Below are 72,089 nucleotides of genomic sequence, written 5' to 3' on the forward strand. Positions count from 1 at the left end.
TATGTGCATCGGAACTTTGCAGTAAAGCTAGGATAGAAATATGTGCCGGTGTTTTGTTCAGCTGATCAATGATTGAGTATTCCTTGGCTTGTATCTTTCTCCAGAGATCATTGGGCCCGGTTTCAGTGATGGTCGGCCGACCAGAGGCCTGCTTACTCGACTCAGCTAAATGCTCTGGAGTATAAACCCTACTGGTTCTTATCATACCCTGTGCCGCAACAGTTTCCTCGAACTTGGATTTCCTTTTCCTTCTCGCTTCGGCTGTGTAATCCCAAGGTATGGCACTTGTATGGAATGGTGTTACAACCGACATTGCTACCGGAATTGGCACGGGCACCTTTACTCCGAACGGAGCATGTACTTTGGAAGGTAACACAACAACTTCAAATGGTACAGGTGCATTTGCTGGAGACCTAAACTCGACCTCAATCGGTGCCGACGTATTTGCCGAGGATGGTGCTTCAAACTCAAGTGGCATGGACATGTTTACCTTAGTATCCCTAGAAGGCTGAGTCTGGACTATAATCGGATTAAGGGTGACTATTGGCTTTTTTGGTTCGTCACCTTTTGTGATTAAACCGATCGATCCTTTGGGATCCCAATCATCCTCTATTTCAATAATGTGAACACCTTCACCCTTATGGTCCGGCAGAGGGTTGTTGCGGACATTCAGAGTAGGATCCTTTGCTACAATGATCTTGTTATCGATCAGAGTCTGGATCTTATCTTTCAGAGAGCGGCATTCATCAATGGTATGTCCCTTAATGTCGGAATGGTATGTACAAGATTTATTTGGATTGACCCACTGAGAAGGGTTTTCAGGGGTTATAACAGGGATAGGGGTGGCATAACCAGCAGCTTTGAGCCTTTCGTACAGTTGGTCAATCGATTCAGCAATGGCGGTATACTGTTTGGGGGGTCTACGGTCAAAATTTGGTCGAGGTCTAGGAAAGTTGTGATGTGTAGGAGGTGATTGGTAGTGGGATGGCTGAGCATTGTAGGTTTGGTAGACATGTACGGGTTGGGAATATCTGAGTGAAGTAGGTTGATATGTAGGAGGTGGGGGTGATTGGTAAGTAGGTGGTGGAGTTTGGTAAGAGGGTGAGGGTGCTTAGTAATTCGGGGTAGGCTGATATGTGAGTGGAGGTATCAGATAGGCTTGGTATTTGATAGGGGATTTGGCTCTTTGTGCAACCATTACGGCACCTATGTCCCTTTTCTTGGATGCACCACCAGACTATAAACCCTTATTTGTAGCTTGCAAGGCCTCAAAGTTCGTAACCATACCACTATTGATAACTTCTTCAATCCTTTCACCCAACTTGATAATGTCGGAAAATTTGTGGCTCTCAATCATCATCCGCCTCTCATAATACTGCGGGTCCTGAGCCCGGATGAAAAACTTGTTCATTTGTTCTTCTTCTAAAGCAGGTTTGACCTTAGCAGCTTCTGATCTCCAGTGAGTGGCATACTCGCAGAATGTTTCCGTGGGCTTCTTCTTTAAGTTCTAAATGTAGAACACATTTGGTGCATTTTCTGTGTTGAACTTGAACCTGTCCATAAAGTTGGACTCCATACTCACCCAGTTCGACCATTTCATCGAGTCTTGGCTAATGTACCAAGACAGAACATCTCCCTTCAGACTCCTCATGAAAAGTTTCATGTTGATCTTTCATCTTTCCCTACTTCGACCAGCTTGTCGCAGTATGTTCTCAAGTGGACTCTTGGATCCCCTGTACCATCAAACATTTCGAACTTAGGAGGTTTGAACCCCTCGGGCAGTCCGACATCCGGTTGTATGCAAAGATCTTCGTAGTTCAACCCTTCAATCCCGTTACTTCCTTCGACACCCTGAATTTGACTAGTCAATTTCTTGAGTTCCGCAGCCAAGTTACTGATGAGTAAGTCTTTATCATCAGACTCGGGTGTGCTTGAGATAGGTTGGGTGGAGTGTGGCATAGTTTCCATATAGATGGGGCTGTTATGGTGGGCGTGGAAATGGTCATTTATGGAATTTAGAGGTTCTGGGATGAGTAGTGGAGTATGGCAAGTATTGCAGTGGTGGTGAGGAATGGGATGGTTTTATGGTTTTGGGATGTTTTATGGAGGCATGGGGTTCTGAGCGTTTGGAAAAATGATATCTGGTGTGGTGAGGGAAAATGACAAGTTTGCCAGATTCTGAACCTGATCAAGTTCCTCTTGAAATTTCAATAGTTTCTGCTCGAGTTGGGATGCACTTTCTTTAGAGACCTGAGCACCATGAGCGACTCTACCCGTTCAGTTGAGTTTTCCTTTCTGATGTTGTTCAAATCTTCCATCTTTCCTTTGTTCCTGCTTTTGATAGGACTAGGAGGAGGAGTGGGTGGAGGGCCCTTTGATCTTGTGGAATATGATGACGATTCTAGAGTGCATGAACTAACCTTCGGGGAGGGGAGTAAATAAACAAAAAGTAAAAACAAAAAGGTAACAAGTCAGTGAGAATTATAAGAAAGTGTTGCGATATTTAAACACATAGTGCAAGAATGTAAATCGTGTCCTAATTTGGGAGCCTCGTTGTGCCCGAGGTAGGCCTAGCAACAAATTGATTTGGAGAACTTAGAATGCTAAATGCCTCATTTTATTGATAAAAGTAGACGAATCCCAAAACGACACTAAATAACAAGGAAAAAAATGTCATTAGTGGCCATTGGCCTTACTACATTTCATAAAGCAAAAGAAAACTCCTATCAATTTGGTCCCAAAAGGACCTTCCCCAGACTCGGCATCTTTGGCCCCATCGAATAGCTTCACCAGCTCGCGAAGTCCCAGCAGCAGGTAGGCTCTGGCCAGGTGTCCAACCTCGTTTCCTTCAGCATTCTAGCAGTCCTCGATCCTCTTGAGAAACTTCCTTTCCAGCTCCACTAAACCTCATTCCAGGTATCCTAGTCACTTGTTGGCATTGACAACCATGTCTTTCCACTTTTCAATCAGCTTTTGGTGGGCTTCTTGAATCTCGCGGTGCTCGGTTTCACATTCCCAAATCCTCTTGTATAGTTGGTTGTATTTGACCTGTGCTTCAGCCTTTTCATCGATGATTTTGTGACCTCGAACAAACCCGGGTTGGCCCAGACCATTGTGATTATCCTCCAGCCAGCATGAATAGTATGGGGTGCAACTAGCATGGTATCTTTCTGGTTTGATAGTATCTCTTCCCATGATGATCTTGTAATGCCACATATGCTGAGCTTAGCACTTATAAGGACTGTCATCAGCTTGGAAGTCAGTCCGGAAGTGACTCATCTTGTCGACCCTTGGTATAACCTGCTTCCTACCAGCCTGTCTCATAACTCGGAGAGGGACATAAGGGTAGGTTCCTCTCAAACCGATCAGTATCAGAAATGGTGCGTCCCTGGATCGGGCGATGAACTCTTTAGTAGGGAACCACTCGAACATCCATTGTATTTGATCCTCAGTTAGATTTTCAAACAGCTCCACCCATCCCTTGGCATCTTCTGGCTGAGCAAACATGTTGGGCATGTAGTTCATTCGCCATGGTTGATGGAAGGTTATATGATCGTCCCAGTCTCTACGCTGAATCTCTTTCTGATATTCACCCCTTTGAAGAAGCTCCATGAGCCAAAGCTGGAGTAGCAAGTTGCAGCCCTCGAAGTGTGGGGCTCTTTGTTGACACTTTTCCAAGGCTCGGTATATCTCTGCGATGATCATGGGAACTATGCTAAATGATTTTCCACCAATTCCCTCCATCAAAGTTTTGGTGACCATGGCTAGCCTTGTGTGGATCCTTGCTTTCTTCAATGGAAACACTATCATCCCCAAGAAGCAGAACATGAACACAAAGACCCTTCGGTGAATATGCCCCAACGATGTAAGGGCGAAATCATCCGGATATGTACGGTAGGATTTGCTGTGACCGTACCTCTCATACAAATAATCAAAGGGAATGTAGGACTCCTTCAAACATGCCAAGTCTGGATTCTTCTTTAGGCCCATCATTTTGAGAAAACCTCTACCCTTGCGATTTTCCCGCATTAACAAACCCGGGGTCTCCTATGGTATACCAGCCAATCCTCTATTTCCTCTAGCAGGGGTGTCATCTCAATCTCTCCGAAGAGAAACACAGACCTATCACAATCCCAGAACAGAGTAGCAGCTTCTGCGATTTTGTTGTTGGGTTGGACCTATAGGAGGGAATGTAGGTTTCCTAGGTATTTCCGGACAAGAGTCTGATCACTGGAATGAAGATCCTCCCACCAGCTTAGCAACCTTGGGTGGATGTTTGTGACCATGCCGAATCTGGGGACTTCGTGCCTCATGTTTCTACAAGACAAAAGGGTTAGGCCCTTACCCTCACCAGACTCGACTATTAAATACCAATAATTGGCATAAAAGCATTTAGTTATCCAAAAAAATGCACAGAATGTGATAGTGTCAGTTTGGGTTTTTGGGAAACCCCATGGACTTTGGACAAGGCTATCTTAAAGAGTCATTATGCGGACAACATAACTGACTCGGCTAAGTTTGACCATGATGCATGCACAGTTTAAACAGAGTAAGGTTTCTATGGGATTTTAGACTGGTACCCTTGAGCGGACAACTCAAGAGGGAAAGGCACAGAACCGTCGACTACACCATTGATCGACTGGTTTTACCGCAAATACGCCTTTGCCGGATTTAAAAGGTGATAATATTGGCAGCGCGTAACCACTCATTATAAGCGTTGCTATGATATTTGTTTGGCACAAGTGGAATATGATGTTGAAAACATGCCTATGCAATAATTAAAACAAGTTGTCACGTATTTACACGTTCATAAAGTAATAATTACAATAATTTAAAATAGTAATAAAGGAGTGCAGTAAAGGAAAGCAGTGAAAGAAACAAGAGACAAGTTAGTTTTTGTAGTAGAAGAGGGAATTAAATGCTTAAGAGTATTAAACAAATAAGGCACATAAGAAATGTAAAGTCACAGTAATAGCTTGAAATGGTAGAAGCCTAAAAGATATCCCCAGCAGAGTCGCCACACTGTCGCACCCCTTTTTTTCTAAAGCAAAAATCGAGTTTGTGACATTTGGGAGACAACTCGTTCTCTCTCGGGAATTGGGTTTGAATTGAAGAGTCACCACCTAATGATTTAAGTGCATTAGGACACTAAGGAAGGTTTAATTTGAACAACTAGAGATTGGGTAAGGGCTCGAAATTATCTCAACGGGAAGGTGTTAGGCACCCCTCAAGATCCACTAGTGTGGTTCCCGGCCAAGCTATTGTTGTGACTTAAGTGTAAATAACACATTGGCAAATAAAAGCTTCAAATACGAGGGAATTTTTCACGTAATAAACAAAAGTAAGAAAAAGGAACTAAAGAGTTGATTTTCTTAAAAGAAATGGTTTAAAAGGTTTAAAAGAAAAAAAGAAAACAGAAGGGAAGGGGTGTGGTCACGCCCATCTATGTCTTCTAAAAGACAAAGCGGTCGCTGCAAATATAATCCGGTTTTAATTCCGGAGTCGAATCCTCATGGAACTAACCTATCTATTACACTCTTCGGCAATGTTATTATCAACTCAACCAATTTCTAGATGCAAGATTTTTGATCAATAAAGATTGGGTTTTTGTTTAACTACTTCAAATACTATTAAAAACAACAATAAGCTAAAGCAAAGACAATTCAATGGTAAAAAGGTCTAGGGCAGTGATTTCCTCAATTGCTAGTTTAGGCCTTGACTCTTCCGCTATAATCTCGCCGTTATGCTCTATGATGATTAAGAGTTATGGGTTATTGTAATTATCTCTCGATCAACTATAATAATTTACTAGAGCATTCTCTCGAACTACTCTAGCTGACAATATTTGTGCAACTCTAAATTATCCCACCAAAGTTTTGTTATCTCTAAACCACTTTTAAGTTCAAGTAATGAATCTCTTCAATTACCCAAAAGTGGTGTTGTTCAACATCTATCTAACCTAATATTCTTTCTCAAGCAATATGAGGTAATTAGACACGATTAATCAAAAGCCCATTCAATTAATCACCATACAAAACATAGTTGAACAATCATATAATAATTTCGGCTCGATTATAACAAATTAAGTCAAAACTTCAACCAACAATTGGTTCCATCAACCCTAGATAATTGTTTAGCTACTCATAACAAAATAAGAGAAAACTACTAGATTGTTCATAATGTAAAATTGCAAGATTAAAAGGAGATAGAAAAAACTCTAATGTTTGGTTGATCTTCTCACACTTGTTCTTCCTCCAAAAGTAGTCTAAAACTAGCTTAAAAACAATCTTGGGCGAGTTTCTAAAACTTATAAGGGTTTTACAAAGGTTTTCCCGAAATTACACTTTGGTCCCCAAACTTCCAGCAGCGTGAACAGTGTACCGCGGTAGCGGCAGATCGCGGTCGACCGCGGTGAGAGCTGACCTTTCTGCCTCACTTTTTTTTTTAATCTTCCGCGGTTCCACCGCGGTCGCGGTGGACTTCTTGCCCAGGCCATTTTCTTCTTCTTCGTGCTCGGGTACTTCTCGAGTGGGCGTTTTATTCACATTATCGCCTCCAAAACACTCCATGTTTCTTCCTCACATATAATATTCCCTGTGAAATAAAAGAACACTATTTAGAGCATTTTGTTTGCAATTTACCTATAAAACAACAACAAAACATGGTAATATTAAGGTGTAAATATCAACTATATAGCCTACTATCAACACCCCACACTTAAATTATTGCTAGTCCTCGAGAAATCCACCACACTCCATCAAAATTCCTTCCCTAAGCTTTTCCCTTAACGACTCACACCATGAACATTTTACAAAAGTTGCACCTAGTAGTGAACAACCTTTACCTCAAGAGTCAAACCTTTCGTGCCATGCAACAATCACACTTACTCAAACCACTCTATACAAGAGTCAAGACTTACCTTTCCTTTGTGAATCACATGCCCTCACATCACACAAGAGAGTAGTTCCACATATAATGATAATTAGAACAAGTAGGAACTAAGATAGACAAAATTCGCTCACTCTCAAAAAGAACATTCACATGCCACAAAGATGCACCATAGGCTTGCCCGTAGTGTAATACTCTACTAAGTGAGCCCACTCAGTCTAAGATCAATAGGACTTACTTGGTTGTAATGTAGGCTAAGGGACGGGTAAGATATATTTAGATATAGTGACTAACCTCCCTAAGCACTTTTAATACAATTACATTAAACTTAAAGATCATAGTTGTGCCAATCAAACACTCCACCACATTTATTTAAAACATCCCCATCCATTAGGTGCAATTTGTACAAGATACCACTTATCAACCACTATAATTATTTATAACTTCTTTTTTTTCCGTGGTGCTTCTTCTTTTATGCTTCAAAATTCAGCACCTTTTCTCTATCTCAATGGTTACACTCAAAAAACAAACCACCACCCCACACTTTTGCTTTTGCATATTTTCAATACAATTCAAGTGCTTATTGGGAGGTAATAGGGTTCAAACAGCAGGCTATTCAAACAATCGGGTAAGGTTCTCAATGTGGTTGCCAAAGAAACAGGCTTATAGGCTCAACGGGGTTAACTAAGATGTATTGCATTCAGGTGGGTTTACTTTATATGTCTGTCTCAATAAAGAAATGCCTATATCACTTCTAAAACTGAATGAAACTACAATTTCGCTTTGCAAACACACAGGGCAAGTTCTAAGCGTTAAATGTGAATCATGGAATACAATAAAACACATATGGCACATGACTCACTCCGGATTGGTTTATCAAGACATTGTCTTTTGAGTGTTCAAGTTAGATACAAACATACAATTTTAAGGGTTCAAGTGTATCAACGCTAAGGTTTTTTTTTTGAATTTAGCTCGTAGCCCATTAGTTCTAATCTAAAAACTAAAAAGAACAAAAATAAACAAAAACTACCTATACCCCATTCAAGCTAAACCCTTGGAAAAGAACCGTGGCCCAAAGAAAAACCAAGGGGGAGTTATTACACTACCTAAAAAAAATCTTTTTTTGGTCTTTTCTCTAGACTAACTTCCCTAAAAAAAATTGTCTAAAGGATCCGTCATCAGGAAGAGTCTCCATATTCCAATTTTTTTTGGCCCTCAAAAACCCCGTCGAAAAAGATCCGTCGTCGGGACACGTCACTTACTATTTTAACTTTCCTAATGAACTATTACTCTAACATCAAAACAATCAAAGCAAGACAAAACAAACAAAATCAAACAGTCAATTGTTACAATTACAAACATACAATGAAGTATCCCCCACCCCACACTTAAAATGAAGACATGTCCCCATGGCTTAAAAATATAAAGAACAGTGAGATTGAGGAACTTCCATGAAGCTCACTCCTGATCGGAGGTGGTGTCTGGGTTCATGTTGCAAGCACGTACAGAGCTCTCAACCAGCCCAAGAATTTCTTCTCCGACTTCACCTACCTTTCAATCACCGCATCAACATGGGCACCCAAATTAGTGACTGAGGTACGCAACCCGGCCATCTCCTGTTCCAAAGCTGTCATACGGGTGCTCCAGCGTGGCTGTGATAGGCCTGCCACATCAACTCTCGAAGGAGGAGGAACCTCAGCTATCTCCACATCATCATCATCATCGGAGTCATCAATATTCACCACCGACTTTCGTCCAATTCCAATTTTTTTCGCCCGGAATGGAGCTTTTAGTGGCAATCACCCATCAACCCGAGGGTTTTCAGGGACTCTAGCAATATGGCACAGCCTGTTGATTGATCGCTTCAAACTCCACACTACTAAAAAGTAGGAAGAGAGGGTCACAATAGCTTTTACCCGATATGAGGGTTGGGATCGATTTCCACAGGGAGCTAGGAATGGAGTCGAGTATCTATCTAGACTAGAAGTGTGTATTTGTTCTAAATGTCACTTCCATACATTTTTGGGTTTTTAGATTATAAACTACTATTACCAAGCTATTAATTGAAACTAGATTATGCTATGAGATAATTGTTAAGTTGTATCTAATGGGAAGAAACTAGGGTCGTGACATTACCTAGGTGGATAATTGACGGGTAGAAGTTACTAAAGTTCGATTGATATAATTGGGGCTTATGCTATAACCGTTGCACAATTTTACCCACTCTCACACCTCTCGGTAGAGAGAGTGATTTTTCCCAATTAACTCTCTCGAGACCAAACGGGTAGGCAAATTAGCTCAAGCAACTAGGGTTCAAGTGGGGTAATTACTCTCTCGAGGTTTAACCCTTTAATTGGGACTATCAATTCTCTTGAGTCCATCCCAATTCCTTGTTGGGTCAATTTTGGAGACTTGAGCTCTCTTTCTCAAGAAGAGCCAAGTCAACTTAGTATAAACTAGTGTTTGCAACTACCAATTCATAGATTAAACCATAAAATTGACCCAAATAACAAACACCCACAGTCAATCTAACAATAGATGGCAACACCCATCAATTACCCACACTAGGATTGAGCCACAACCCTAGCTAATGGGTTTAGCTACTCATGCTTGAAGAAGAAAATAGAGAAATAGATGAAGAACAAGGCATATTAATTAAATGCTAAATGAAAATACAAGAATCTATCGTTAACTTGAAGCTAAGATGCCAAAAATGGCTACAAATGAAGTTCCCACGAGCGCAGCTCAGTTCTAGATATATCTGATGACCTAAAAATGATAAATTGTTCTATTTATACTAGGCTGGAAAAACTGGACAAAAATACCCCTGCGGGGTCAACGCGGGCCGCGTAAAATGGACCGCGGCTGCGCTAGGCTCTTGGACTTTAATTCTTGGTTCTATGACTTGGGCTCCGTGGATCGCGTAAAATGGACCACGACCCCGGAGGCAGCTGTCGCGGTCCGCACAACAATGACCGCAGACCGCGTTAGCATTTTCCATCTCTCTGAATATCTCTTCCGCGGACCGCACAAGAAGGCATTGCGGCCGCGGACCGTGCACTGTGGACTATGGCCGCATTGCCTGAGGCCTTGTTTTGTCATCTCTCTGAATACCTCTACCGCAGACCGCACAAAAAGGCAGTGCAGCTGCGGAACTCTCACCGCAGGACGCGCAGTGTGGACTGCGGCCGTGTTTCTTGAAGCCTGATCTTGCCATCTCTCTGAATCACCTAGTGCGGCTGCATTCCATTTTGTGCGGCCCGCACTAGGCTTGTTTTCCCTCAGTTTACTTTGTCTTTGATACTTGAGTAGGTTTTACTCCGTTTGAGCCGATCTTTGACATTTTGTCACTTTGTCGATCAAACCTGCAATCAAGCACAACTTATGAACTTTTTAGGACTATTTTGTAATGATTTATAATCAAAGCATAAGCAAGAAGGAGCATAAAACTCGTTAAAATCTCTACTTATCAACTCCCCCAAACTTAAGCCTTTGCTTGTCCTCAAGCAAACAAAATAAGACCTACCCCCTAAAGGAAAATCCAAGTATTTTCAACTATCCTAAAATAACCTCAACAAGCATCAATTGGGACTAACAACTGCCCTCAATACGAATGAATCATTAACAACATTCAAACTTTGAAAAACTATGGATCAAGTGTGACACAAGAGCATCAAGAGTTGACTCATTACATCAAAGAACTCTCTCCATTTACTTTGGCCATTGTGGAGCCCAAATTCACACATCCTCAACTCTCCCTAAGCAAACCTCACACAAACCGAGGTTAATGGGAATTCACTAATCACTCTCAAGGAAAAGTCACAAGTCCGGCTCTAAGTACCATATGCTTGCCCCTCATTTAAGTATCCACTAATGTAAGCGTCTTTCAACTCAAGATCATATAGGGCTTTTGAGGAGTCAATGTGAAGGCTTTTGGTTCAGGGTAGGAAAAGTTTGGGCTAAATGGGTTCCATCTTCCCTTAAGCACTTCTTTTGATTCATTTGGCACAATTCTCTTGACTCTTTGAGTATCTCACTTCTTTTTAAGGGGTTAGAGAGACGTAATGTCACTCTTTTTATTGCACTTCAAAGTGTTTCTCCCTTTTCAAATTTTTTCCACACCTTTTTCTCTTTTGTTTTTTATTCTTGAATCCCTTTTTATTCTTTTTCACATTGGGCTTTCTTTTTGTCATTTTCTTTTCTTTTCTTTTCTTTTTCATTGCCTTCCTTTTCTTCGCTTTAGTACCTTTTACCACTTGTTCCTTCTCTCGTCTCTCCCCCAAACTTAGACTTTTGCCATTGCTCAAGGGAAGATCGGGTGCCGAAAGAGGGTATATTTTAGAATGGATATAGGCTGATAGTATTGGTTCTTGAAAGAAAAAGGTTTTAGGCTCAAAAGGGTTAACTAGGGAGTATATCATTGGTGGGCTATGGAATTTTTCATCTATCATTTGGATCAAGGAGAGCCTATAATCACTTCTCAAGCCAAATTTCACTTAAGATTTCGCCTCAACAGACATTCAGGGCAAGTTCTAGACCATTGGCTCGGAACTTGGACTCACAATTCAATTTCTCACCACACAAGCTCAAGGATTGTTAAAGACATAGAGTTAGGGACCCACAACAACCTTGGACACGATTTGAGCACACAATGGTCCCGAAAGACCACATGATGATTGTTTGGTCAACACAAAAGTCTCAAGGTCACGACTTTCACCATCCTAAACACAACGACTTGTCTTTGACCACGGGATCAAAGGCAACTGTGTTAAGCCCAAGTGAAGCTTTTCTTGAGGAAACTTTAACTACAAGCTACCAAAAATAGAAACAAAAACGGACTCAAACCCTTAAGAAGGTTGTCACTCCATCTATCATCGGGAAGAGCCACCCGGTTCACACAATACTCCACCTTTGGAAAGAACCGTGGCATTAAGAAAACCAAAGGCTTATTGAAAACGCCAAAAACAAAAAAAAAAGCTACGAGCCTATCTAAGGAACTAAAAACGATTTTTTTTACGAAAATAGAAAACAAAATGAATGTGTACAATAGGGGATTTGAATATACAATGGGATGAATATATACAATAATGTAACTTTATATACAGACCAAATTAAAGATAAAAAGTGCGATAAAAGTAACTAAACGTAAAATTATATACAGACCAAAGATGAAAATCAAAAAGACATAAAATGTAACAATATATACAGTCATCCAAAAATGTAGGGCGCACCCCCTCAAATAAAAGCTGGCATTGTCCCCAATGCCAACTAAACAAATAAGCACCAAAAAGTATAAGGAAAGGATATGGGAACTCCTTAAGCTGTGTCCGTCTTCATGGGATCATCGGTGGTCCTTAGGTCCTCTGTATGCACGGGAACCTCCAACTGGTTCCCGGTCTCCTGCTGCTCAGCTGCCGGAACTGGGGCCTGGACCTGGATGGGCTGAATATCAGGAATATCCTGTGGTTAACTGGAGGGAGCCTTCGGTGGGTCTGCAACTAGATGATCGCCTCATCTACACTAGGGAGCTTCCTCTTCTTCTTTGGAAGCCTCTATGTATGCTCCTGCTCTGCTGCTGGAGCTGGATCCTCAAATAGCAAGTCTAAAGGCAGCTAGTCTGCCTTCAATTTGTCTAAATCCGCTCTAAGCTCCTTCACAGACTCTTTGGAAGCCCGTGTTTTGTGCAGCTTCTTGTTCTCCCTAGCAAGCTCCTTCAGGGCCTTGCCATGTGAATCTACTGCCTTAGCCAAGGCACCCTAAGTACTGATGATCTATTCCTGGTTCTCTAGGATCTTCTTCAATGTATCCTCAATGGACTGTGGAAGTTGTGCCGGCTGCGGTGCCGACTGAGCCGCAATGGTAGAAGGCAAGATGGACAACTTGGATGACATAGCTGACATCCAATTGTTCAAGCTATGAAGTGTCTGGCTCAACTGGTGGGCAGTATTAGGATGGGCCTGGGAAGATGGAATCCCCGGGCCAACTGAAGTAGAGGGACCAGCAGTAGTGGAAGGTCCGGGAGGCATGTCAGCAACTGTGGAAGCATGCTCAGTGGAGGGCTCTACCGCAACCGGCTCTTCAGACTGGCCGATTGGGGCAGAAGCAGACAGCTTGTAATTTTTGTCCTTGGGGTTGTCTGACCCCTTCAGACTGACATGAAAACGGAGCCACAGGTTTGACCTTGATGTCAAAAGGTCTCTTCTCCACCTCCAGGTCCCTGAAATACATCGTGAGGGTGCTGGGAAAAGGGTAGTTCCGGTCATGCTCAAACCCCACTGCAGAAATGACGCGGGACATCTATTGCCTACGTTGATAGGTTATCTCGCCATAATAGATGCAACAAGAACAACCCGGGCAAGCAGAATATTCTGATCATGGATAGTGGGGTCGAGCCGACTGCACACAAAAGTCAACCACCCCCTAGCCTCAAAGTTAAAAGTCCTCCGAAGTATTTTGACCCCTGTTTGCAACCACTCTAGAACCGTAACTGGACTGCCAGGTATGAGGCTAACCACGGACGAACCTTCTCGCTCATTGCCAACTTTTCATTGTAAAGGGACTTATCTTCTTCGTTGAACCCCAGGTATTCATTTACTTCCTTCCCGGTAAATATCACATTTTTGTTTCGCACTTTGGTCACTTTAGTGCCCTTCAAGATGTGGGCCACATTGCTATAAAACTCCTTGACCATGTGCTCATTTGCTTTCACACAATTATCTTTGAAGTGCTCACAACCCACTCGAGCTCGAAACTGTCTATATACATTGGGTTGTAGGGGTAGGAGGTCTCTGTCAATGAAGCTCCTCTCAAGAATCAACTTTCGAGCCGGTCACCATTCCCTAAACTTGTGGAATGCCACCTGGCTGACGAATCTATCTTCCCAGATAACGGGATTTCTAGTCTGGTCAACACCCCCAACCTGAGGCACACCACCCCTAGGTAACTCCCCATCTCCCTTATCACCTCTAGAACCCTCTCTAGATATTGACGCTGTGGGAGAGGTAGAGTATTAATCCCCACTACCTACCGTTGAGCCTCAGACGACCTAGAAGAAATGATGATTGAAGCTCGAGCATCGGGGGAAGAGGGGGGAGTGTCTCTATGTATGGCGTTCTCTGGATACGGGATGTATAGTGGGACTGAATCTGAAGAGATCTCCCGGGAGGGCTCGTACTCACTCCCCGAGTTGTCAATGGCTCTATCAGCCGCTTTGATTGCTTTCCTCATGTCCTTTATGTTTTTTCTAGCCTGGGGAGTGAGCTTTACCATCCTTTGCTTCCCTCCCCGAGAGGAATTACCTCGGCTGGGGTGTTTCGAGCCTTTGCCTCTTTGTTTGACCATTGCCTGCAAACATAAACACCTAGCTTTATTAGTATCAACACAGACAGTGAAAGAGATGTAGAAAATGAATTGCAAAACAGAAGCCACAAGCTGTAGAACATGTTGCAGAAACAGTGCACCGCGGCCCGCACAAAAAGGAGTGCGGCCGCACTGGGGGCACCGCGGACCGCATAAAGGCGACCGTGGTCGGCACTGAGGCAAGGTCTACAACACCACCTCTCTGAATCCCACCACTGCGGCTCGCACAAAGTAGCACCGCGGCCGCGGTGGGCCAGCGAGGACCGCACAGAATGCAATATGGCCGCGGTGGGCGAGAGCTCAATTCCTGAAATATCCTCACCGCGGTCCGCATAAAATAGTACCACGGACCGCATAAAAATGACCTTGGTCCTTGGTGGGTGCTTGGTCAAGGCACTGAGTTAGGGTTCTTGGTCTTGCATTTTTGTTCAAATTTTCACCTAACTTTGTCCCTACTCAATTTACCCAGTTATTAATACTCCCTAGGCACACAAAACTTAACAGTTTAACTAAACTAACATCAAAATTGAAGAATTACAGGGGGAAAAAAGCCGACACAGTTAATAGAAAATGACATAAAATGAAATTAACTAATTAAAATAACAAGAAGTGGTTGAATTGTTACCAGATATTGAGAAGAAGTGAAGAAACACAATGCAAACAAGCTAGTATAAAGAAGAGGGAGGATGAACAATTATTTTTAAGTCTCTGAGAATCAATTTTTCGAAAAGGGTAATCGGTGACCTCAAAGGTCTATTTATAGAAAAGCATGTGGGACCCAGCCTCACCTACCAGCGCGGCCGCACAAAACGGACCGCGTACCACGCTGGGTTTGTTTAGACGAAGCTTGAGAAGGCAACCTCCGCGGTACGCACAAAACCGACCGCGACCGCGGAGGTCCTTCGCGGTCCGCACTAAATGGAATGCGGCGCGGTGGAAATCATTAGAGAGCACCTCACTTGTCCTTCACCAGTGCGGACCACACAAAGTGCAATGCACCCGCACTGGCAACTTTAGAGACTGTTCAATTTCACCCAAAATATTTTGCACTGTATCAACACAGTCCCTGCAACATCTCACAACCAATTAGCTCAAAAATCAATCCTACACTACAAAGAAAATGAAAGAAAACAAGAAGAAAAAGACACGGGTTGCCTCCCAAGAAGCTCCTGATTTAACGTCGTGGCACGACGCATGTTACCATCACATCACTTTAGATGAAGAAGTGCCACCACGTTGCTATCATCAAATTTTCCAAGATAATGCTTGACCCGGTGCCCATTAACTCTGAAAATTTCACCATTTTTATTCCTTAGATCAAGAGCACCAAATGAGGTCACAAACACAACTTCAAATGGCCCACTCCACTTTGACTTGAGCTTACGGAAACAGACGTAACCGGGAATTGAACAAGAGAACCATATCTCCAACCTTTAACTCCTTTCCCTGAGCATATTTGTCGTGAAAGTACTTCATTTTGTCCTTATACAAGGATGAACTTGAGTAGGCATGGAATCTAAACTCATCGAGCTCATTGAGTTGTTCAACACTAAGATTTGTCGCAACATCCCATTCCAAATTCAACTTCCTCAAATCCCACATGGCCTTGGGCTCTAACTCAACCGGAAGATGACAAGCTTTTCCAAACACCAACCGATACAGAGACATACCAATCGAAGTTTTGTAAGCCGTCCGATAAGCCCATAGAGCGTCATCTAACTTTTTTGACCAATCAGTCCTATTAGTGTTGACAATTTTTGACAAGATGCTCTTAATTTCTCTGTTGGAGACTTCCACTTGACCACTAGCTTGAGGATGATAGGGGGTAGAAACCTTATGATTGACACCGTACTTGGAAAGCAACGTGTCGAAAGCCTTGTTGCAAAAGTGAGACCCCCCCATCACTAATAATCGCACGAGGAGTGCCAAACCTTGTGAAGATGCTCTTTTTAAGAAACGCAACAACACTCCGGGCTTCATTATTAGGCAAAGCCACGGCTTCAACCCATTTTGAGATAACCACCATGAGAATGTAAGTATTCCCATAAGAGCTAACAAATGGACCCATGAAATCGATGCACCAGACATCAAAGATATCCACTTCAAGAATCGTATTGAGAGGCATCTCATCCCTTTTTGAAATTCCGCCCGCTCATTGGCACTCATCACATCTTTTCACCAAATCACCCGCATCTTTGAACAAGGTGGGCCAATAGAATCCACAACTAAGAACTTTCGAGGCGGTCCTCACCCCATCATAAGGTGAAGAATGGCAAGCCTCTAAGATACTCAATTGTTCTTCCTCTGGGACACATCTACGAATCACACCATCCGTGCAAATCTTGAACAAGTATGGCTCATCCCAATAGAAATCCAAACTATCCCTCTTGAGCTTCTTCCTTTTGTTAGAAGAGAGCTCACACGTGATTATTCCGATCACAAGGTAATTGGCAACATCGGCAAACCATGGCATATCCTTCATTGACACCACAAGGAGTTGTTCTTCAGGAAATGAATCATTGATCTCAAGGCCGTCACAAGGCCTCACCTCCTCCTCCAATAGGGGCAAGTGGTCCGCCACTTGATTCTCACTATCCTTCCGGTCAATAATTTCTAGATCAAACTCTTGAAGAAGTAACACCCATCTCATCAATATCGCCTTGGAGTCTTTCTTGGTCATCAAATACCTAAGGGCGGCATGGTCGGTGTGCACTATAACTTTGGCCCCCATAAGGTAATGTCGAAACTTTTCCATAGCAAACACAATAGCCAACAACTCTTTCTCGGTGACTGTATAGTTCCTTTGAGCCTCATTCATGGTTTTGCTTGCGTAGTAAACCGGATGAAACATCTTGTTGATTCTTTGGCCCAAAACAGCCCCAACCGCATTGTCACTAGCATCACATATGAGCTCGAAAGGCAAGCTCTAATTTTGTGCGGTAATGATGGGGTTAGAAGTCAACTTGATCTTGAGAAGCTCGAATGCTTGCATACAACTCTCATCAAACAAGAACTTTGCATATTTCTCTAGTAACTTGAACAAAAGGTGTACCACTTTAGAAAAATCCTTTATGAACCTCCGGTAAAAACCCGCGTGTCCAAGAAAACTCCTCGCCTCTTTGACAGAAATAGGGGGAGGAAGCCTTTAAATCACCTCTATTTTGGCTTTGTCAACCTCAATTCCTCGCTTCGAGATTTTGTGACCCAACACTATACCCTCTTCAACCATGAAATGGCATTTTTTCCAATTGAGTACGAGGTTTGTGTCTTCACATCTGGCCAATACTCTATCCAAATTTTTCAGACACTCATCAAAATAATCCCCAACCACGCTGAAATCATTCATGAAAACCTCCAAGATATCCTCCACCATGTCGGTGAAAATAGCCATCATGCAACGTTGGAAGGTTGTCGGAGCATTACACAATCCGAATGGCATTCGAGAGAAGGCGAATGTGCCATAGGGACATGTAAAAGTTGTCTTCTCTTGGTCTTCCGGGGCAATTAAAATTTGATTGTACCCCGAGTAACCATCCAAGAAGAAATAGAAAGCACGCCCCACAAGACGATCTAGCATTTGGTCAAGGAATGGAAGTGGGAAATGATCTTTTCGGGTCACCTTGTTTAGCTTCCGGTAGTCCATACATACTCTCCACCCCATGATCGTGCGAGTATGAATGAGTTCATTGTTGTCATTGGCCACCATAGTCATACCACCCTTTTTTGGCACATATTGCACCGGAGAAGTCCAAGAACTATCAGAAATAGGATAAACCACACCGATGTCCAACCACTTGATAACCTCTTTCTTCACCACTTCTTGCATTGCCTCATTTAATATTCTTTGATGCTCCAAGGAAGGCTTTGAATCCTCCTCCAAGATGGTTTTGTGCATGCAAAATGCAAGGGCTTATTCCCCGAATGTCAGCTAGAGTCTATCCAATTGCCCTTTTTCGCTTTTGAAGCACCGCCAAAGTGGCCTCAACCTGTATGTTAGTAAGGCAAAAAGAAAGAATAACTGGTAAAGTAGAATTTGAACCCAAGAATTCATACCTAAGGTGTGGAGGAAGTGGCTTCAACTCCAACACCGGTGGCTCCTCAATGGATAGCTTTGTTGGTGGAGTTTTCCGGTTTTCAAGATCCAAAGATAGCTTCCTCGGCTCATAAGAATAAGAGCCCATCCCATGTAGGGCATTGACACTTTCCACTCTACTAGCATCATCATTGACATCCATGTTCATGAGCTTTGCTTCAAGCGGATCTTCCACGTTGATCATAGCACTGGTATCATCCACAATCACTGCTGTGACAAGGTCTACAAATGAGCATACCTTGGTGCTATTGGGTTGCTTCATAGATTTGCAAACGTGGAAACCGACCTTTTTGTTTCCCATTCGGAAAGTGAGCTCACCCGCTTCAACATCAACCAATGCCTTCTCCATTGCAAGGAAAGGTCTGCCCAAGATAATAGGAACCTCATAGTCCACCTCACAATCCAAAATCACAAAGTCGGCCGGCAATGTGAATTTGTCCACCCGGATAAGCACATTATCAATAATGCCCAAAGGTCGCTTCATCGATCGATCCGCCATTTGAAGTCTCATTGAAGTTGGCCTAGGTTGCCCAACACCCAAAGTTTTGAAAACCGAGTAGGGCATCAAATTGATACTAACTCCCAAGTCACAAAGAGCTTTAGCAAAATTCGCACTCCCAATGGTGCAAGGAATGGTGAAAGCACCGGGATCTTCAAGCTTCGGGGCCATTGAATGCACTATAGCACTAACCTGGTGAGTCATCTTTATAGTTTCACAATCCATAAAATGCTTCTTTGTAACCAATTCTTTCATGAATTTTGCATAGCCAGACATTTGTTCAAGTGCCTCCACCAGAGGAACATTAATAGATCAGCTCTTCATCATGTCAATGAACTTTTTAAACTGATTATCAATCTTCTGCTTTGCAAGCCTTTGAGGATAAGGTGGAGGTGGCCTTGGCAGAGGAACCTTGGCTTTGGCACCACCGGCTCATGCATGTCAATCACGTGTTCCCTAGACGGGTTCACACATCATGGGTTTCTACCTCGGCCTCACCAATATCAATCCTTACATCATTGTTCACATTCTTTTCAACCACATCTTCAACAATCGAAGGTACATCAACATCCCGCAACTCAACATCTTCATCCACAACTTGCTTTTGCTTTGCGACATTCACATCACCGCCTCTCCCACTTCTTGTTATAACCGCCATCACATGATTGTTATTTACACCCTTCGGGTTCACTACCGTATCACTTGGTAGAGCACCCTTCAGGCGAGTATTCAATGACTGAGAGATTTGGCCTAATTGCACCTCCAAGTTTCGAATAGAGGTGTTGTGAGAAGCTAATTGTGCATCCAAATCTACATTCCTCTTCATCATCTGCTCGAACATCATTTCAATTCTACCCATATCATTACTAGAAGAACTAGGACCCTGAGAAGAAAAAGGAGGTGGATTGTTCGGTTGTTGGTACATTGGGGGCCTTTGAAAGCCTTGCCCCCTGTTTCCTTGGTTTCCATTGTTGTTCCACCCGCCTCAATTGTTGTTGTTACCCCAGTTGTTGTTATTTCCATTCCAGTTGCCTTGGTTGTTGTTATGATTACCCCAATTGTTGTTCTAGTTTTTGTACCAATTGCCACCCCTTTGTTGTTGATTGCCCCAATTTTCTTGGGGTTGCCATTGTTGGTTTGAAGAGTTGCCCCTATTGCCTTGATAGTTGTTGACATATTGTACCTATTCACTTTGGTCATCATAACCATCATTTTGACACCCATCATATTCATCAACAAATTGCTCAGAATTTCTTTGACTTTGTTGCCTCTTTTGCCTTCTCTTGTTGACAAGCATACTAACACCCTCTATGGAATTCACTTGGCAAGGATTCTGAACTTGTTGCAACTGTGCCTTAGCCAATTGATTCATCGTGGTGGTAATCTCAGCTATCGCTTGCCCGTGATCATGTAATTTCTTGTGCAAATGGATAACCGTAGGGTCACCTTGAGGCACATTTGCTCTACTCTGCCATGCTGAAGATGGGTCCGCCATTTCATCAAGTACATCACATGCCTTATCATAAGAAAGTTTCATAAAATTGCCCCCGGCCAATTGGTTAACAATTCATTGATTTGTAGTATGTATGCCTCGGTAGAAAGTATGTTGGATCATGGCCTCGGTCATATCATTATTTGGGCACTCCTTCACCATCGTTCTATATCGCTCCCAAATCTCATGCAAAGGTTCCGTTGGCTCTTGCTTGAATGCTAATATTTCATCTCGAAGTGCCGCCATATGACTAGGAGAGAAGAATTTGTCAATAAACGTATTCGCCAACTCATCCCAAGTTGTGATGGAATGGTTGGGGAGTCTCTCGAGCCACTCCAATGCCTTTCCCCGAAGTGAGAATGGGAAAAGTCTCAATCTCAACGCATCCTCGGACACGTTCGTCTGTTTGCTCCCCCAACATGTATCTACGAACCCTTTGAGATATTTGTAGGCATTTTGATTTGCAGCGCCTGTAAAGTACCCACGCTGCTCAAGTAAGGTCAACATCACATTGGTTATTTGAAAGTTGCCCACCCGGATTCGGGGTGGGACAATAGGACTTTCATAGTCCTGGTTCGGTAATACTCTAGGAGCCACTCTTGGGGGAACCGGGGGAGGGTCTGGAATATTGTCATTTGGAATAGCATTTGCATTCCGACCTCTTCGTTGACCTTGAGGCGCAAGAGGCACCTCATCTTGTTCAAGATCATCTACCTCCTCCCCCGCTATCACATTTCCAAGAGGATCATTAACATTGTTTAAAGCCATGTTGGTACCTGAGTAATGACACAAACAAGTAAGTAACAAGGAAGGAAAGAAGAACAATACACAAAACTAACTAAATAGATAGCCAAAACCATTAGCTTCCTGGAAAAAAGTGATCGCTTCAAACTCCACACTACTAAAAAATAGGAAGAGAGGATCGCAATAGCTTTTACCCGATATAAAGGTCGGGCTCGATTTCCACAGGGAGCTAGGAATGGAGTCAAGTATCTATCTAGACTAGAAGTGTGTATTTGTTCCAAATGTCACTTCCATACATTTTTGGGTTTTTAGATTATAAACTACTATTACTAAGCTATTAACTGAAACTAGATTATGCTACGAGATAATTGTTAAGTTGTATCTAATGGGAAGAAGGGCACTAGGGTCGTGACATTACCTAGGTGGCTAATTGACGGGTAAAAGTTACTAAAGTTCGATTGACATAATTGGGGCTTATGCTATAACCGTTGCACAATTTTACCCACTCTCACACCTCTCGGTAGAGAGAGTGATTTTGCTCAATTGACTCTCTCGAGACCAAATGGGTAGGCAAATTAGCTCAAGCAACTAGGGTTCAAGTGGGGTAATTACTCTCTCGAGGTTTAACCCTTTAATTGGGACTATCAATTCTCTTGAGTCCATCCCAATTCCTTATTGGGTCAATTTTGGAGACTTGGGCTCTCTTTCTCAAGAAGAGCCAAGTCAACTTAGCACAAACCAGTGTTTGCAACCACCAATTCATAGATTAAACAATAAAATTGACCCAAATAACAAACACCCATAGTCAATCTAACAATAGCTGGCAACACCCATCAATTACCCACACTAAGGTTGAGCCACAACCCTAGCTAATGGGTTTAGCTACTCATGCTTGAAGAAGAAAATAGAGAAATAGATGAAAAACAAGGCATATTAATTAAATGCTAAATAAAAATACAAGAATCTATCGTTAACTTGAAGCTAAGATGCCAAAAATGGCTATAGATGAAGTTCCCATGAGTGCAGCTCAGTTTTGGATATATCTGATGACCTAAAAATGATAAATTGTTCTATTTATACTTGGCTGGAAAAACTGGACAAAAATACCCCCGTGGGGTCAGTGCGGATAGCGTAAAATGGACCGCGGCCGCGGAGGCAGCTGTCACGGTCCGCACAACAATGACCGCACACCACGTTAGCATTTTCCATCTCTCTGAATATCTCTTCTGCGGACCGCACAAGAAGGCATTGCGACCGCGGAACCTTCACCGCGAACCGCGCACTGTGGACTGCGGCCGCATTGCTCGAGGCCTTGTTTTTTTCATCTCTCTGAATACCTCTACCGCGGGCCGCACAAAAAGGCAGTGCGGCCGTGGAACATTCACTACAGGCCGCGCAGTGTGGACTGCGGCTGCGTTGCTTGAAGCCTGATCTTGCCATCTCTCTAAATCACCTAGTGCGGCCGCATTCAATTTTGTGCGGTCCGCACTAGGCTTGTTTGCCCTCAGTTTACTTTGTCTTTGATACTTGAGTAGGTTTCACTCTGTTTGAGCCGATCTTTGATATTTCGTCACTTTGTCAATCAAACCTGCAATAAAGCATAACTTATGAGCGTTTTGGGACTATTTTGTAACGATTTATAATCAAAGCATAAGCAAGAAAGAGCATAAAACTCGTTAAAATCTCTACTTATCAGTGATCAGTGAAGGGAAGTAGTGGCCCTTGATTAGCTTAGGTGATCTAATGAACATCTCTTCATGGATGAGTCGGGCCACATCAAAATCACTATGGGACATGAAACAGTGGATTGCGGACGCCCTTGGTAGATTGACATCTGTCGTGTTGCTGGATGGCAACAATCGACTGTTGATAATGGTGAGCCAACACTTAGCCTCCCAATTCAGACAGTGGGAGTTAAGTGTAATTCTGGGCATGATCCATATGCGTTCTCCGTCCCGCACACGGATAATATCAAGAAGAGTTCCCCATAAGGCCCGTGTACCGCTGAAAGTACGATAAGGATCAACTTCTCCCCTGAACACTGACAGCCTGTATACCCTGCGGATGGTGTCGAGGGATGCATATACCGGGGTATTGCACACCGTCACAACCCCATTCTCATGTTCTGGCAAGTTCGCATAGAAGTCCCTTACTAGCTGAACATTAGCCTCCTCCGGTAACTCGAAGAAGATGTCCAAGCTCATTAAAAATATTGGGGCATTCCACTTCCAAAGCCGTTCGATCAATGTGCACCTCATGTTGTAACTTCTTAGCTGCTTTCTGGTTGTACCTATCCTCCGCTGATTTGGATACAAACCGAGTGCTATCGAACTGAGGTGCACTGGTTTGGCTCCTAGCTCGTGAGGAGCCTCCCGGTCCACTAGCGGAGGGTCCGGTGTTTTGTCTTTTCCTGGAAGAACTCATTTTACCTGTCATATAATGAAACGCCTATTAGTGAGTGCGTGAAGTGTGTGACTATGGGTGGTTACTCAGACTTCACCACAACCATGTCACATTAGCTCCTTATAACTCCATTGGGGTAGTTCCCCAAACACCTTGTGGGCAAGACAAATATCTTCCTATACACAGCCCATGTGACTCTAGCAAAACTTCCCCAAATCAAATATGCTACTACACCCACACACCCCACACTTTCTTCATTCAATCAACCACCAACAACACCGTTCCACCACATTAAATAAACAGCCCCTTTACCAATCATGGTCAAAAATAAAATTTAAATAGAAAACAAGGAGAAACTACAAAAATCTACCAACAATTACAACACCATATCAACATAAAACTACATAAGCTACAACACAATATAACACAAAACCAGAGAAAAGAGAGAGGAGAGGTAAGTACATACCTTAGTTGAAGAATGGGTGAGAGGAATGGAGGTGGGGGATATTAGTATGAGTGAAGAATAAGGATAAGAAGAAGGGATTTAGGGGTTAGGGTTGTGAAGAGAGGGAGATGAAGAATTAAAATGAGGGGGAGGGGGTGTCAGTTGTTTTGATATTTGGGGGAGGGTTTTTTTGTTATAATAGGGGGTTATTAAATTAAAAGAAGAGGAAAAGAATAAGAAAAATCAAAAGAAAAAAAAATACCTGGTACCCCCACGGTCGACCGCGGTACACCACGGCCGCGGTGGGTTTAAAAATTTGAGGCAGAATGTTTATGCCTCACCACGGTTTACCGCAGGCCACCGCGATTGCGGTGGGATGTAAAATCTGAGGCAGAATGTTTGCCTTCCACCGCGGTTTACCGCGGTCGCAGTGCTGGCGATGTTTTTTTATGAAGTTACATGAACACAGTAACAACAACACTCATGGGTTGCCTCCCACACAACGCCTGATTTAGCGTCGCGGCACGACGCACGCATTTGATCATCACTCCTCATTCGCGTACTGCGGCTCTTCCAAAGTGATTACCACTCTATCCCCTTTTCTTAAGCCATTCCAAGGTAATGTTTCAACCTTTGCCCATTTACTGTGAACTTATTTTTCCCATCTTCTGATTCAATCTCGACAGCTCCACTTAAGAACATTTGCACCACTCTGAAGGGTCCTGACCATCGGGACTTTAACTTACCCGGAAACAATCTCAATCTCAAGTTGTATAACAACACAAGATCTCCGGGTTTTAAGTTTCGATCCAAGATGTGCTTATCATGCATTAATTTCATCCTTTTCTTATAATCTAGCACTCTCAAAAGCCTGGAACCTGTATTCCTCGAGCTCATGTAATCTAGTGACTCTGTTAGTACATGCTGTCTCCATGTCTAAGTTAAACTACCACAATGCCCAAAGTGTTTTATGCTCTAGCTCAACTGGGAGGTGGCATGCCTTGCCAAACACCAACTTGTACGGTGAAATACCAATTGGGGTTTTGAAGGCTATGCGCTATGCCCACAATGCATCATCCAGCTTCTTTGCCCAGTCAGTCCTTGTTGCATTCACTATTTTTGTGAGGACACTTTAATCTCCCTGTTGGACACTTCAACTTGCCTGTTTGATTGTGGGTGGTATGGGCTGGTCACTTTATGACGAACTCCATATTTTTCCAACAGCTGTGCGAATGCTCTATTGTAGAAATGGGTTCCGCCATCACTGAGTATAGCTCTTGGGGGTACTAAAACGTGTGAAAATGTTCTTCTTTAGAAAGCCTATTACCCCTTTAGCATCATTGGTCGGGAGAGCCACTGCTTCAACCCACTTGGAGATGTAGTCAACTGCTACCAATATGTACTTATTACCATACGAGCTGACAAATGGCCCCATAAAATCAATCCCCCACATGTCAAAAATCTCCACCTCTTGAATTGTGGTCATTGGCATCTCGTATCTACAAGATATGTTGCCAGTCCTTTGGCATTTATCGCAGTTTTTAACCCAAGCATGGGCATCCTTGAACAGAGTAGGCCAGTACAAGCCCGACTCTAACATCTTAGCTGCCGTCTGAATTCCTCCAAAATGTCCACCATATGGTGAAGCATGGCAAGCCTGCAAAATAGAATATTGATCTTTCTCGGGGATACACCACCGGATCATGTTATCTACACATATTTTAAACAATAGAGGTTCATCCCAATAATAATACCGACAATCACGAAAGAACTTTTTCTTTTGAATTGAGGAGAGTTCATAAGGTACAATACCACTTGCTAAATAATTAGCAATATCAACATACCATGGTGCCTACTCCATTGCCATTGCTAGTAACTGTTCATCCGGGAATGTCTTTGTTATATCCTCAACCTCTACCTTCTTTTCATCTACTTCCAACCTTGAGAGGTGGTCAACTACTTGGTTCTCTGTCCTTTTCTGTCACGTATCTCCAGATCAAATTCTTGTAACAGAAGAACCCAGTGAATCAAGCTTGGGTTTGACTCCTTCTTTTCAATCAGGTACCTAATTGCTGCATGGTCAGTGTAAACAATAACTTTTGAGCCAATCAAGTATGACCTGAATTTGTCGAATGCAAAAACAACAGCCAACATATCCTTTTTTCGTCACGGTGTAATTAAGTTGTTCACCGCTTAGCGTTCTGCTTGCATAGTAAATCGGGTGCATCAGCTTATCCTTTCGTTGCCCCAAGACTGCTCCTATGGCATAGTCACTTGAGTTGCACATGAGCTCAAATGGTTGCTCCCAGTTGGGAGCAACAATGATGGATGCAGTCACCAATCTCTTCTTCAACTCCTCAAATGCCAACCTGCAATCATTAGAAAACACAAAGGGTTGATCCTTTTCAAGGAGATTGCATAATGGGTTAGCAATTTTGGAGAAATCTTTTATGAATCGCCTGTAGAACCCGGCGTGCCCAAGGAAACTTCTCACCGACTTGACTGAAGTAGGTGGTGGTAGCTTTTCAATCACGTCAACCTTAGCATGATCAACCTCAATTCCCTTACTGGACACTCGATGCCCCGGGACTATCCCTTCCTATACCATAAAATGGCACTTCTCCCAGTTCAGCACTAAATTTGTCTCCACACATCTTTTGAGCACTCTTCTTAAGTTGTGAAGACGGTCCTCGAATGAATCTCCCACCATGGAGAAATCATCCATAAAGACCTCCATAATATCCTCCACCATGTCTGTGAAAATGGCTAACATGCACCGTTGAAATGCCTCCGGTGCATTGCAAAGCCCAAAAGGCATTCTCCGAAAGGCGAATATGCCATATGGACAAGTGAAGGTTGTTTTCTCTCTATCTTCGAGGGCTATTGATATCTGATTGTACCCCGAATATCCATCCAAGAAACAAAAGTGCGATCGCCCGGCCAACCTGTCCAACATTTGGTCAATGAATGGTAGGGGGAAGTGGTCATTCCGGGTGGTTGTGTTCAATTTTCGGTAATCCATGCATATCCGCCATCCCGTGAATGTATGAGTTGAGATCAACTCATTGTTCTCATTTTGTACAACAGTCATTCCCCCTTTTCCGGCACACATTGGACAGGGCTGACCCAATTGCTATCAGAGATGGGGAAGATGATTCCCGCATCTAAGCATTTGATCACTTCCTTTTTCACTACCTTTTTCATGTTCGGGTTCAGCCTTCGTTGATGTTCTCTAGAAGGTTTGTGCCCTTCTTCCAAGAGAATCTTGTGTATACAGAAGGCTGGGCTGATACCCTTTATGTCTGCCATGGTCCAGCCAATGGCAGTCTTACTTTCCTGCAGTACATGTAAGAGCAGTTCTACCTGCACATCTAGCAAACCGCATGATATAATGACAAGCAAAGTAGAATCAGAGCCTAAGAAAACGTACCTGAGGTGAGCTGGGAGTGGTTTCAGCTCCAGCTTGGGTGGTTTCTCTATTGATGGCTTTGCTAGAGGTGAAGCTCTTTTTTCTAACTCAAGGGACTCCAACTGAGGTTCCCTTTTCTAGAATCCTTGGCCTTCAAGTGCCATGACCCACTCAGCTAACCATTCACCATCCATCTCTTCTAAATTTGTCAGGCATGCCTCCAATGGATCTTTAGCAGTCAGGGTCACATCATCTTCTTGCAGGATCACATCCACTGCCTCCACTAGGGAGCAATTAGCATATTCACTAGGTCTCCTTATGGATTGCTGAACGTTGAATTTGACTTCTTCATCGTTCAGTCTCATAATCAATCAGTGCTCTCCCAGTGACCAAAAATGGCCTACCAAAAATGATAGGTATCTCCTCATCTGCCTAACAGTCCAAAATAACAAAGTCTGCAGGGAACACGAACTTCCCCACTTGCACCAACACATCATCAAGAATCCCAGTTGGCCTTTTAACCATGCAGTCAGCTAGCTGCAGCAGCCTCGAAGTTGGTCTAGCTCTGCCAATGCCCAGTTTGGTGTATACAGCCAGAGGCATCAAATTTATGCTGGATCCCAAATCACATAATGCCTTTGCAAAGGCATAACTCCCAATCGTGCATGGAATAGTGAAGCTACCTAGGTCAGACATCTTTTGGGCCATCAGTCTTGTCACTACCGTGTTGTAGGTCTGCGCTAGAGTCACTGTGGATAAGTCCTGAAAATCAAACTTCCGTGACATGAGGTCCTTCATCATCTTCGCATAACCTGGCATCTCCCTCAAGGCATCCATCAAAGGAATATTCAATTGAATTTGACGCAGTATCTCCATGAGTTTCTTGTATTGATCTTCCTTCTTTTGTTTTACCAATATCTGAGGGAATGGTGCCGGTATCACCCTTTGTGCACTGCTTGCTGGCTTCTCTCTGTTGGGGTTTTGTGGCACAAGAGGCACCACCTGTTCTGCATCTTGTTCATTTACCTTAGCCTTACCCTTTTCATCTTGACCCTGTTCAACAACCACTTTAGTAAGTTCTGCTGGTTCATCTACCTCTAGTGGAATTGGAGTGGCTGGCGTAGTCTCTTTGCTGGCTTGTGCAACTTCCTGCTCTTTGTCTAAATCTCTCCCATTCCAGAGACTTACTGCCATCAGGTGATTTGGGTTTTGCTCTTTGGGGTAAATATTTGTGTCCGCTGGCAATGTTGCCTGGGGGCGGTTCTTTAAAGCCATAGACAGCTTCCCCAGCTGAGTTTGCTGCCAACTTTTCCTGCGTTTTACCATTTATCCCAATGAGTTGCTGAAGCATACCCCTGATCTCCACCATGTTGTTGTCTTGCTGCTGAAGAGGTGGTTGATATGTTAATTGTTGCTAATTTGCTGTGGATAGCCCTGTTGTCTCTGATATGGTACTGATACCATTTGGCCTTGAGGTTGCATACCCCCAGGCTGTGGCATGTTTGGTTTGTATTGCTGATTTTGTGCCCGTATCCACTGTTGTCCTCCTTGTCTCTGACCCCTAAAGTTGTTGACATAATTCATATCTTCTCTTGCCCCTTGAATTTCACCTTCTCCACTCCATGAACACATATAATACTGATTAACACAAGGTGTACACAGTCCTCCATTTGTTGTATCAACAATGTGCATCTGTTTTGTACCCATCTCATAAATCTTCTTTGTCAATATACTCATCTGAGTCATGAGTGTGGCCATGTTCTCTGCATGTGAATTATTTGGGTCAAGAGGAACTGAATGCACTATGGGTGCCAGTGTTGTACCTCTAGTCATCCACCCTGAATTCTGTGACATCTTGTCAAGAAGGACTTTGCACTTGGTGAATGTCTTACTCAAAAATGCACCTCCAGCTGAAGCATCCACATTTGCTTTTAGATTGTCAGCTAACCCCATGTAGAACCTCTGGCCGAGCATCTGGTCTGGAATGCCATGGTGAGGACACTTCACTAGCATCCCTTTAAATCTTTCCCAAGTTTCCTGCAAGGTCTCAGTCGGCTGCTGCTTGTACTGCAATATTTCATCAATCTGTCTTACAGTCTTGTTGGGCGGGTAGAACTTATTCAGGAACTGCTTGACTAATTCCCCCCAGGTGACAATGGAATTGATAGGGAGCGAATTTAGCCAAGTCTGAGCTTCCTCAGTCACAGAGAACGGGAACAGTAATAGCTTGATAGCTTTCGGGTTCACATTCGGCTGCCTTTGGGTCATACAAATCGACAGAAAATTTTTCAAGTGTTGCTGAGGGTCTTCAATGTGTGCTTCGGAAAACAATCCTTTATTCTGCAGAAGATGCAGCATATTATTGGTTATCTGGATGGTCTCCGCTTGAATTGCTGGCACAACTATGGTAGTAGCCAGGTTGTCAGTTGTGGGTTGTGCCCAATCATAAGGTGTAGCTTCTGGCACAAGAGGTGCCACTACTCTGACGTTTGGGATAGCTGGCGGATCCCTAACATTTCTGTTGACGTTTTCTGCATCACCCATGCCAAATTCGAACTAGTGTGGTTGTTGTGATTGTTGGATTCTCTTGTTTGCACGGTTAAATGCCCTAGATGTTTTCTCGGGGTTTGAGAGTCCTTCTATCAGTTCTCCAGTCCTCGAAGAATTTCTAGGCATACACCTAAATTCCACAAGAGTTCAAACGTGAGAATTTCAATGAAAAGTTTGTTTAACACCTTTGAAAATTGATTTACACTAATAATTCTAACACTACTTCTAAGTTGTAATAAATAACACCGTTAGGTCCCCGACAGCGGCGCCAAAATTTGGTCACGCCCAACTATGTCTTCTAAAAGACAAAGCGGTCACTGCAAATATAATCCGATTTTAAGTCCGGAGTTGAATCCTCAGGGAACTAACCTATCTATTACACTCTTCGACAATGTTATTATCAACTCAACCAATTTCTAGATGCAAGATTTTTGATCAATAAAGATTGGGTTTTTGTTTAACTACTTCAAATACTATTAAAAACAACAATAAGCTAAAGCAAAGATAATTCAATAGTAAAAAGGTCTAGGGCAGTGATTTCCCCAATTGCTAGTTTAGGTCTTGACTCTTTCGCTATAATCTCGCCGTAATACTCTATGAGGATTAAGAGTTATGGGTTATTGTAATTATCTCTTGATCAACTATAATAATTTACTAGAGCATTCTCTCGAACTACTCTAGCTGACAATATGTGTGCAACTCAAAATTATCCCACCAAAGCTTTTGTTATCTCTAAACCACTTTTAAGTTCAAGTAATTAATCTCTTCAATTACCCAAAAGTGGTGTTGTTCAACAGCTGTCTAACCTAATATTCTTTCTCAAACAATATAAGGTAATTAGACATGATTAATCAAGGGCCCATTCAATTAATCACCATACAAAACGTAGTTGCACAATCATATAATAATTCCGGCTCGATTATAATAAATTGAGTCAAAACTTCAACCAACAATTGGTTCCACCAACCCTAGATAATTGTTTAGCTACTCATAACAAAATAAGAGAAAACTACTAGATTGTTCATAATGTAAAATTGAATGAAATTAAAAGGAGATAGAAAAAACTCTAATGTTTGGTTGATCTTCTCACACTTGTTCTTCCTCCAAAAGTAGTCTAAAACCAGCTTAAAAACAATTTTGGGCGAGTTTCTAAAGCTTATAAGGGTTTTACAAAAGTTTCCCCGAAATTACACTTTGGTCCCCAAACTTCCAGCAGCATGAACAATGCACCGCGGTCGCGGCAGACCGCGGTCGACCGCAGTGAGAGCTGACCTTTCTGCCTCACTTTTTTTTAATCTACCGCAGTTCCACCGCGGTCACGGTGGACTTCTTGCCCAGGCCATTTTCTACTTCTTCGTGCTCGGGTACTTCTCGAGTGGGCGTTTTCTTCACATTATCGCCTCCAAAATACTCCATGTTGCTTCCTCACATATAATATTCCCTGCGAAACAAAAGGACACTATTTATCTCTGCGATGGTCATGGGCACTATGCTAAATGGTTTTCCACCAATTCACTCCATCAAAGTTTTGGTGACCATGGCTAGCCTTGTGTGGATCCTTGCTTTCTTCATTGGAAACACTATCATCCCCAAGAAGCAGAACATGAAGACAAAGACCCTTCGGTGAATATGCCCCAACGATGTAAGGGCGAACTCATCCGGATATGTACGGTAGGATTTGCTGTGACCATACCTCTCATACAAACAATCAAAGGGAATGTAGGACTCCTTCAAACATGTCAAGTCTGGATTCTTCTTTAGGCCCATCATTTTTAGAAAACCTCTACCCTTGCAATTTTCCCGCTTTATCAAACTCGGGGTCTCCCATGGTATACCAGCCAATCCTCCTATTTCCTCTAGCAGGGGTGTCATCTCAATCTCTCCGAAGAGAAACACAGACCTATCACAATCCCAGAACAGAGTAGCAGCTTCTGCGATTTTGTTGTTGGGTTGGACCTATAGGAGGGAAGGTAGATTTCCTAGGTATTTCCGGACAAGAGTCTGATCACTAGAATAAAGATCCTCCTACCAGCTTAGCAACCTTGGGTGGATATTTGTGACCATGCCGAATCTGGGGACTTCATGCCTCATGTTTCTGCAAGACAAAAGGTTTAGGCCCTTACCCCCACCAGACTCGACTATTAAATACCAATAATTGGCATAACAGCATTTAGTTATCCAAATAAATGCACAGAACGTGATAGTGTCGGTTTGGGTTTTTGGGAAACCCCGTGGACTTTGGACAAGGCTATCTTAAAGAGTCATTATGCGGACAACATAACTGACTCGGCTAAGTTTGACCATGATGCATGCACAGTTTAAATAGAGTAAGGTTTCTATGGGGTTTTAGACTGGTACCCTTGAGCGGACAACTCAAGAGGAAAAGGCACGGAACCGTCGACTACACCGTTGATCGACTGGTTTTACCGCAAATACGCCTTCGCCGGATTTAAAAGGTGATAATATTGGCAGAGCGTAACTACTCATTATAAGCGTTGCTATGGTATTTGTTTGGCACGAGTGGAATATGATGTTGAAAACATGCTTATGCAATAATTAAAACAAGTTGTCACGTATTTGCACGTTCATAAAGTAATAATTACAATAATTTAAAATAGTAATAAAGGAGTGCAGTAAAGGAAAGCAGTGAAAGAAACAAGAGACAAGTTAGTTTTTGTAGTAGAAGAGGGAATTAAATGCTTAAGGGTATTAAACAAATAAGGCACATAAGAAATGTAAAGTCACAGTAATAGCTTGAAATGGTAGAAGCCTAAAAGATATCCCCAGCAGAGTTGCCACGTTGTCGCACCCCTCTTTTTCTAAAGCAAAAATCGAGTTTGTGACATTTGGGAGACAACTCGTTCCCTCTCGGGAATTGGGTTTGAATTGAAGAGTCACCACCTAATTATTTAAGTGCATTAGGACACTAAGGAAGGTTTAATTTGAATAACCAGAGATTGGGTAAGGGCTCAAAATTATCTCAAGGGGAAGGTGTTAGGCACCCCTCAAGATCCACTAGTGTGGTTCCCGGCCAAGCTATTGTTGTGACTTAAGTGTAAATAACACATTGGCAAATAAAAGCTTCAAATAAGAGGGAATTTTTCACGTAATAAACCAAAGTAAGAAAAAGGAACTAAAGAGTTGATTTTCTTAGAAGAAATGGTTTAAAAAGATTTAAAAGAAAAAAAGAAAACAAAAGGGAAGGGGGGGTGGTCACGCCCATCTATGTCTTCTAAAAGATAAAGCGGTCACTGCAAATATAATCCGGTTTTAAGTCCGGAGTCGAATCCTCAGGGAACTAACCTATCTATTACACTCTTCGGCAATGTTATTATCAACTCAGCCAATTTCTAGATGCAAGATTTTTGATCAATAAAGATTGGATTTTTGTTTAACTACTTCAAATACTATTAAAAACAACAATAAGTTAAAGCAAAGATAATTCAATGGTAAAAAGGTCTAGGGCAATGATTTCCCCAATTGCTAGTTTAGGTCTTGACTCTTTCGCTATAATCTCGCCGTAATACTCTATGAGGATTAAGAGTTATGGGTTATTGTAATTATCTCTCGATCAACTATAATAATTTACTAGAGCATTCTCTCGAACTACTCTAGCTGACAATATGTGTGCAACTCTAAATTATCCCATCAAAGTTTTGTTATCTCTAAACCCACTTTTAAGTTCAAGTAATGAATCTCTTCAATTACCCAAATGTTGTGTTGTTCAACAGCTGTCTAACCTAATATTCTTTCTCAAACAATATGAGGTAATTAGACACGATTAATCAAGGTCCCATTCAATTAATCACCATATAAAACGTAGTTGCACAATCATATAATAATTCCAGCTCGATTATAATAAATTGAGTCAAAACTTCAATCAACAATTGGTTCCATCAACCCTAGATAATTGTTTAGCTACTCATAACAAAATAATAGAAAAGTACTAGATTGTTCATAATGTAAAATTGCAAGAATTAAAAGGAGATAGAAAAAACTCTAATGTTTGGTTGATCTTCTCACACTTGTTCTTCCCCCAAAAGTAGTCTAAAAACAGCTTAAAAACAATTTTGGCGAGTTTCTAAAGCTTATAAGGGTTTTACAAAAGTTTCCCCGAAATTACACTTTCGTCCCCAAACTTCCAGCAGCATTAACAGTGCACCGCGGTCGCAGCAGACCGTGGTCGACCACAGTGAGAGCTGACCTTTCTGCCTCACTTTTTTTTAATCTACCGCGGTTCACTGCGGTTCCACCGCGGTCGCGGTGGACTTCTTGCCCAGGCCATTTTCTGCTTCTTCGTGCTTGGGTACTTCTTGAGTGGGCGTTTTCTTCACATTATCGCCTCCAAAACACTCCATGTTGCTTCCTCATATATAATATTCCCTGCAAAACAAAAGAACACTATTTAGAGCATTTTGTTGGCAATTTACCTATAACACAACAACAAAGCATGGTCATATTAAGGTGTAAATATCAACTATATAGCTTACTATTAGGGGGTCCTAGGTTTATTAATAATATGGATCACCCCACACAACACCCGGTAATCACTACTCAATGAGGGGCTACACGAGATGTTATCGCGTGGTCATCATATCCATATCTACCCTCCCACCCTGTTGAGGTATTAAAGCACGAAATAGTCTCGTTTACTTATTGCATGCCATTACCCGCCCCAATCCTATTAGTACCGGAGGCATTTGGGACTACTAATCCTAAAGGGGAGGGATGTTGGGCTTATTTGTAGTTTCAAAAGGTAAAAATACTAAGGCAACAAACAAAACATATATGGCAAGTATGGGGAAGCATATAAACAAATGAAAAGGCTCAAACAGACCTCCTTTACTCAGAGAAAAGCAAGTAGTTAGCATGACTTGCACATACTGTTTAGGGTCTGATTAAACTTAAAGGATCGAGGCAGTCTGTTTTATTACATAGTTCAGATAATAAGCCCGAGTCAGGCCTGCCTACTGGTTGTAGCATATAAAATCTGATAAACTTTCACCCTATGGCTTGTCTAAGTGTTAGACGAAGACCCCTATAGGCATGATATCTACTAATTCCAGAAACAATGAAACAAACATGAATACATACTGATTTGAGAAAATCGTTTGTTATTAAAGAAATGTGAGTTTTAGCAAAAGAGCATGCGTTATTGTTACTGGTTTTAGACCTATAAGCGATTGAAACGATTCAGATTCAATTAAGGCTCCTATAGGCATGCTTTCTATGTGTTGTCAATTTTGGACACTCTTATAAACATAGTAAAAAAAATGCAAAATCCTATAGGCATGACATCTAGATGCTGAATTTCGTTTAAAGCCTATGAACATGATATCTAACTGCAATTGATTATTTAAGAACTACAAACATGTTTTCCTGATGAAGAATGCATATGCAAGATTTAGAAAGAACCTATAGGCAGGATATCTACGTGAGGTGCAAAAATTCAGAAATTCCTATAGGCAGGATATCTATATGCTATGCAGAAGTTCAGAAATAAACTATAGGCATGGTACCTACATGAGAATGCAAGATTCCTATAGACATGGTATCTATGCATGAGAATGCAGAAATTCTTATAGATATGGTACCTATATGAGAATGCAAGATTCCTATAGACATGGTATCTATATAAGAATGTAGAAATTCATAAACTCCTATAGGCAGGTTCTCTACCCCTTTTGCATACATAGTTACCCTCCCTCTTCACTGACCATCCCCGAGAGTTTTATTACAAAATTATTACAACCCAGAAAAGTAAAGTAAAGGAAAAATACATCAGAAATTAAAAAGTACAACCAATGGAGAGCCTGATTCAGACTTCCTGTCTGAAGTATGAAGTAAATCAATTCATAGAGATCATATTTCAAAGCCTTTCTCATATTTGGGTGTGTTAGAGTTCCTTAAGAGTCTCATATGAACTTCGGGCAGTGCTTACACCCAAATGTATCACGGATTAAGCCATAGTGCAGAAGGGCCAGCCCTCAGGTGTCCAAGTTTAGAGGGAACTCAAGGTCCCAAGACAAGGCTCATAAGAGGGGGGTAGAACTTAGAGACTAGGAGAGAGTGCAAGTGCATAATTCTGAAAGGGAAAAAGGGAAAGGGAAACAATACACATAGGGATATAGGGAATGAGGGGTTGCAAGAGCACAAGAAGAGCAGGATGATGGGCATACCCAGTAATGGAATATGCTGGAACACCCTCCAGCCTATTTAGAGGTTAAGACCCTTTTGGTTCAAACTCAGTTCATTGGCAACAACTCATATTGCCATTCCCTAAGCTACCATTTACAAACACATAGGGGTAATGGGATAGGAAGCAAAGATTCACAACAGAAACAGGCAGTAGAACATAGGCATACTAAGCTAAATGTCGAACTCTATAGAAAACAATAAAGTAGACATGGATATAAAGACTGTAAGTAAACACATTGGGGTGATGGTGAAACTTAAATCAGGACATACCAGTTTCAAAGAAATAAGTAGAAAAAGTAGTAGTCTTGTAAAAGCCAAAGTGCAAACAGGAAGACAAAATACTATAAGTGTGAGTTCAGAAGAGATTGTGAAATTGTGAAGTCTGAAGTGTGTGTTTGTGAAGAAAGGTCATGCCTTTTATAGTGTAGAAACCAAGTAGAAATAAGGTAAGAAAATAATTGAAGAGTTTATTGTCAATATTGTCAAAGTCTACACATTATCGATGTATATAACATAAATAATATTTGCATAAATATCAAGTATAGTTTCTTGCCTTTGGAACCAAGAAGCTCCGTAGATCATGATTGTGAATACTATTGACTTCTTCTAGTACTACAATTTTCTTATTCTAGTTCCAAGATTTATAATATGCTTGGTCGTGTGGTGTATTAAGATAAGAACAGTATGGGTCCGAATTTGATCGACCACAACCTACAGTGAGCATGACAAATGACCGATTACCTGCAAGTCGACGCCCAGAGAGATACGACCTTGTAGTAAAAGAAGAGACAATATGACCTCGGCAGTAGAATCAACCCATTAGGAGACCTAGAGAATATTACTTAGATAATTCTTCACTTATCGTTCCCGCGTTTGGAAGAAATTCCTCAGTATATAAGAGGGATGAAAGCCTTGTAAGAGGGGGGCACTTGACAAAACATACTAGCTTTGAATAAAAAGAAAATTGACAACTCTCTTCTCTCTATTATTATCATCCTAGAGTTTATTATCTTCAGCTACAATTTACCCCTTCATCTTTGATTGATTTGTCCAAAAAGAATTTAGCATCTTTTGAGTCAAACAATTTGGCGACGTTTGTGGGGATTTCCATAGCTGAAATCATAGTTCTCATCTAGGTTCTGGAAAGTGACGATTATTGTTCTTCAAACCTCATAAAAACCAACAATGGCAGAAAAAGAAGCGAGGTTGAAGATGATAGCAGATCTCTCAAACAATCTCCTGGACTCCCTCAACGAAGCCACAATCTCCTGAACTCCCTCAATGAAGCCGGTAGGGAAGACACTAAGAACACAACCCCAAGAGTTACACCGGAGGGGGAGATCTCAACTTCTCCACACGGGGATCTAACGGTCTTACACGAAAGGGGAGCTTCAACTTCCACGGTGGGGGAAGCACCACCAGCAGTCAAAAAGCTGCTAGAAGAATGGTTGACAAGTGCTCTGAGCAACATGCTCGAAAAACCCCCTCAAGGAGATGTCGAAAATTTACCGCCTACAGAAATCGCAACTACCACCAATGAGCCGAGCGCTACACGAACAGGTAACACCCGCACTATCGAGGATGCAGGTGATGATGCACTCATGGCTATCTTAAAGAAAATGGAAGAGATGGAAAACGAGAACAAAACACTCCGTGATCAAATGAAGGAGCATTAGGAAAGGGTTGACAAAATACCAGGCGCCCCCAAGCTATTACCAAAATGCGATGTGGGTCGATTCGTCGAACAACCATACAACGAAGGGGCTGCTCTTCACCCTATACCAAAAACCTTCAAGATGCCGCCATACTTTAAAATATATGATGGGACCACGGACCCGGAGGATCATCTAATTCATTATGTTACTGCGGTAAAGGGCAACGATCTATCGAAAGAATAGGTACCATTTGTGCTGCTAAAAAAGTTCGGAGAAACCTTGACAGGGGGAGCATTGACATGGTACTCCCAGCTACCTGTGCGACCGATATCGACGTTCGAGGAGATGGCGGACAAATTCGCCACCGCTCATGCAGGGGCAAAGAAGGCTGAATCTAGGGTCAATGATATCTTCACCGTCAGACAAACGATGGGCGAGGGACTTCGGGATTCCTAGCCCGATTCAACAGAGTAAGGATGAGCCTACCAAATGTGTCAGAAGGGATGGCAGTAGTAGCCTTTCAAAATGGGTTAAACAGGAGCGGATCAAAAGCGACCAAAAAACTGCTCAGCAGACTCATGAAGTATCCCCCTACCACATGGGAAGAAATTCACAACGCCTACTGCGCCGAGGTAAGGGCAGATAAGGACGACTTGAACGGGCCGCTTCAGCGATTAACATCAGTCCAAACTGAGATAAGGAGAGATCGACGTAATGACAGGCGAAGAGATCAACCACCATGCTTCAACCGAGAAAGGCATCAGCCCTACATCCGAACATCCAACGTGCCCCCTCCCCAACACATGGAAGCCTTGCCACGGCACACTGTGCCACTCGAAATGAAAGAGGTATGCCTCTACTACTATCTACTCATAATTTTTGTGTTTCCCCTTCAGTGATAGAGTACGCACTGGAAAAGCTGGGCACAAAGGTACAATGGCCGCAAAAAATGAAATCGGACCCAAGCACCAGGAGGTCCAACGTCCTCTGCGAATTCCACCAAGAAAGAGGACATAAGACCGAGGATTGCATAGGTCTACAACAAGAAGTAGTCAGGATGCTGAACTAGGGGTATCTGAAAGAACTGCTGAGCGACAAGGGAATAGACAACTTCGCTCGAGGACGTGACCCATCTCAAGGACCTCCAAAGCCACCGTCGCTAGTACGTACCATACAGATGATCATTGGCGGTGTCGAGGACACGGTAATCAACCATGTGAAGTTCACCACCATGCACAAACTCAAACAGACGGTCGGCCATGAACAGTATAATGACCTCGAAGACAGTATCATCTTCGATAAGTCGGATGCCGACGGTTTGTCTTTCCCTCACTATAATTCTTTGGTTATAACTTTATGCATCACTGATACAGATGTGAAAAGAATCATGGTAGATGACGGAAGCGGCATGTGTATTGTTCACCCGAGAGTCCTCATGCAAATGAGGCTCGAGGATAAAATAATACTGCATTGCATAACACTAAAAGACTTTAACAATGTAGTAGAACGGACTTCCGGAGAAATAGTGCTACTTCTACTAGCGGGAGGGGTCACCCTGGAGACAACATTCCACGTCATGAACCAGGAAACAGCCTACAACGCCATCATAGGGCGACTATGGATACATGCCATGCGGGCCGTTCCCTCAAGCTTTTATCAAGTGATCAAATTTCCTACCCCCTAGGGAATATTCAGCATCTGAGGCGAGCCACGCACCACGCAAGAATGCTATCGGATCTCCCAAGATTGCACGTACACCAAACAACTAAAAGGAGCAAGTGTAGAGGCATAGCAATTAGCTATGTAGGGAACCAAACCCGATCCACAAATAGAGGCCATCAAAGACTCGAATATCGTATAAGCCTACAAGGCAACTATAGAAGATCTTGACCTCGTCCAATTGGACGACGTCAATAACACAAAAAAGGCTTACATAGGGCATAACCTCTCGGAGCCAGGTAAGTATCATGAATTTTTAACTAACAACACCGACTTATTTGCCTTCTCCCACTCAGATATGCCAGGAATCCCAAGGGACATCGCCACTAATAGACTGAATGTCGACCACTCTATCCGCCGGTACGAAAAATGAGGAGAAAGTTCAATGTCGCAATCAATGAGGCGGTCAGCGAGGAGGTGGATAAATTACTTGCCAACGGTTCCATATGTCACCAATGTGGTCATGGTCAAAAAGAAGAACGGGAAATGGCAAATGTGTGTGGACTTCACCGATCTAAACAAAGCATTCCTGAAAGACTCCTTCCCAATTCCCTCATATCGACCAACTGATCAATGCGACAGCTGGGCACAAATTGCTGAGTTTCTTGGATGCCTACTCCGGTTACAACCAAATTCTAATGGCTGAAGAGGATCAAGAAAAGATGACTTTCATCACTCATCAAGGAACTTACTACTATAAAGTGATGTCGTTCAGACTCAAGAACGCAGGAGCCACGTACCAGAGGTTAGTCACCAAAATGTTCAAAGAGTAGCTCGACAAGAGCATGCAGGTCTATATCAATGATATGCTGGTAAAGTCGACAAAGAAGGAAGATCACATTAGCTATTTGAAAGAAGCATTCGAGATATTATGGCAGTACGGGATGAAATAAAATCCGGAGAAGTGCGCCTTCGGCGTGGCCTCAGGAAAATTCCTAGGTTTCCTCGTGTCGCAAAGAGGAATCGAAGTCAACCCGGATCAAATCAAATCCATCAACGCGATACCAGAGGTATTGACCAGCAAAAAGCAGGTGCAGAAACTAACGGGGAAAATAGCTGCCTTAGCAAGGTTCATTTCATGATCCTTAGATAGATGACCACAAATTCTTCAATGTGCTGAGAAACGACCACGGACTGCAATGGAACGAGGAATGTGTCAACGCCTTGAGAAAACTGAAGGCGTATCTGTCTTCGCCGCCACTACTCGTCAAACCGGATCCAGGCGAGTGTCTGATTGTGTACTTGGTAGTTTCCGAAGTTGCGGTAAGTGCAGTCTTGGTCCGTGAAAATAAAGGTACGCAATCTCCGATTTATTATATCAGCAAAATTTTAATAGATGCCGAGATAAGGTACCCTCAGCTTGAAAAGCTAGCTCTGGCACTGGTCGTAGCTTCACGAAAGCTTAGACCATATTTTCAATGTCACCCCATAAAAGTAGTAATGACCTTCCCCCTAAGAGGTATCCTGTACAAACCCGAACTGTTGGGTAGACTCGCCAAATGGGCCATAGAATTAAGTGAGCATGACATAACATACCAACCGCGAACTGCCATTAAGTCGCAGGTGCTCGCAGACTTTGTCGCTGATTTCAGCATAGAGATATTGCCCGAGGCAGAACAAGAAGCACTTCGTACCTCCACACATATAGACCTATGGGTCCTCTATACCAATGGCACTTCCAATGCATTGGGACTGGGACTCGTCCTCGAGGTCCCTATGGGCGAAATGATTCGCCAGTACAAACAATTCCCCAAGATGACTAACAACGAGGCCGAGTATGAAGCTGTGATTGCAGGTTTGAAGTTATACCTCAAGTATGGCGCTCGACGACTCGTCCTCCACTGTGACTCCCAACTCGTGGTGAACCAGGTCACCGGGACTTTCCAAATCAAAGAGCAGAGGCTATAATACAATCGGAAATCCATAAACTACTGCCAGAGTGCGATGAGTGCCGCCTCGACCAAATACTCATGGCGCAAAACATCGAAGAAGATGGCCTTGCTAAACTGGCTGCAGCCACCAAGAATATCAACAAAGAAAACGTGGTCACACTCCTTCATTCCGCAATTGACCATGTCGAGGTACATTCTATAAACTTAACATGGGACTAGCATAACCACTTCGTAGCCTATTTGCAAGATAGAGCGCTTCCATAAGACAAAAAGGAAGCCAAAAAACTCTGGGTACAGGTGGCCTGATACAGCCTAATAAACAATGATCTCTACAAAAGAACATTTGGCGGTCCCCTAGATAAATGTCTTGGACCACATCAAACAAGGCGAGTACCAGAAGAAGTACACAAAGGGCATTGCAGAGCCCACACGGGAAACCGCGCCCTCATTCGATGCCTCATCCGTGCCAGTTACTACTGGCCTATCATGAAAAAAGAAGTCGTAGACTATGTTCGAAGGTGCGAGAAATGTCAAAATTATGCTCCCATGATAAATCAAGCGGGAGAACTCCTCCATTCCATCACTTCGCCATGGCCATTCATAAAATGGGGAATGGACATTGTCGGCCCCCTCCCAGCAGGATGAGGTAAGGTACGCTTCCTTTTGGTTTTAACTGACTATTTCTCTAAATGGGTGGAAGCAGGTGCATACACTCAGATACGTGAGCAGGAGGTCATCGCCTTCATATAGAAAAATATTATATGCCATTTTGGCATCCTCAAGGAAATCAGCTGTGACAACGGACCTCAATTCACTGGAAAAAGAACAACTGAGTTTTTCAAAAAATGGCACATCAAACGAATACTCTCCACGCCATACCACCATGCCGCCAATGGCCAAGCCGAATTCTCCAATAAAGTAATACTGAACATATTGAAAAAGAAGATTGAGGAGGCCAAAAGGCTATGGCCCGAACTACTACCTGAAGTATTATGGGCATACCGGACTACGCCAAAAATCCAGCACAGGAGAAATGCCATACTCACTGGTCTATGGAACCGACGCAGTTATACCTGTCAAGGTCGGGGAGCCTAGATTGAGATACTCTAACGAGAGCGGAACAAACAACGAGGAAAGTAGGCTACAAGATCTGGATGAAATTGAAGAATGAAGAGACATGTCCCACGTAAGAATGGTAGCCCAGAAGCAACAAGTAGAGAGATACTACAACAAGAAAGCCAAGGTGTGACCACTCAAAATTGGCGACTACGTCCTCAAGGCCAAAACACAAGCATCGAAGGACCCTAATGAAGTTAAATTGGGAACAAACTGGGACGGACCATATAAGATAGTAACAGTAGCAAACAAAGAAGCATTCCAGCTAGAAACAATGGAGGGAAAACTACTCCAAAACAACTGGAACATCGCCCACCTCAAGTACTTACACTTCTAAGAGAAGGCGTCACCTAAGCCGTACTCTTTTTTACTTACCCGAGTTTTGTCCCAATCGAGTTTTCCTAGGGAGGTTTTTAATGAGGCGGCGAGGGGGATGCTTTATGGATCGACGTGTTGTTCATTACCTCGACCCGGCGATATGATCTCCGGAACAAAGCAATGAAGGGACTACATATAGATAATCAAAATCTCCATTATATGTACGGAATCGTATCTCTATTATATGAGCGGAATTGTATCTCCATTATATGTATGGAATCGTATCTCCATTGTATGGAATCAAATCTCTACTAATCGACATACAATCTTCCTATGGGAATGCAATCATCGACACAAATCAAAGTTTGACATCGTCGACATGTGATATCTTCATATGGGAATACAACCGTCTCCAAAAGTTTAAATTCGTCCTCATTCGAACCATGACGGGATCCTACTTTGACGACAGTTCGAAGCAACATCCCAATGGCCAAGGCCATCGCCAAAAGTTTAAGTTTGATCTCGTTCGAACCACGACGGGATCCTACTTCGACGACAGTTAGAAGCAACAACCCAATGGCCAAGGCCATTGCCAAAAGTTTAAGTTCGACCTCGTTCGAACCACGACGAGATCCTACTTCGACGACAGTTCGAAGCAACATCCCAATGGCCAAGGCCATCACCAAAAGTTTAAGTTTGACCTTATTTGAACCATGACGGGATCCTACTTCGACGACAGTTCGAAGCAACATCCCAATGGCCAAGGCCATTGCCAAAAGTTTAAGTTCGACCTCATTCGAACCACAATGGGATCCTACTTCGACGACAGTTCAAAGCAACATCCCAATGGCCAAGGCCATCGCCAAAAGTTTAAGCCTCATTTGAACCACGACGGGATCATACTTCGACGACAGTTCGAAGCAACATCCCAATGGCCAAGGCCATTGACAAAAGTTTAAGTTCGATCTCGTTAGAACCATGACGGGATCCTACTTCAACGACAGTTTGAAGCAACATCCCAATGTCCAAGGCCATCGCTAAAAGTTTAAGTTTGACCTCGTTCGAACCACAATGGGATCCTACTTCGATGACAGTTCGAAGCAACATCCCAATGGCCAAGGCCATCGCTAAAAGTTTAAGTTCGACCTGGTTCGAACCACGACGGGATCCTACTTCAACGACAATTCGAAGTAACATCCCAATGGCCAAGGCCATCGACAAAAGTTTAAGTTTGACCTCATTCAAACCATGATAGGATCCTACTTCGACGACAGTTCGAAACAACATCCAATGGCCAAGGCCATAGACAAAAGTTTAAGTTCGACCTCATTCGAACCACGATGGGATCCTACTTCAACGACAGTTCGAAGCAACATCCCAATGGCCAAGGCCATCGACAAAAGTTTAAGTTCGACCTCGTTTGAACCACGATGGGATCCTACTTTGACGATAGTTCGAAGCAACATCCCAATGGCCAAGGCCATCGACAAAAGTTTAAGTTCGACCTCGTTCGAACCACGACGGAATCCTACTTCGACGGCAGTTCAAAGAAACATCCCAACATCCAAGGGCGTCAGTATCATATGCAATAAGTAAAAGAAAAAACGACAAACGAACAAACCGGCGAAAGTAAAATTTACATTACAGCAAAATATCATTTACATTTGCCCTTACAAACAGGCCATAGTACAGACCATGCCAAAAAATTCCTAAGCAAAAGTAAAATACAAACCAAGACTACACATCATTCCCAGCGGGGTAAGTGTCTTCATACCACGAATCCAAAGCAAGGTGATTCGCGTCATGAGAATTGATATCTTCCGCGTTAGGAGTGAGGGGGTCGTATCTACATGACTCATGAGCTACACGCACGTCAGCGTGCACCTCCTGAACCTCCGCCTCTGTTGCCCTGCCCTCGGCATGAAAAGCCTTATATACATTGAGTCGAGCCTCTGCATGGACCCACAACTCATACAAGTGATGAGGCGAGCCCTGATTGGATGAGGCATGAGACATAAAAGGTTGAGAACGTCGATTTGCCTCCTCCGCCCTCAGCTAAGCCATTTGCCCCCGCAATACGGCTAACTCTGCCTTTAACTCCTTAACACGCCCTTCGAGCCATGTGATTCAACGACCGGAGGCATCCCCTTCCCCAGTAAGTTCCGACCTGGAAATGCGGAGAGCATCCTCCAAAATACCGGCTCAGAAATAGTGGCTACCAACTTATCAGCGCTGGCATTCAGCTCGCCCTTGAGCCCGTCGACCTCCGCTGCCTTAGCATTCAACTCGGCGGTCATGTCGGCCACCTTCAACTGTAAGTTGGCATTCTCAGCCGTTACTCCCCTGCTCAACCCGAGCTCGTCCTCTTTCACCTTAAGGAAGGCCTCCAGTTCGCTACTACGGGCGATAGCCCTCACAAGATCCTCGTCCCTCTCCTTCAGCTCCTTTATCCTACGCTCCAATTGGTCCTCCCATTGCTTAAGCCCCTCGCGAAACATCTGGAACTCGAGATCTTAATGATAGATGTCAGACATCGCCTGATGTTTAGCACGATACTGATGATACTTTGACGACATCTTCTTATAGAGGCCCGTCCTCACAATGCTCCCTCTACACCTCCAGGACGAGGGTCTAACAAAAGAGAAGGGTAGAGTTAAAAAAATAAAATACACAATGCCGACTGACACAATGACCTCATGACAAAAAGAGAAGAAAAGGGAACCTACCTTCAGGGCCATACCAGTGACCTTCTGAGATAACTCCGCATCGCTCATCGCTCCAAGCATTTCACTTTCAAGAGCGACACATAGAAGAGAAAGGGCCGAAGCAACCTGCTCACTATTCAGCAGCAAGTTGTAGCTCCCCAAGACTACCACATGACGGTCAGATCCATCTATCCTAACCTCCACATGGGTGTGGTGACCCAAAAATTCTCTGATATCCTCTGGGTCGATATCCGAACCCAAGCTGTCACCCTCAATACGAGGACCTCCAACATTAGATGATGCGCCACCTTCAACGGAGTGCACTGAACCCGACCCCGGGCCAGTCCCCTCCAATCGGGGAGACCTGTCCGACAAAATGGCATCAGCCATAAATACGGGCACCGGGGCTGTTTGGGAGGCTCCACTGCCGTCGACATCCGTAGCCATGCCCTTTCCTAGCTCCAACCTTCTCCTTTTCCTCTCTAACGGCTCGTCACCATTAGAAGATTCGTCAACGGGATGTGAGGCCGGTACCAACGAGGCTTCTTTCCCTCGTGGCCACAGTTCGAAACGAATCTCCCGGTTGAGTAAGTTGAGGACGGCCTTCCTGAACAGACTCGCACAAAATAAATCGCGTGTCTACAGTAGCAACGAATAATCTAAAAGCGGGAACTAGCGCCCTCCATCTAGAAGCTCCTCGACCTGCCATCACAAAGGGTCATACGGTCAAGCAGGGTTGCATGGCCAATGAGGCAGTAGAGCAGATTCTTGCCTGAGGAAACCCTAGGTCCATAACATTGCACGAAGGCAGACCAGTTCCGAGTTTCCTCCGCATGAGGCAACATGCGAGCTACCCAGTTCTTGAGACCCACAATGGGGCGAGGCGGGCAGCCCATAGCTGTGACATGACTAGTGAGCAAAAGTTACAATAATTACAGAAAACAGGGGGATGTAATAGACGGCGGTACTTGCGAGTTCTGTTCCATCGCTCCAAAAATCCGGCAGGGTCAGAAACGACGTGTTCGGTCTTGATAAAGAAGTACTTGTGCCATAACTTATGGCTTGCCGGTCATCCGTCCCGACCACCAGCCCTTTTGTACCACGAAGTCTCAAGTGCACCATGGTGCCCCTGAGGAAGCCAAGCGTGAATAAGTGCAAAAGATGATGGATGGAGACACTATATTCTGCCAACTCTGCATACTTAGTCAATAGCAGAAGCACCTTAAGCGTGTAAGGTGAAAGTTGAGCCGGGCAAACTTGGTAAAATCTGTAGAATTCTTCTGCTAGAGGGAAGAGAGGAAGGGTGTAACCGATCACAAAAGGATACTCGTAGAAAGCACAGTACCCAGGCTTGTAAACGTCAACATAATCTTCCCCCGCCCGAATAATCTCTACATGGGCAGGAATACCATACTTTATGTGGAGGGCATCAAGGTGAACCTGCTTTATCTCGGAAAGTATGAGGTTCGGAGTAAGGGACGGATCTTTGAGGAAATCACTCCGGGATAGGGGATGCCTCGATAGTAGCGCCTCCACCATAAGAGGGCTATAACCCTCTTCTACCTCTACCTCTTCGCTGCCGGAAAGAGGCGCTGTGGTTGACAAGGCGGCTTTAGGAACCTCTTCATTAGCACAACGAGACCTTGGCATAGTTTCGTGTAAAGGAGTAGCTACTCAAAGGGAGTGAAAAAGAAGAAACTTCCGGCAAGGAATGAAAACGGGAACAAGAAGGTATAAGAGAAAATGAAGAAGACTTAGAGGTTATCAAGAGGGAGTGGCTAAAAATTTTCAAAAAATCAAACCTTTCATCTATTTATAGGGTTGTATGGTGCCAGAATCAAGGCGGCAGGCTTCAAATTAGCGCAAGAATCAAAGTGCCAAACTATCAGTCCTTGCCTCGAAAATCCGCGTAATGATGATTCACGTAAAGCTGACGTCACCCCCGGGTGTCATGTACTCTTCGATGCTCCGCTGAACATGATACCCACCTCTCGATTGGCCGCGTCATAATGTCCCAACGGGTCAAATTCCTCCCAAGAAAGGCATAAAGTCCGCTCATCGAAGACGCACCCGGTCGCGTCCTCGACGAGCGGAGGGACTAACTATATGGGTCCGAATTTGAACGACCACGACCTACAATGACCATGACAAACGACCGAGTACCTATGAGTCGACGCCTAGAGAGATACGACCTCGGCAGTAGAATCAGCCCATTAGGAGACCTAGAGAATATTCCTTAGATAATTCTTCACTTGTCGTTCCCGCGTTTGGAAGAAATTCCTCAGTATATAAGAGGGTTGAAAGCCTTTTAAGAGGGGGCACTTGACAAGATTTACTAGCTTTGAATAAAAAGAAAATTGACAACTCTCTTCTCTCTATTATTATCATCCTAGAGTTTATTATCTTCAGCTACGATTTACCCCTTCATCTTTGATTGATTTGTCTAAAAAGAATTTAATTTCTTTTGAGTCAAGCAAGAACTAAGAAAAAAGGTGTTGAAGATAATGTTTCATTGGCCCCTATTTTCTCTGTAGTCAGCTTTTAATTCTTCTACGAAACATAGCAAGATGTGTCCCCTTCCACTGTGATAGAGAAGGATGCAAAAGCTTGTACATGCATTCCTTTAGCAATTGCTCGTAGCCAGTTACCCATCTTTTTCTTTCTATTCTAACCTTTTTCTATATGGAAATTGGAATGCGTTTGAACCTTATTTTACTTGGTTTAATTAAGGGTGTGTTTGATAAGAAGATAAATATTTTCATGGAAAATGTTGCCCAGAAAATGTTTCACGGAAAATTACTCGTTTTGTTACTTATTTTTCCTTGTTTGATTATTGAGTGAAAAACTTTTTTCCAGAAAATATTTTCTAGTGTTTGGTTAGAGAGAAGAAAATATTTTTAAGAAAAATATTTGTAAGCTACTCTCCTCACCCCCCCCCCCCCAAGTCCCCATGTTTTTTGCCCTCTCCCCCATCCATCCTCCCTCCAAATACCCAATGTTTTTATAATTCTATTTTCTTCAAAGATTTAATTATTCTTCTAAAAATTCACACGAACCAAAAGAATTAATTTTCTGCTTTATTTTTTGTTTTAAGCAATGTTGAAATTTTTTCTCCATAACTAAAAAAAATTTGGCCGAAAAAAGTACTCTCTCTACAACATAAAAATAAAGTATTCATTTTGTTGAAATGAAAGAAAATATTTTTTTCTACATCATGAAAAAATATACTCTTTTGAAAATATCTTTTATTACATCATTTTGTTGAAATGAAAGAAAATACTTTTTACTACATCATTTTGTTAAAATAAAAGAAAATACTTTATTCTACATCATGGAAAAAAGTATTTTTGTGTTAAAATGAAGAAAAATATTTTTATATATATTATGAAAAGAAAATTCTCAATTGGTGAAATAAAATTAAAAGAACCCTTTCTATAACCTGAAAAGAAAGTACTATTAATAATATTTCTATTTAGGAGTTGGGGTGGGGATGAGGGGTGGGGCAGGGTGTGATGGGAATGGGGAATAGAGTGGGGAAGGTTGAATAAGAGTTTTGAAAAATATTTTCCCTTCTCTTGATAGGAAAAATATTTTCTTCCAATAATTGGAGGAAAATGAGTTCGTGAGGAAAATATTTTTCAAAATATTTAAGACAACCAAACATGGAAAACTAAAAATACTTTTTGAAAATTATTTTCCTTCATACCAAACACACCCTAATTGTGTCCCCTTTTTATTTGCTCCCACTATTTCAAGATGTGTTACTAGATTATTGGTTGCTTCACTATATAATTGTATACATGTGAAATCGAGGATAGAGTTATCCTCGATTTTTCGTTGTGAAACAAGGAACGACGTTACTTGTTACTGGCTCGGGTAAGTCCGAAGATACCCACAGATCGGAATCAAGAATGGATGAATGATATAACAGGTCCTGAGCACAGCCGAACCTGGAGAGAATCTAGCTCGAGTGAGATACAGAATCGTGGGTAAATAAAAGGTGGTTGAAGGATACAAACAAGGAGCAGAAATATCCGCCATCAGTTGGATATTGCGGTGCGGATCACAGTTGGTATTGGCTGCAGATCTTATTTTCGTGATGAAGAAGGAAGGAAAAGATTTTTACTTCATTTAGACATATACTAGGGTTAAATCTCCTCTACTATATAAAGAGGAGGACCTCTTTATTTTTCTCACTCACTCTTTTGACACATAACAAGGCAATAAAATTTACTTTAGCTCTCATCAATCGTTTGTAGCGTTCTTAGTAATTTACTCATTTAGAAGGACCTAAGCTCTATCTCGATGGCTCAGTCGAGACCTATCGTTAGCATTTAAGTTAAACACAAGGCTTAATTACTGTGTCACTTTGGTTTGCTAATTCTATCTTATCTCGATTCAACTATTTACTGTTTTTTGATTATTTGTGTTAAATTAAATCACATATTCTTTAAATCGCGTAAAAATTTAATTATTATCCATTTTAAGGGGCAAACAGTTTGGCGCTCACTGTGGAGCTAAAGATAATAGTGGTGATTTAATGCTAATCTTGATAAAACACACTATTTTACACGTGTTCTTTGAAGTTTGATTTCAGAGCTATTAAATATGTGAACTCTCAATCTGCTCACTTAAATGTTGATGCGAATTAGACCATCACAGTTTAACTCTTCATCATTTACCTAAAATACATGAAGTTTAAGTGTTTAAATGTTCTCCTTCTTTGTATAAGTGCTTGCTAATTTTTGAGCATTCTTTAAATTGTCATTATGAAAGCTTCATATCCATGTCTAACTTTATGTTGTATCTCTTAGTATGAAACAGTCTTATTAGGGAACTTTTGTAAACATCAGTGATCATTCTGCATATATTTTGTTATGATCAACATACCTCTTATGAACTAGATTGTAGTTGCATCTGCTGTAGTTGAATACTATCTATTTCTGTAACCTGAAATACAACACCACCATGTCTGGATATTAACCTTAGTCTGAACAGATGAGTTAAGCATGTTTACTATGATGTTTCCTATATACAGATAATCTGATTTTGTAATGGTTAAGACTCATCCTATATTATGAGGTCATAACATTGGTTGAAATCTCTGTATGTGTGGAAGTTTGTCATGAATCTTTGTTTATCCTTCATGACTTCATACTTTTGAACACTGTTTTTAAAACTGCACCTAGTTCTCTCTTTCTTTGTTAATTTGGATTGAATCTGGTCTTGGAGAAACCTCTTGTTGTTACTGATTTAGTATAATAACCTTCCTGTGTAATCGTCTAAACCTCTACTGATGTTTTCACAAGGTTCTAAGTAGTATTTTTAACCTATGTGTGTGCTAATAAAAATATCTGATGTTAAACTAATTTGTGATCAATAGCATCGGTATCCCTAAGCTGTTGCAGCTCTAAGCTATGTGCTTTATCTGTCTCTAGTTGTTTGGTTCTTTAGCAACAATAGTATAAGTGTTCATGTCTCCATGTGTGCTTAGAAACTTGAATTTTAAAACTGTTCAATATGTGTTGGATTCACTTAATTCTAGAAACATAGTCATGAAGAATATATTTTTTCTATGTGTTTCTGTGTTATTTTGTTAAGAAAAGGGAATTATTTTGTGGTAGGATATGTTATGGTGGTTGGCTCACATTGAAAGAGCTTCATTGGCACTTAAACATGCAATGTAAAATGAGTAGTTAGTAGTTAGGGGGTATTTGGGAATAGAGTTTAAATTTAGGTTGGGCTGCTCTCCCTGACACAAGCATTGCCCTGGGCCTTGAGACCCTTGGGAACTTTGTTGTGTTAGGAGATTCAAAGGGAGCATCGACCTTGAGTAGATTTCTCTCCTTAGTCATTGATTCACTGACACTTATTTTTCTCTTTGGGTTTGATGCCTAATAACAACGAAAGGTGTTCAATGTGGATCATTTACTATACATAACCTCCATATTAGTGTAACTTTCTTAGTGTTTAAATACTTTCAGTGATTTTCCTTTATTTTTTGCTTTTAAATTTCATATATATAGGCATGTATATAGTATTGTTTTTCTAATGACTTTTTTTTTTGAACATGTATAGTGGCTTGGGCCTGCTGAGTTCTTAAAAAACTCAGGCCCAAAACCAGCGTTGCTATATCCTGGGAGTCCAGAGTCAGTTGTTGACCCTGTTACTGTTGGGCCTGCCTTTTTGAGGCCCAAACACCAAAGTGTTTTCTTTCTCTTCGCTTCTTTATTTTTTTTTCTTTTCATTATTCTATAGTTTCACTATGTCGATCTTTACTGTCTTTCTGTCGTTTTATCTCGCACGTATATGGTAAGTATATATTTGATTGAATGCTTTATTTTATCTTTTAATTCATATAAAAGTGACTTAGGCAAGATTTAAAGAAACCTTAGTTAGCAATCAATTTCACATCCGCTAATCATGAGTAGTTATTAATTTATTATGCCTTGCTAACTCTTTCTTATGATTTTTGAAGCCCAAAGGCCTAAGTCCCCCATTGAAAAAAAAAACAGAACTGAGTCACGCGTTTAATTTTCTAAAAGGAAATCAACTCTTTTCTAAAAGAACAAGGTGTTGCCGTCCAAACAAAGGTTTTCAAACAATCTGCTCAAGTCTAATATTTAAGAACAAGGTATATCTTAGGCTTATTTTCATAACACCTTTACCTCATTAGAATAATATGAACTTCTATGCTTTAGGAAACAAAGTATTTTAACTTAGCTTCTCTTTTACACATTGTTTTTTACAAACATCATACATCTTTCAAAAGCTCTTTTCAAGCATATATGTACTAACCTTATTTTCTAAAACTCTTCTATTAACCCACACCTATTTAAACTAAACTCTTCCTTATAGGTATTATGCCATAATATATGGTATGTTACACTCTTTTAAATATTAGTTAAAGCATAGTACAAACAATTGGTCCTAAATCTAGTCTAAGTCCTATAGAGCTATCTCAGGTAGCTTTTAAGGGGTGTCTAACACCTTTCCCTTAGAAGAGCAAGAACCCTTACCCATAATATTACCAATTAGAAGACTAATGAAGAATATAACCTATAGTAATTAAATCGCAACCCTAGTATACCTTTAAATATTAGGTGGCGACTCTCTTTCATCAACAACATAGAAACCGCAAGTTGAATCTTATTTTGACTAGTGCAAAATAGGATGCAACAGAAGAGTATAGTCATATTTTGCTTTCGAGGCCTCTTTCTAGGCCTTCTCCAGTTTAGCCTGAAGAGTGAAGAGGGCGGTCGTGTTCCTAAGGACTTCATCCTTTTGCTCACAGAGAGCTTTGTACATCTCTATGTGCTGGACTTGTTCCTTCAACTCAAATTCGAGATGACTCACCTCCATCCTGGATCGGTGGAAGCTCCCCTGGTGTAGCACCAAGGCTTGAGATACGGAGAAAAACGACTGTTAAAGACAGTTAGAGAAACGAGAACTCGTTAGAATAAAAAGGAAAGAAGACATACCCGATTTAGTGTCTGCTAAGCCTCATTGAAAAGGCTTGGCCCTCCTACCTCGTTCATCCTCATTTTCTCCTCCTAGATTACCAAGGTATGGAGATAGCTGGCCACTCTGACTGGCCCGAACAACATGTTAGTCTTCATCGGCACCAAGAACATGAGCGTCCTCTTTCGCTATACGTCCGCACTCAGAGCGGAAAATCGCTTCTCAAGCTTTGAGCTCACACTCGACCCACCTAATTCTGGTTGAACAACCTTTTTTGAGATCTCCAAGTGGAAAAATCCCGAGTATTCTTCCAATGCACCGATGTCCACACCCTTCAAAAATGAGTTAATGGCATCATCCACAACTCGGGATGTTTCGGTCGACTTTTCTTCAGTGGATCGACCCTCATTTAAAGTGGCCTCAGTCTGGAGCGGTGACTCGTGGATACGGATAACAATGTTGCCTTTAGAAACGATCCTTATTGGGACCAGAAGGGCTTCTTCCAAAGCAGCAACCGCATATTCTTCTTCGGATCCCCTAAGTTAAAGGATTTGGCTTCACGAGCATCCTCCTTAGTGGAACTCTTGATTGGTGTTGTCCGAGCTTTTCAGCTCTTGGTTTGTGTTTTCCAAATCCATTGAACCTCGATCCATTTTTTCCAAGTCTTTTGGCTCTTGGTTAGTGTTCTCCATATCTTTGTCATCCTTGAGAAAATCCTTGAGCTGACGAAAAGCTTCAAAGCCCGGGGCCTAGGCATCCGAGTCCTTTTATTGTACTCTTCTGGACCCTGAGCACGATCCTTCTTCTTTTCTTGACCACAGCAGGAGCATCCGAGGAGCGGGGAATCTCTTTTTCTTCTTTGTTTTCTCGTCCTCCTCTGCAACAAATTTTGCAACGGGCTGTAGAGAGGTAGATAGTTTGGAAGACGAGGTCGATACCACGGTATAAGTGACTTCCCAAAGCTTGGTGGTCTTTGTCAAGCCTGTGAAAGAAGGAATAAAGGTTGCGCCATTGCCGAAATAAAGAGCGACAAGGAAGAGATCTACCAGTAAAAACCACTCACCATGGGAATGAGCCTCCCACTTGCCTGTGGAGAGCTTACGCCACTCACGTTCAGAGTAGGTGAGCTGCTTGCATATACCCTCGATCCACTCCTTCCAATGTGGGACCACATTAAAAACTCTGTAACGATCCGACCGGTCGTTTTGAGCATTTACATTCCATTCAGCCATTTCAAGTGTTGAGTAGCTTCAAATGATGTATTATGACTTGTGTGATCGGTTTTGGTTTTTAGGTGTTTCGGAATTACTTTAGAAGAATGAGTTTCATGATTGAAGCTCTAAGTTGGAAGAGTGGACCAAGTTTGACTTTTTAGTATTTGACCTCGGATCGAAGTTTTGATGATTCTGTTAGGTTCGGATAGTGATTTTGGACTTGGGTGTGTGTCTGGATTTGTATTGGATATCTCTAGAAGGTTTCGACACTAATTGGCGAAAGTGAAAAATTTGAAAGTTTGGAATATTCATAGGCTTGAACGAAAGTTGACTTTGATGATATCGGATTCGGATTATGGTTCCCGGAATTAATAGCTTCGTTATGTCATTTGGAACTTGTGCACAAAATTTGAGTTCATTCCGAGTTGATTTGATAAGGTTCGACACGAGCTTTGGAAGTAGAAAGTTCAAAAGCTCATTAAGTTTGAATTGAGGCGCGATTCATGATTTTGATGTTGTTATGCATGATTTGAGGCCTCGAGTAGGTTCGTGTTATGTTATGGAACTTGTTGGAATGTTCGGACGGGGTCCCGAGGAGATCAGGCATGATTCGGATTGATTTCGGACCGTTTTTCTTCATAATTGCATTGTTGGCTTCTGTTGTTGTCTGGTGCACCAAATGTGCTTCGCGATCGCGAAGTATAAGGTGCAATCACATAGAGGAAATTTTTTGGAGCTGGGTAATTTCTTAATTGCGGTCGTGATTGGAAGACCGCATTCGCGTAGCTTGGTGTTGGTTACAGTATGTGTTCGCATAGGAGAGGCCATGTTCGCATAGAGCTAAGGTGGGAAACTGGGAGCTGGAAATTCTTTAATGCATTCGCATAAGATGGGACATGTTCGCGATGTTTGGGCGCATGTGTGCTTTGCGTTCGAATTGTTAGTGTTGTGAATGCGTAGAGCTTTGGTTGCCAGTGGCACTTATTCTCTGCGATCGTGAAGGTTGTTCTGCGATCACAATGAGTATCCCTGGGTAGTGAATGCAAAGTACTCTATTTCGGAGGTTTTGGTCATTTTTGCATATTTGGAGCTATGGAGCTCGGATATGGATTGGGCTAAGTGTTCTCTACTTAGTTTTGATTATATTTCATGAATCTAATTCTCGTTTTTTGCATTTGATTGATGATTTCAGGAGAGAAATTAGAGGGTTTTGCCTAAAATTTCATAAAGTGAATTTTTGAGTTTTAAACATCGATTCGGAGTCAGATTTGAGTGAAACTAGTATGGTTAGACTCTTAATTGAATGGGTTGTCGGATTTTATGAGTTTTGTCAGGTTCAGAGGTGCGGCTTGGGTTTGACCTTTTGGTCGACTTTGGGGCTTTTGATTAAAGATTTGACCTTTATCGACTGGGTTTGTTTACTTAGGTATTATTTGATGTATTTGAGTTTCTTTTGGCAAGTTTCAGGCCGTTCGGAGGTTGATACATGCAGGATGGTATTTCTAGAGTATTGTTTGGCTTGCTCAGTATTGAGTTCAGCTTGTTTGAAGTAAGTACCACTTCAAAACTTGGTACTGAGGGTGTAAACTCCTAAATATATGTGTTATGTGTTTGGTGTTGAGGTGACGCACATGCTAGGTGACGGGCGTGTGGGCGTGCACCATGTGAATTATGACTTGGAAGATTCTATGGTACCGTGTAGTTATCTATCTTGTTTTTATCCTTGAATTTTTATGTACTAGAGTAATTGAGTTGTGATCCATGTTGGAAACCATGTTAGGCTATGTGCTTATTCTATTGGTACCCACTGAGGTCATTTCTATTGTTGGGTTGTTTGCTTAAATTGCAATCATATACTCAGTCATATTCATTCATTTGTATATCATATCTCAGTCTCTATTATCATTTGTTGTCACATCATATTACCATTGTTTAGGTTGATTGGCATGAAGTTGTGAGCCCGAGAGACTGGAGAGATTGATGACTGAGTTGGGGCCTGAGGCCAGATTATGAGTGAGATTGATGGGATCGGGTTGCACGCCATAGAATGACATATTGGTTTTATATATATCATTATTTATGGGAACGGAGCTGCACGCCGCAGCAGAAATATTGGCTATATATATATATATATATATATATATATATATATATATATATATATATACTATTATTATATGGGTCGGGAAACACGTCGCAGCAGGCCCGGGGGTTGAACACTCGAAGAAAGTGATCAACCGTGAACTATGGATCCTTCATATTGTTTGCAAAGTGGCGGAGAAGAGTCATGATCCTCAAAAAGGATGGGTGAACTTGCCCAAGGAAAATGTCATATCTCTTGTAAAACTTGAGGACTACCGTGTCAATAGGACCAAATGTAAAAGGGTATGTGTAAACACTTAAACACCTCTCCACATGTGTTTTTATGTCCTTGTTAGGACTGGTAACGACTACGTACTTGTCTTCCCATTTGCAGTCATCTTGGACAGTCTTGAGTGTCTTCTTGGTAATGGAGCAAACATACCCCCTCACCTCGATCTCCTTGTGCAGAGGCTTTCTCGACTTTGAAGTCATTATCAATGGAGCAACTACCGGGAATAAAACTTGTAAGAGTAGGTCCTGAGGCTACTACTGGAGGCATTTCCTCGGTGCCGGTGGCCGAGGAAAAGGTCATCGGTGCAGTATTTTGAGGTACTGATTTTGAGGTCTGCGTCATCCCTATCTGCGAATATGTAGATCTAGGGATTTGGTATGAAGATTTGAATATAAGGTATGAAGATTCGAAAATGAAATATGAAGATATGAAGGTATGAAAAACAACTTATAAAGGTTTGAGGAGATGGGTACAAAGGATCGACAAACGGATGAAGATATGAAAAGCTCGAAGGCAACTTAAGGAAATTTGAAGTCAAAAAGTAAAAAAGCAAAAGTGAGAAATCGGATCTTTTATAGGGAATGAGTAATGATTGCTAGACATTTTGAATTCGGTAACCGCCAAAGGTGTTCAACCGACGACTGACGAATGTCCAATATCAGAACAATGTGACCGATAGGACGTTTTGGCTCGTCAGCTTGTGCATGACTTACGAGGGAATGAACTGGGGTCAATTGGTCACTTCTCATGGCTCCTATAATCTACTCTCTGAGAAGTGAAGAGATTATCTGTATACGGGTAAAATCGAGGATAGAGTTATCCTCGATTTTCCGTTGTGAAACGAGGAACAACGTCACTTGTTATTGGCTCAGCTGAGCCCGAATATATCCATAGATCATAACCAATAACGGACAAATGATATAACGGGTCTCGAGCATGGCCGAACTCGGAGAGAATCAAGCTTGAGTGAGATGAAGAATCGAGGGTAAAAAAAGGTGGTTGAAGGAGACAAACAAAGAGCCGAAATATCCGCCATCAGTCAAACATTGCAGCGTGAATCACGCTCGATATTGGTTGCGTATCTTATTTTTGTGGGAAAGAAGGAAGGAAAAGGTTTTTACATCATTTAGACATATACTAGGGTTAAATATCCTCTATTATAAAAAGAGGAGCACCCCTTTATTTTTTGCACTCACTCTTTTCAAGCATAACAAGGCAATAAAATTTACTTTAGCTCTCAGCAATTATTTTAAGCGTTCTTCAGTTATTTACTCATTTCCTCGAATTCGAGCTCTATCTCGAGAGCTCAGTCGAGACCGATCGTTGACATTTAAGTTAAACACAAGGCTTAATTACTGCGTCACTTTTGTTTGATCATTCTATCTTATCTTGATTCAACTATTTATTGCTCTTTGATCATGTGAATTAAATCAAACCACATATCCTTTAAACCACGTACAAATTTAATTGTTATTCATTTTAAGGGGTAAATAATTGCATACAGGTAAAATCGAGGATAGAGTTATCCCCGATTTTTCGTTGTGAAACAAGGAACGACGTTACTTGTTACTGGCTCGGGTAAGTCCGAAGATACTCACAGATCGGAATCAAGAATGGACGAATGACATAACCGGTCTCGAGCACGGCTGAACCCGGAGAGAATCAAGCTCGAGTGAGATGAAGAATTTAGGGTAAAGGAAAGACAGTTGAAGGAGAAAAACAAAGACCCGAAATATCTGCCATCTGCCGGATATTACAGCGCAGATCACGCTCGGTATGGGTTGTGGATCTTATTTTCTTGGGATAGAAGGAAGGAAAATATTTTTACTTCATTTAGACATATACTAGGGTTAAATCTCCTCTACTATATAATGAGGAGGACCCCTTTATTTCGCACTCACTCTTTTGACGCATAACAAGGCAATAAAATTTACTTTAGCTCTCTGCAATCATTTTAAGTGTTCTTCAGTTATTTACTCATTTATTCTGATTTGACCTCTATCTCGAAGGCTCAGTCGATGTCGATCATTGGAATTTAAGTAAAACACAAGGCTTAATTATTGTGTTACTTGGTTTTGATCATTCCATCTTATCTCGATTCAACTATTTACTATTCTTTGATTATTTGTGTTAAATTAAATCACATATTTTTTAAACCGTGTACAAATTTTATTATTATCCATTTTAAGGGGTAAACAACAATAATATTAATCTCTATAATTTAGTTCCTAATATTTTAATTTCTAAGAATAAATAAATAAAACTGCCAGTCATTGCGGGCTTCCTTTTGTACATTAATAGTTGTTTGCATGCCCCACTTGCGATTTTTCCTTTTATGTTGCCTCTCAGCATAAGGTAATTCCTCCTTGTGCCTGTTATATATGCCCTGCAATCTTATGGCAGGGACCACGTCAATTCCTCTTGATCAAGTAAGACTTCTAGCTAGGATGCAAATTTTTGGCAATCGTATTCGAATTGAATTCAAAATTTAAAGTCGATTATTTATTATACCAATATTATATATGCTTGAAAACTATTTTTCACTTTTTTTTATTTAGAAATAAGATTTATTTTTTTCTATACGTAAGTCCATTATATAGATTAAAAAGAGAAAATAATATAGATATTAAAAAAGGTATATAAAAAACACAAAGATTGATAATTTAGAGGGTAAAATGGTCATTTGGGTATCGAAAGTTTGAGAAATCTAGTTTAGTGATCTTCTTAGTGTTATAGGCATGCATAGCTAAGTGACTTTTCTGTTATAAACAAAAGACATGACTGTATTAGGTAATTGCTTGTAGTTACATGATTATTTCAGCAATGGTTTCAACACTTGTTTCCCCTTAAAATTGGATAACAATTGAATTTATAAGTAGTTTTAAGGATACGTGGATTAATTTAACACAAAGAGATAGATTAAATTCTAAATAAAGCAAACAATAATAAAGTAAATTCAAACCGTGTGGCTTGAGCAGTTATAGCCCTGAGAAATAGATCTCACCCGATCTGAATATGGTCCAAATGATGTCAAATACAGAAGAACAATAACTTGCAGAAATAAAATAATATTATAATACTTTTGAGATGCGTGTTACAACGTGTATTACAAAGAATCAAACCCCCTTTATATAATAGGGGAGTCCTTCTTTAGGTACAATTCTATAAAAAAGTAAGAAATCTCATGATTTGCTAATTAATCGGTCTCTCGTTGATATGTGCCGAAATTTTTGCCGTGATATCTGAATGGTTGCGGATATTTTGGTTTTCCATTATTGGGTACGATAATGTTTCCTCGAGCTTATTCAGAATCGGGGTCGATTCCAGAGTCACGGACTCGAAGATCTTGGAGATGTATGTTCGGACTTCGTACTCTGATTCGATGGAACTTAAGGTCGATCTTCAATCCATCACATTTCGGTTCCGATCCGTCACGCAATAGATGAGCCTTGTATCGGCCGTATATAGATATTTCCTTCATTTTTCGGAGTGTAACGACGAGAAACGATATGATCCCCTGATCCTGATCTCAATACTTTGCGTTAGAAACGACAAAAATAGACAAAAAGTCTCGTCAGTCACATCTTAATGGCATTAAATGTTCGTAGTCGTTGGTCGGCCCCTACAGACTTTGAACCATCTTTTGAATAGTACATATACTCCATCCTTCATTCATTCAAACTTTACGTTTAAACCTGTTCTACTCTTGTTCTTAGAAAATCTTTGCATTCTCTAACACTTGTACCAGATTTCTTGAGGTTTTTACAAGAATTTTCGCTTGTCTTCATTCCAAAACATTAAGAGTAACTTTTCACTTCCTCTCCTTAATCTCTATTCAAAAAATGGCAAAATCTTCTAAGATAGTTCCACAAAAAGAAATTGTCGTTTTATCACGGCCGGCCGGTAAGGAACCAGCAGTGGAACCTCACCTTGAAGTGTTTATTCCTGGTGGGTGCTCGATCGGTGCTGATTTCAAGGTTGAAAAAACTTCCTCAGTAATGGGTCGATGCGAGCTGGCCTCGAGATATATATGCTCGATCAATGATGGTTTCCTCTCCAAGGTCAAAAAGGATTTTAATTGGGTTAATAAACACGTGGTGGTACCCACGCCTAAGGAAGCGCTTACTACTCATGTGGAGGGGTTTTTAAGTGTTTACACTTATCCCTTCATGTTGGGCCCCTTGGACCCGGTCATTATTGCCTTTTATAAGAGGTATGAGGTGACCCTCGGTCAAATCCATCCCTCTTTCTAGAGGATAGTAATTTTCCTCCACTTATTTGTAAACAAAATCGATGCGTGTCCCTCCACCCTCGATCATCTCATGCGTCTGTACAATCCCCGACTCTATCCAGGGGGATTAATAAAACTTTTCCGTCAGGCCAGTAAGGCCCCATTCTCGAGTATAGACGAGGATCAAGACCATGGCTAGTTGGGCCAATTCGTTTGAGTGAAGACCTCAAATATAATCCCAACCAAGGACATGCCATTTCCCAAGAAATGGAACATGAAACATAAGTATAACCTTGCCTTAAAGATTTCATTTATTATTTTTCCCTTTTTTCTCCCTTCTATCGACGTTTTGTGGCGCAGCTATTCCTCAACTCAAGGAGTGGGATGAGGGCCTTATGTCATAGAAACCCTATTATGAGCATTCGTGGCACGAACTCTCGAAGGGCCGGTGGGATGCTTGTTCCCATAGTAAGTTTCCTTTTTCAAATTAAAGAATATTTGATTTTTTCCTCGTTCCATTGAGTTCTTATTCATTCTGTTTTCTTTTGTAGGTATTCCCAAAGATTTTGCTATGATGCCTCTGTTTGGTGACGAGGATGTGCCTGCCGAGTCCCCTGCTCTGAGGTAGTGTGATGTGAAGAAAAGGAATAGGTCCCTGAGTTCTCCGAGCTCGGAAAAGAAGAGAACAAAAAGAAGTCTGATTCGTAAACCTAAGGGTAGCACCAATGCTCGGGCGCCCTCTTCGGACTCACTCCATCGGATCAAGGATGAGTTAAAAGAAGAAGAAGAAGAAACCTCTGAACTAGTGGTCCGTGTGCTGTCAGGGCTCGAGGTACGAGGGGCCCCCGAACCGGTGAGAGCTGAAACTGAATTGCCTCAATTGGGGGAGGTCGATAAGGGAGCTTTAGCCGAAGCTTCCAACCCAAAAAGAGGCGAGGCCGCTTCGCCTCGAGATAGGGAGCCTGACAACGAGATCATAGTTGGTACTTCCCAAACAGTGGATAGTGCTCTAAAGGGCATACCCGAAGTGATATACCTTTTCAGTTCGCCATTATTTACCGAGTTTATGTTTGTCGATGCTCAAGCACTGAAAAAATGACCCAACAATGAGCCACAAGGAGCGGTAGACTCCTTTCAAAACTTCTTTGATGGAGTAGACTCTACCGCTATAGAGGAAATCACCGGGTTGGGTGATATACTGGTGCCGAAGAAGAATCCATCATCGGGGACGAGTGGACCTACCTCGAGCCCGAAACTAGTCAATCGGTTCGCAGCCCGGAGTTTGAATCCTGATTGGAAGTGGTCAATTGTTATGTCCATTCTAGAAGATGCCTGGGTTTTTTATACCCCTATGGGGGTGGCCAGTTACCTTTGGTGCTTGGTGATCAGGGAGGATCATGCCAAGATGAATAAGGTGGAAGTGCCTTGTTTGTTCAATGAAGCCCAACAAGTATTAAATTGGGTAACCTCAGATAGCTCTTAATAATTTCTAGTTTGTACTTAGATTATTTTGTAGATGATCGTAACTTCTCTCTCTATGTTTGTAGGCTTAGGTACTCCACCATGAGATGTTCCTGCGATACCGAAAAGAGCTGAACTAGTACAAGGAGGGTTCACTGAGAAAAGAGATGCTTACAAACTTCTCAGTAAGCAAAGAGAAGGGGAGGCTAAGGGTCTCGGGGCTTTAGAGGTGGCTCGAAAAGAGCATGCCGACCTGGCTGAACATGTAAGAAGAATTTTTAAATTTAGTGACAACGAATCGGACATGGTGACTAATGATCTGAACCCACAGGTCCAATAGAAGATCGACAAGATCGGATAGCTCCGGGAAAATATAGATGTAGTAAAGGCTGAGGCCGGAGAATAGAAAAGGAACATGGACCGCCTGGCCTAAGAAAAGGAGACTTACCGGGCACAACTGGCTTCGGCTAAAGTCCAGCTCCGAGGTACAAAGGAGAAGTCCTCAGTGCAGGCCAAGAAGATCGAGGAGCTCCAGTCCCAGTTGAATTCGGATGTCTCTTTTGAGAAAATCTGGCCACGGAGCTCGAAACGGCCAAGTCGGGGGCCAAGGTAATTAAGGCTGATGCCAATGAGATGGTGGCTGTTTATAAGAACAATGTCGAGGTGGCTCAGGTTTGAGAAAAAGACATCATCGATCATGTTAAATGGCAATCTTGAAGGGAGGCCTTTGAGGAAATGCATGCTCGAGGTTTCAACCTAGCAGCTGAGATCGAGAGCGCCAAAGAGCTCGAGAGCGCCAAAGCCAATGGTTAAAATTGGCCTATCCCGATGACCACGAAGAGCCCGAAGACTTGGAAGATTCCAAAGATGGCGGAGATCCCGAGGGTGATGATGTTGTCCCCGACGAAGACTAGGTCACTTAGGCCTTTAGATGTTTTCATTTTTTAAATTTTTTGTTAGGGCCCTTCGGCATTTGTAAAATTTCTTATCGGGATATTTGGCCCTTGTAAAAAGAACTTTGATTATGAATATAAGGCTTTTTTCCTTTAACCATTTTTGATTTTTCACTTTGCTTTATGTACTTTTATTTGCAAAGATCTAAATGCCTTGGCATGAAATAGTTAGATTTTGTTCATAAACTTGAAGAAACCTTGCCTTCAACTTTATTTTGTTTTAAGGCATCATAGGGGTTCGATGTGACTGAAAATTTTCTTTCCCCCAAGCACTTAAACTATTTTATATTTCATAGTCTGCCGAGGGTAGCCTTTAGAACCGGTTTAGAAATTTTAAGGCCTTGTTGTCTTTGTTACGGTTTCTCGGACGTCTCCGAGCAGTTTTAATTTGGTTGTGACCTTTTTAGTTTTGGTGTCGCCAAGTGGGCTGGTCGACCCGAGTTATCCGGGCTTGCCTAGGATAACAGTCCTTGAGTGGGGATGCTCATGGCCTTTAAGATCAGGCATTGCCTGATAAGTCTTATGCCCTCGAGCTCCGATGGCTCGGACCATCCGAGTTTGTTTAGTCCCTGAGTGAGAGTAATTGTTCAAACTCGTATTTAAGGTGTCCCTTGGGCTCGATACTTTTAAGGGGTCGGATGTAAACAAAATATTTATCTGCAAGGGAGAGACTTTTTTTATTCTTGTGTAAAATAATTATACATTCGTACATGCTTTATGGTAAGGCTTGAGCAACCTATGCGAGCACGGTTCGTTTGACCGTTTAGCCCTTACAATAAATCCTACCTATCGAGACCCTTCTATTATGAAGTACTTTTCCTTGCTAAGTTGATATCCGAGGGCAATGCCCCCCAGTATTCGAGGTTGATCATAGAGTGAAGCCTCGGATACTGTTGATGCGATCTTCAACACCGATTCATGATAGGCCTTCTATTCTAAGTTAGCACGATCCATTGTTTCCTCCTAAAAAACCTTGATGAAAAACCCATTTGGGACGAAACCGATTCAAGGTAAAAAGAGTGCAACGCGAGCTTTCAGACTTGAAAATATGTTTCGCTTTTTGTTGGTTACCTGCAAGTGTTAGTCCAAAAACAAGTAAAAAGAAAATGAATGGGGTTGTATCGGAGCAGTAGTATCGTTTCAAGTGAGTTATGTTCCAGTTATTTGGTAGTCTTTCACCGTTCATTGCCCCGAGTTTGTACGATCATTTCCCGGTGACCTCGAGAATTTAGTATGGTCCTTCCTAGTTCGGACCCAACTTCCTTTCGTTGGATTCCAGGTGTTCAGTGTGACCTTCTTAGTACGAATTCCCTGATATTAAAGTGTCTAAGGTTGGCCCTTCGGTTGTAATACCTCTCGATCTGCTATTTTTAGGCAGCCAACTGGACGAAGGGGGCTTCGCACCTTTCGTCTAATAGCTCTAGGCTCGTACTCATGGCCTCGTCATTCGATTCCTTTGTTGAATATTGGAATCTAACACTTGGTTCAATGACTTTGACCAGTATTAGAGCTTCGGCACCGTAAACCAGTAAGAATGGGGTGGCCCTAGTACTAGACTTTGAGGTCGTGCGGTATGCCCATAGGATTTCAGGTAAGATTTCCTTCGATTTTCCTTGGGCATCAGTTAACCTTTTTTGAGGTTTTGGAGTATGGTTTCGTTGGTCGATTCAGCTTGTCCATTCCCACTAGGGTGATAAGGTGTTGACAGGATCTTTTTGATCTTATGATCCTCGATAAAGTTGGCCACTTTGCTACTGACAAATTGTTTGCTTGTCAAATACGATTTCGGATGGAATTCTGAACCGACATATGATGTGGTCCCAAATGAAGTCAATGACTTCCTTCTTCCTGACCTTCCCATAGCTTGTGATTTAACCCACTTAGAAAAATAGTCAGTCATAAATAATATATATTGAGCCTTACCAGGTGCCCATGAAAGAAGGTCAACAATGTCCATTCCCACTTCATGAGTGGCCATGATGACAAGATCGAATGCAGCAGTTCCCCGGGTTGGTGAATCATCGGAGCATGTCTTTGGCATTCATTACATTTTCTTACTAACTCCTTCGCCTATTTTTCCATGTCGATCCAGTAATAGTCGGCTCTGATTTCCTTTCGAACCAATGATTCGGCGCCTAAATGATTTTCACAGGTTCCCTCATGGACTTCTCTTAGAACATACTCGGTATTTCCCGGTCCCAGACATATTGCTAGTGGGCCATCGAACATTTTTCTAAACAAGGTTCTGTCCTCCGACAAGCTGAATCAGGTTGTCTTTGTGCATAGGGTCCTCGATTCTTTTGGATCTGAGGGTAGTTTCCCTGTCTTCAAATACTCTACGTATTTGTTTCTCCAATCCCAAGTTAAGATTGTGGAGTTTATTTCAGCATGACCTTCTTCTACTATCGATCTTATAAGTTGTACAGCTGCTCCCAAGTTCAGTTCGTCATCTTCAACCGACGACCCTAAGTTCACAAGGGCATCGACCTCGCTATTCTAATCTCGAGGTATATGCTGCAAAGTCCACTTTTTGAACCGATGTAATGTTACCTGCAACTTATCTAGGTAACTTTTCATTCGTTCTTCTCTAACCTTGAACGTTCCATTAATTTGGTTCACCACAAGGAGGGAGTCTTACTTAGCTTCAATCACCTCCGCCCCCAAGATTTTGGCTAGTTCGAGACCTGCAATCATGGCCTCATATTCGGCCTTGTTGTTATTAATTTCACAGTTATGATGGATTGTCTAACTACATTGCATGTGGGTGGCTTCACTACGATACCAAGTCCAGACCCCTTTGCATTCGAGGCATAGTCCGTAAAGAGGGTCAAGATTCCCGAAAATGTCCCAAAGTTTACGAATATCTCTCTTTCAACCTCGGGTATTAGGGCCGGCTTAAAGTCGGCCACAAAATCTGCCAAAATTTGAGACTTAATGGTTGTCCAAGGTTGATACTCAATATTGTACCGCTAATTTTCATGGCCCATTTGGCCAATCATCCTGAGAGTTTGGGTTTATGCATTATATTTCGCTATGGGTAAGTTGTCACAACACATATAGGATGGCACTGAAAATACGGTTTCAATTTCCTAGAGGTGCTTAGCAAAGCGAGCGCCAATTTTTCTAGGTGAGGGTATCTAGTTTTTGCCTCACCCAGGGTCCTTCTAACGTAATAAATTGGAAATTTCGTATCTTGTTCTTCCCGAACTAGAACTCCACTTGCCGCTATTTTCAATACTGCCAGATACAAGAATAGTTGTCCGTCCGGCCTCAGCATGTGAAGCAGTGGCAGGCTCGATAAATATCGCTTAAGTTCTTATAGGGCCTGTTGGCATTCCGGGGTCAATGTGAAGTTGTTTTTTTTCTTCAGTAACGAGAAAAATCGGTAACTCTTATCGGAAGACCTCGAGATGGATTGCCCAGGGCAGGAATGCCCCCGGTTAGCCTTTGCACGGCCTTTACGTCCTAGATAGTTTTGATCTTGTCGGGGTTGATCTCCATTCCTTGGTTGGATACCATGAACTCGAGAAATTTACCTGATCCGACTCTGAACGCACATTTCTCCGGATTTAGCTTCATGTTTTACTTCTTCAAGATATTGAAGGTTTCCTGCAAATGCTTTAAATGGTCATCTGCTTGCAGATACTTAACCAATATATCGTCAATGTAAACTTCCATGGATTTCCCTATTTGTTCTTCGAACATTCAATTTACTAGGTGTTGGTAAGTGGAGCCGGCGTTAATCCAAATGGCATCACGTTATAGCAGTATGTGCCATACTTAGTGATAAAAGAGGTCTTTTTCTGATCATCCGGGTTCATCCGTATTTTATTGTACCCGGAGTAGGCATCGAGAAAATTGAAGATCTCGTGGTCGGCCGTGGCATTGATCATGTGATTGATGTTGGGAAAAGGGAAAGAGTCGTTGGGACATGCCTTGTTTAAATCTTTATAATCTACACACATTCTTAGTTTGTTCCCTTTTTTAGGACTACTACTATATTTGCTTACCATTCCGGGTATTTGACTTCCCGAATGGACCCTATTTTAAGGAGTATAGTTACCTCGTCCTTGATGAAAACATATTTGGTCTCAGACTTAGGTCTCCTTTTCTGCTTGACCGGGTGGAATTTCGGGTCCAGGCTCAGCTTGTGAGTGGTTATCTCCGGTGGGATCCCTGTCATGTCGAGATGGGACCAAGAAAAATAATATGTTAGCTATGAGAAATTAAATGAGTTTTTTCCTGAGCTCGGAGGTTAACCCAGTGCCCAGGTGGTACTTTCTGATCGTGTAGATGTTCGATCAATGTGATTTGCTCCAGCTCTTTGACCGTTGATTTTGTAGCATCGGAGTCATCGGTACTATAAAAGACCTGGGAACCCCATAATCATCATCTTCGTTGGTCCCCTGTTTATCCGATTGGGTCGTGGCTGGTGTAGATAAGTGCTATTTAGTTTCCTGCTTTGTATTTGAACTTGGTTCATTCGATGTCGTCAGTGTTGATACCAGAATCACTTCTTGGACTGCGAACATTTTCTTTGTGGTCGGTTTCTCCCCATAGATTATTTTAATCCCTCTTTGCGTTGGGAATTTTAACACCTGGTGAAGGACCGAGGGTAATGCCCTCATGTCGTGGATCCATGGCCTCCCAGACAGGGCGTTGTACCTCATGTCCCCTTTGATCACATAAAACTTGACTTCCTGGATAGTTCCAGCAGCATTTATTGGTAATGTTATTTCTCCCTTAGTAGTTTCACAAGCCATGTTGAATCTATTTAGCACTCGGGCTGCAGGCACGATTTGGTCATGTAGGTCGAGTTGTTCTATGACCCTCGATCGAATGATGTTGGCCGAGCTACATGGATCAATTAACATATGTTTAACTCGAGATTTATTCATGAGTTCAGATATTACCAGTGAATCGTTATGGGGCTACATGATTCCTTCTACGTCCTCATCGCTGAAAGATAAAGTTCCTTATGGTATGTAATCTCAAGTCTGTTTCTCCCTTGTGATGGATACTTTCGTGCGCTTTAACTTCAGGCCATGAGGAACATCGACCCCTCTGATGATCATGTGAATGACATGTTGAGGTTCTTCTTGTACAGTTTGTTTATTGGAGTCCCTATTTCTGAAATAATTCTTGGCTCGGTCACTCAGGAATTCTCAAAGATGCCCGTTGTTGAATAGTTGTGCTACCTCCTTTCTCAACTGTCAGCAATCCTCTGTTTTGTGGCCGTGAGTGCCATGATATTTGCACATCTGGTTTGGATCCCTTTGGGCTAGGTCGGATTGTATAGGTCGAGGTCATTTGGTATTGTTGATGCGTCCGATAGACGGTAAGATAGCAGCGGTATCAACGTTAAAGTTATATTCTGATAACCTTGGTGCTTCTCTAGGTCTGATAGGCCTGTCGAAATAGTTCTTGCTCATGAGTCCCCGACTGCTCTGGCCTCAGTCATTTATCCTTTCATTTTGCATGGGACCCCGTCCGTACCCACAGTTTCTTCGATCCTTATTGTACGGCTGATACCGATCCCTGTTCGACCTTGGTTCACGATCGATATCCCTCTTGACTCTGTCAATGGGTACCCGGAAGGAGTCCCTAGTTGATCATCTTCGACTCTGATCTTCGATTGATATCAGTTATGCACATCAGCCTAAGTGACAGCCAGATATTCTATTAGATTCTCCTTCAACTATTGTGAAGCCATCGAAATTCAAACATTGAGTCCTTGGGTAAAATCTTGAACGGCCCAATCATCAGCGACTGGTGGCAGGTCTATCCGTTCCATTTGCAACCAAGATACAAACTCTCTGAGCATTTCATTATCCTTTTGCCTTACTTTGAAGAGGTCTGATTTTCTGGTTTCGACCTTGATAGCCCCGGCGTGTGCTTTCACAAAATAGTCTGCAAGCATAGCAAATGAGTCAATAGAATTAGGGGGTAAGTTATGATATCATATCATGGCTCCCTTTGACAAGGATTCTCCAAATTTCTTCAGCAAGACAGACTCGATCTCATCATCTTCCAAGTCGTTTCTTTTGATGGCGCATGTGTATAAAGTGACATGCTCGTTTGGGCCGGTCGCTCCATTGTACTTAGGAATCTCGGGCATGCGAAACTTTTTAGGGATCGGTTTTGGAAGCCGTAGTCGGAGGGAAAAGTTTCTGTACAACTTCGAATCCAAGCCTTTCAATATCGGCAGCGCTCCAGGGATCTGGTCGATCCTAGAATTGTAGGTTTCCACCTTTTTGTCATTTGCTTCGATTCTCTTCTCCCCTGATTCTATTCGTTTTGTCATCTCCTCGAGCATTTTTATGATCTCGGGGTTGTTACCTGACTCGTTCCCACTTGACTCTTTTGCGACCAGTTCCTCCCTACGAGTGGTCTCTCGAAACGGGTCGGGCTCTATCCTGCTCGGTACGCGGCTCTGGTTTTGTAACTGAGCTATTGCCGCCTGTTGAGCCTACAATATTTCGAAAATCATCCATAGATTGACCCCGTCTCCTTAATTATTTTGAGTATTATGTGTTGTCGATCGAGCTCCACCACGGACACTATTATCGAGGTCAGCAGGGAGGCTTGTGTCAATAGCCACGTGCAAATTAGCGTCCAATGGGTCCGTAATTGGAATTCTGACTGGATCAATGGGCGGTACCTCGTTATCAAGTGTTATGTTATTGTTCTCACCATGATGACTAGATTCATTGTCAGCAAGTAGAGGTGTTAATTCTGAGTTTGACGTTTTGAGCTTAAGCCTGAAATCAGAGACACTTTAAAGAACAAGTGTAAAATAGTGTGTGTTATGAAAATTTGTATCAAATAACCACTATTATCCTTAGCCCCACGGTGGGCGCCAAACTGTTTACCCTCAAAATTGGAGAACAATTGAATTTATAAGTGGTTTTAAGGATACGTGGATTAATTTGACACAAAGCGATAGATTGAATTATAAATAAAGCAAACAATAATAAAGTAAATTCAAACCGTGTGACTTGAATAGTTATAGCCTTGAGAAATAGATCTCACTCGAACTGAATATGGTCCAAGTGATGTCAAATATAGAAAAACAGTAGCTTGCAACAAGAAAATAATATTATAATGCTTTTGGGATGCGTGTTACAACGTGTATTACAAATAATCAAACCCCCTTTATATAGTAGGGAAGTCCTTCTTTAGGTACAATTCTATAAAAAGTAAGAAATCTCATGATTTGCTAATTAGTCGGTCTCTCGTTGATACGTGCCGAGATTTCTGCCGTGATATCCGACCGGTGGCGGATATTTCGGCTTTCCCTTATTGAGTCCAATAATGTTTTCTCAAGCTTATTCGGAATCGGGGTCGGTTCCGGAGTCACGGGCTCGAAAATCTTAGAGACGTATGTTCTGACTTCGTACTTTGGATCTTCAATCCATCACGTTTCGGTCCGATCCGTCACGCAATAGATGAGCCCAGTTCCGACCGTATTCAACACTATAAAAAGTATTCTTTTGTAGTGACCGCAAGAATTTGATATTGAAGTAGTAAAATCAGTATCGAATACATTAGTCTTATAATTATAGGTACAAGTCGTGAATGAGAGAAGGATATCTAGTTATCTATCTCGACGGATATTTGAGTTACAAGTACATGTCCATCTCAAGTGATATTTAAATTACAAGAATTGAAACCTCGGAGGTGACAAACTTTTTGCGAGAATGTCCGCAATCTGATCAAGGGCGCTGACATACCAAACTTCAAGATCCTTGGACTGTACTTTCTTTGCAACAAAATGAAACTCAAACTCGATATAGTTAAAAAACATAGGCTTGGCAATAACATAGGATGCAGACAAATTATCACATCATAACTCTTTAAAGCATTAGTAAGTAACATGTAGTTTCCTAATTATGAAATGTTGCATTCAAGTAATTTTGACGGATTAAAGTCGGTCGAAAATTGATGGATTTCTTTAATTTTCGGACCGATTTCGATCGATATTTTTAAACAGTTTTCTAGTAGCGTCCGTCTAGGCTGCGAAACAAACTAGGATAACCAAAGGATGGATAGTGCCATGTGACAATTGAAGTCCTGACATCATTGAAGCGGAGATAGATTTAGCCCCTTCTTTCTTAGTTGGTGGACCGATTAGTTGGTTAATGAGAAAAAAGGTTTAGCCCCTCCCATATTTGTCCATAAGAGAAAATCTCGGATATATTTGTCTTGACTTAACACTAATTCCTTTGAGAAAGAAGATACTTCTATACCAAAAAAAAATAGTGAATTGGACTGATCACGCCTAATAAGCGGTCGTTGCAAATATAATTCAGTTTACGAGTCCGAAGTTGAATCCCACAGAAAACTAAGGCTTAACTATAACTGCTTACTATCACTAAGAAGACAAGCTCGAACAATTCCTATGTTATAAATATTATGATTCTTATGTCTAACTAATTAACTAACAAATTAAAGTAGTAAATTAATAACATGAGATACTAAGAGTTAGAGAAAAAAATAAGGAGAGGTCTAGAGTTACGATTTCCCCTATTGTCGGAATCTCCTCCTCTACGTTTCCTATAAATTAGCCTTAGTATTCTCTACCGATCATGAGCAATTTGGGTATCGTAGCTCTCTCTGGAGCAACTACCATAATTTACTAGACATATTCTCTCAAACTATGCTAGTTGGCACTAATTCACCGCTCACTACTATCGCACCAAGGTTTTGTTATCTCTAATCCCGCCTTTAAACCCTCTATATTGATCTCTCACATACGTTATGTCACGACCCCGGTTCACCCTCCGTGAACCATTGTGACAGCACCTAGTCCTCTACAACTAGGTAAGCCTAAATTGAGAGAATTTTTCCAATTTAAGTGACATTATTCGAAATGGGATTAATTTAATTAATTAGAGTCGCCACTTGGAA

Source organism: Nicotiana tabacum, chromosome 7, assembly GCF_000715075.1.
Source record: "Nicotiana tabacum cultivar K326 chromosome 7, ASM71507v2, whole genome shotgun sequence".
In the NCBI taxonomy this organism is placed as follows: Eukaryota; Viridiplantae; Streptophyta; class Magnoliopsida; order Solanales; family Solanaceae; genus Nicotiana; species Nicotiana tabacum.